Below are 72,089 nucleotides of genomic sequence, written 5' to 3'. Positions count from 1 at the left end.
TAATGGTATTTTTCTGTGGAACTGCCCAGCAATGTCACTTCATTAAAGTTGGTTGATCGCAAGAAATTGGAAAAACTCTGTAGAAAAAAGGTATATTTCTGCAGAACTGTTTGCATCATCTCTTTATTAAAGGTGGTTGATCTTAACAATTTAGTAAAAATCTGTAAAATTTCGATATTTTTCCGCAAAACGTTTAATGAAAATTTCTGTAAATATAATGTTTTTGATCATTATTTGGTTTACAGTGTTTTACTTAAATTTTATGGTTTTCGTTTGGCAGCCGTAGCTGACAGTAGATTACCGTTTTTTACAGAATTTTTTTAAAAAGTTGTAATATTGTGAAAGTACAGTCCATAGTGGATCTAACATAATAGTGGGAGTACAGTCCATAGTGGGGCCAGCAGGAGACCATCCCAGGCAAAGACAGGTCAGCAGGTGAGATGTCCCCAACCGATGCACAGGCGAGCGGTCCATTTCGGCTCCGGAGTCTGGACAGCCAGCACTTCATCCATGGCCACCGGACCTGTCCCCCACCCACCCTTCCCCCTCGTCTTCCTTAAATTATGGTAAATGAATGTGTTGTGGCAGTATGCGGATTTCAACAATGTGGCGGTTTGTGAAAACAACTGCTTGCTTTTCCAAACATTTTTAATACACTGCCAATGTTAAAATCCTAAACAAGTGCTTAAAGTTGAGGGGCTTTGTAAAAACACTAAGTTCATTGTAATCTCCATGGTGTTTTTGAATCTCCAACAATTTTCCTCAGTTTTCAACATACGTCAAGTCTTTTGCCAAGAGGTTTATTTGCAAAATGTACGTTTTCAAAATTTACTTGACCAAAGTAAGACAAAGAAACAAATCTGAAGTTGTCTTTATTTTTAAGTTATTATGCCATGATTTTACCAGTAGGGTCCAAGTAGGAATAGATTTTCCATCATCCGGCCCTTGAGCTAAAAGAAGTTTGACACCCCTAGTCTGCACTAGACGTCCTTTTTCAGACGATCATGATTAGGACCACAATGGGCATCATGGGGTGAAACGTTGAGCTGTCACGGTGAGCATATTACATCGCATCTGAATATGACATTAGTCATAGAAAAACCTTGGACGGTTAAAAAAAAAAAACTACCACGCACATCATGCTGTCATTTCTGTTGTGCTAATCGCATCTGGTGTCTAATCGAGTTCATCGGGATTTAGCAGGGAAAAAATAAACCTCATCACGCTGCGTTGCGATGTGATATTAACTGTTACGCACAATTACATATCCGACGACCTCGTATGATGACATCACAATTAGATATGCTTAGATGCGCGGCAAACTCGGGCTGCAAAATTAAATTGATATTGAGGTTTTAATCACTGCAATTATCAATAGCAAGAGGCTGAGTTGTTTTTTTTTTTCTCCCTCACCGCCAGTTGAACTGGGATTGTCGATCCTTGGCCTGCTGACCAATCCAAAGTGGTTAGAGGAAACCACGTGTGCTAAGAATAAAGATCAATTGTTTTGTATAACTGTACAGTGTCTGAAATTGTTTCAACGGTGAGTGTAAAATGGCTGAAGGAACTTTCTAGCTTAAAACCGGTGGAAAACCATAAGGCCTACGACAATCGGCCAAGAATGGTGTCAAACGTCAAACGTATGGCCCGTGAGCCTAATCAGGCCCATGAAGAGGTTTATCAGGCCCGAGAGATCAGTTTGCTTAGTACAAAAATAAGCTGACATTTTTGAATGGAAGAAACTGCTGTTCTAAATCTGTCAACTGGATATCGCAATGTTGTTGTATTTAGTTGTATTGTATCACCTGCCGCAGGAGCATGCGTGACTTCGAAGGGGATGGAGCTACACTAAATTACCAAAAGTGTTTTGCTTCCCATCCAAATGATCAGAATCGGGTGTCCTAATCACTTGGCCTGGCCACAGGTGTATAAAATCAAGCACTTAGGCATGGAGACTATTTCTACAAACATTTGTGAAAGAATGGGCCACTCTCAGGAGCTCAGTGATTTCCAGTGTGGAACTGTCATAGGATGCGACTTGTGCAACAAATCCAGTCGTGAAATGTCCTCGCTCCAAAAAATTCCCAAGTCAACTGTCGGCTTTATTATAAGCCACGAAGTGGTAAGCCAAGTAAACTGTGCTTCAGCAGATGCTGAAGAGCATACTGTAGTGCCAAGAGGTCGCCGACTTTCTGCACAGTCAGTTGCTACAGAGCTTCAAACTTCATGTGACCTTCCAATTAGCCCACGTACAGTACGCAGAGAGCTTCATGGAATGGGTTTCCATGGCCGGGCAGCTGCATTTAAGTCATACATCACCAAATCCAATGCAAAGCGTCGGATGTTAGTGGCGTAAAGCACATCACGACTGGACTCTAGAGCCGTGGAGACGTGTTCTCTGAAGTGACGAATCACGCTTTTCCATCTGGCAATCTGGTTGACAAGACTGGGTTTGGAGGTTGCCAGGAGAACAGTACATTTCGGACTGCATTGTGCCGAGTGTGAAATTTGGTGGAGGAGGAATTATGGTGTGGGGTTGTTTTTCGGGAGTTGGACTTGGCCCCTTATAGTTCCAGTGAAAAGAACTTTAAATGCTCCAGGATACCTAATCATTTTGGACATTTCCTGCCATTTGAGGCATTAAAGAAACCCCGCCCGGACAGCCCCACAAAAGAGGACATGTCCGCGGAAAAGAGGACGTATGGTCATTCTATATTTTACAAATGTGTAAGTCGTATTGAATGTTTTTGAAATGCTAAAATACATTTTGCTCATTGGTGAATGTTGTCAGGAGTTGCAGTGACGGTGGAAGTCAATCCTATCATATCCATGAGATCCATCGCTGGGAGGGAAAGGACCCTCTACAAACGTTACCGCAGGAATCTGTCAAAGGACGAGTTAAAGAAAAACAGGTGAGGATGGATAAAGATGTATTTATAAAGATGTTGCACACCGAGTATGTGGCAAGTTTGACGAGTAGCGATAGTAATGTTCTAATGAACAGCTGAGACACGGGTATGTGCATGGGAGTTATCTGTCAACTGTATATGCAGTATGCAGATTAAATTGTGTTACTACAATGAGTCTCTTGTGTATCAATTTATCTGTATGTGCTTCCACAGTGCAACAGTTGAAGAAGTTATTCACACGCACACAGTGTCGATATGTTCCATGTGTTTTTGTGATGCTACGTTGCCCGGATCATGTTTGGTTTCAGTTTAAGACTCTGGTCCCCATCGATTCCGTTCGGCCCGGACACTTCGTTGAACCGCCGTCTCGGACGCATCATCGAAGGTGCCAGGATGCATGGGCACCGCTATCTTTCTCGTCTCCGGTAGGCTGTCCGACGGCATCGCCGCAATCTTCCTCTTCTCCGCAACCTCCAGTTCATCAGCCGCACAAGCGGCCTTCAGGCGCCTGTATGGGGCTCCCTCAGTGGCCAAATAATTAACACTCTTTGCACCAACAGCAGTGACGCCCAGGACTGAGGTGCTAAGTCCTGCCGTCACTTGCGTCCGCCTTCTCGACAGCCACAGATGTATGTGGCCATTCCGTGGTTGCTCGCCTCGCCTGCTCGTCTCCGGTGGGTGTGGGAACACTTGGCCTGGCGACCCAACACCAATTCCTGCTTCCGCCCTCCCGCAACTTTTGAACTTGTTCTGTTTGTTTTCTCTGGTGACATCTGGAATCCCCCCTTAAGGGGGACGACGACTGTGTTGCGCTGTTGCCTGGATCATGTTTTTTTTTTAGTATAAGACTCCCTTAGTTCTGTTTCAGCACCCCTGAGTTGTTTTTTATCTGTTGCCATGGGTGGTGATTATTTTCACTTGCTTCTGATTAGTGTTAGGGATACTCACCTGCTCCCGGGCATGAATCATTCCTGCCTTTCGCCACTCTCGGTCTGGCTGTTTTATTTGCTTCATGCAGCAAGTTATGTTTGGTTATTCCTGTGATTCTTGATTCTTGTTCCTGTGCTAAGCTCCGCCATAGCTCCATATGCTGTCGTCACACTTTTCTGTTTAATCTTGTGTTCTTGACTGATTTATGGGAAAAAAATCATCTTCCTACCTGCACGCTGCCTCTGGAGTTCCGTCTGCATCTTGGGAAAATGATCCGCGTATCACCATCCCACCCAGGCATAACAGTTTTACTTGAGTCCTCTACTCCACCCTTCTGAAGTACTGCCCCAAAGGAATACATTTCAACTATGATCCTGTGCATGCACATCATGGATCATAATGAAAAGCACAGGAGAAAGCGTGAACTGTCTACAAGTGCAGGTAATTAACAAAAATAATTAAAAACTAGTGGATTACAAAAGTCTATACATTAATAATATCCCTTTACCCCCTGTTGAGAAGTTTGTCTATCAAGCCATATTTGTATTTTTGAATGAACTGTTGATGGATGGAGAATTCACCTACAGTTAATCCTTTTTATTGCATCAGACTATTTGTCAGTTATTTATAAATTGATGAAAATTACAATCGTTCATATATAAATGATATAGTCTTTATAGTAACCGAACGAATGGCTCCACTTTTTCACTATGGTAGCACAGGTGCTACATATTAAAAAACATTTTTTTGTAGCGCAGAAACCTTTTTTAGATTAAATGTCTTAAATTTCACAATTTCATTACTTACACTCAAACTTTTCCATTTCGGATCGTCGTACAGTGCTCAACAAATGTCAATTTGGAGCGGAATATGTCTTGATTGGATTATCGAGAGAATAGTGCTCGACACCGTGGTAGAGCGCAATATTTAGGTGTGGGAAAAAAATCACAAGACTACTTCATCTCTACAGAACTGTTTCATGAGGGGTTCCCTCAATCATCAGGAGATTTTAATGGAAGCATTCACATACAATGGTTTATATAGGGCACAGAATGGAAAATGGAAACGTTCAGCATCGACTACTCCACGAAGAACATTCCCATACCCGCGCAGAAGGACTACAAGCAAAGACTCATAGAAAAGACGGAACACTTCCTAAGAAGGATGCGGTGGAAAGCACACTTTTTCCTCCACCCTGAAACAAAAGGAACGCAAAAGGAAACTTACGGATTCAAATCTACCAAGAACCCACCCACAGTCAAGGAATTAAAGGACTTTGAGAACGACATGCTCAAAATGATACAATCAGTCAAATTTAAGCCAGCCCGCAACCCATTCCTCACCAAGCTGAAAAATGACACGGAGCGCATCAAGAAAGTAAGCAACCTCATCATAACCGCCGATAAAACCACAAACTTCTACAGAATGGACATACCAGAACATAACTCTTTACTGGACAAAAGCATCACCAAATCATACAAAAAAGCGCAACCCAACACTTTACAGAACATCCACCTGGAAAACAAGCGGATCGCAACCGAACTGGACATTGAGGAGAGGGTGGACGCCACAGCCAACAAAGAAGCCTTCATCACATTGAAGGACCACAAACCCAACTTCGCAAATAACCCAACATGCCGACTAATAAACCCAACTAAATCCGAAATAGGAAAAATCAGCAAAATAATCCTGGACAGAATCAACGCAAAAATCAAGGACAAAACACCACTCAACCAATGGAGAAATACAGCAGCAGTAATCAAATGGTTTAACAACATCCAAGACAAACAACAACACAACTTTATCCCCTTCGACATCGAAGAATTTTACCCTTCCGTCACGCAAGACCTACTGACCCAAGCACTAAACTTCGCTTCGGACTACGACTCAATCACAGGCAACGAAAGAAACATCATCATCCACGTAAAGAACTCCATACTCATACACAACAGTACACCATGGCAAAAAAAGAACAATTCAACATTTGACGTTACTATGGGGAGTTTTGACGGAGCAGAAACGTGCGAACTCGTTGGGAGTTTCCTCCTCTCCCAGCTTGCTAGCCTCAACCTGAACCTTGGTATTTACCGTGATGACGGACTGGCAGTGTGCCGCGCCTCGCCAAGGAGCAGCGAGAACACCAAGAAGCGCATATGCCAAATCTTCAAAGAAAACGGCCTACGGATCACGATTGAAGGCAACAAGCAAACCGTCAACTTCCTCGACGTCACTTTCAACCTGAGAAATAACAGCTACCAACCATTCACGAAACCCAACACAACGCTCCAATACGTGCACCATGACAGCAACCACCCACCCACCACCACGAAAAGAATACCTACCGGAATTAATAAAAGGCTATCGATGCTGTCATCTAGCAAAGCTGAATTCGACCAAGCAACCCCCCCGTACCAGAAAGCACTTGATGAAAGCGGATACAACTTTACCCTCACCTATGAACCCACTCTAGGAAACCAACCAAAAAAGAGCAGAAAACGAAACAACATCATCTGGTACAATCCGCCATTCAGCAAAGACGTCTCAACCAACATCTGCCGCAAGTTCCTCACTCTGATCGACAAACACTTCCCCAAAGGCAACACCCTAAGAAAAATATTCAACAAGAACAACATTAAATTGAGCTACAGCTGTATGAATAACATACAACAAATCATTTCAAACCACAACAAAGCAATTGCAAAAGGACTGCCTACCCCCAGACTAAACGACTCTGAAACCAATAAGAAATGTAACTGTCGCAAGAAACCTGATTGCCCTCTCAACGGAGGGTGCTTACAGACATCAGTCGTTTACCAAGCAAAGGTAACACGCAAGGACATTAACACATCCGACACGTACGTAGGATTAACCGAAGGAGCGTTCAAAACAAGATGGAATAATCACAACGCCTCCTTTAGAAACCAGACTTTGCGGAATTCTACTGAACTCAGCAAACACATTTGGAACCTCAAAGACAATAATGTTGAATATTCAATAACATGGCAAATTCTTGCATCCAGCACACCTTACAACAGTGGTAATAAAAGATGCAACCTATGCTTGAAAGAGAAACTGTTTATTATATATCATCCAGATCTATCATCCCTCAACAAGCGCAGTGAAATAATTTCAACATGCCGCCACAGACGGAAACACCTCCTAGGTAACACATGAGCCAATCACCACACCCTACGCCTGCCTGTACCCACCCACTCTGTGCCCTATATAAACCATTGTATGTGAATGCTTCCATTAAAATCTCCTGATGATTGAGGGAACCCCTCATGAAACAGTTCTGTAGAGATGAAGTAGTCTTGTGATTTTTTCCCACACCTATATATATATATATATATATATATATATATATATATATATATATATATATATATATATTAGGTCTGGGCAACGATTAAAAATTTTAATCGAAATTAATCGCACCATTTCTCTGATTAATCGCGATTAACTGCATTGTATACGCAAAGCCCAATAATGAATTCAAAAGTAGTGTGTTGTGCACCTTTATTGGCATATTCCCCCACATGAACAAAAGCGCCAAAACATTTGTTGTGCAAACACAATTTAAATCAGTCCATGTTAAACAGTAGCAGTTAAATAGCTTATTTTATGAAAAATCAACTCAAAAAATGTAAATACAAACATTTAAGCTTATTGCCACTGCCAGGGTATTTAAGTTATCCTGTTTGTTATGGAAAATACATATAATCTACATACAAATCTCTGAGCCACAATCATAACATCTGAACAGGCAATTTCTGAGGTAACAGCAGAAACATTTTTTTGATCAGGGATCTTATGTTTAAAAAAACTATATTATAGGTAGTGGGCTGTTTTAGGGAATTTTTGATCAAATTATCCGGAGTAGCAATATTAATAATGTTGTGTTTATTCTGCGTAGTGCACTGAAAATAATTATGACCATATCTAGGAATTGATATGACGGGAATTTTCCCATTGTTTGCTTGATGCTTTGATAAACTCAACGCATCATATACATGGTACTATATTGTGATGTTATGAGCCAGGGAATAAAAGAACTACCCTACCCAGCATGCAAGGTTGTGTGTCGCCATGACGGCATCTTGTATGTTGTGATATGCACGCTCGTAAAGTAAACGTTAAGAACTCAGCCAACACTCCTCGTCTGCATTATTCATAAATAGACAGACAACACATATAGTCCGCTGCTTCACAGGCCGCTGGATGTAGCCGGCAAATGCTAGCCAGTCTAGCAAGCACGCCTCATTCAGTCCAAAACGGCCCGATCCATCCACATTCAGAATTGTCTGGCGGTCGTAAGTGATCCCGGAGTGACCACGCTGTAAGCCAGCCATGAAATTTGCAGAATTGTCCGGTATTTTTGCCAAATGTTCCATCCGTACCAAGAGCCCCTCGAAGCCGAAGCCCGTCCGGGCGACGCCACCTTGTTAAGAAAAGGCGTTAACAAAATAAAAGCATGTAAACAACATACGCAAATGTGCGATAAAATAATTGTCGGCGTTAATAGATTGATGAGTTAACTCGTAATTAACGCATTAATTTGCCCACCCCTAATATATATATATATATATATATATATATATATATATATATATATATATATATCCGTGCCTTGTTTTTCAATTTTCGGGACAGATGGGGATACCAAATAAACAAAACATTACTAACAAGTAATAATAGTAGGTTTTGCATGATTGGATCCCAACTTAAAAGATGTTTGAGATAATAAAAAAAAAAAACACCTTGGAAATAATATAACAAAAGTCAAATATAATATCCAATCTTCTTAAAAAAAAACACAATTCATCAGCTAACAAAAACCCCAAATAACAAAATGTGAAATAAAGTGTGTTGGTTTAAGAGGTCATGTTTAAACGTCAGCAGCAACAGGACAATAATTGACCTTTAACAATGGTGTTTTTATCGGTAAACATTATAATAGGACATAAAACACAAAGATTCTAGCCAAGAACACCAACCTGCCAACTGCTTTCTGATGCTCTGTGTCATTCATTATAGTTACTCCTTACTTTATAATTGAAATACAAACATAATTACTCTTCAATAAATGTGATTAATTACGAGGAAAATTAATGTGTTAAAAAATGAACTTCAAATATATGGCATATCGCAGTTGAGAAGTTTCACATGGATTGATATATAACAGCAGAGTGTGCCTTTAATAAGGTGGTGCCTGTTGCCTAGTGACGTGTGACATCAGCGAGTCTCACAGTCACGGACTCACGGGCAGGTATTGAGATGTTTTTGTTCGCTTAGCTGGCTATCAGCAGCTGTTTGTCTGCGCTAAAGGCGGCTCCTTTGAATCTATCATTGGTTTGTGTAAATAGATTGAATGTGCTTCCATGGCTGTGTCATTGTCAACGAACGTGGTATTATTTGGATGGCAAATTTGTCGCTTTAATCATTGATATGCCGTTCACAATTCCGACCTTCATAGTTACAAACGCGCAGTTGAATTTGTGTCAAACGGTGGTGAAAACAAAATTATTTTACTGATCTTGTTTGGGTGGTGGGGCTCTAAGCGCAAGTGATCATCATTTCCGCGTCAATCACAGTCCAATTTTTCAATTGTTTTTGTTTTAATTAATTCTAAACATGCCAAACAGAACATTTTTGTGTAATTTTATCACATTTGGATGATTTATTTCAGGAGCAAAACGCATAAAAATGGTAAAATTTCCTTTTCGTACATGCTTTGTTATTTTAAATGGTAAATGGTTTATACTTGTATAGCACTTTTCTACTTTCAAGGTACTCAAAGCGCTTTGACACTACTTCCACATTCACACACAATCAATCAATCAATCAATCAATCAATGTTTATTTATATAGCCCTAAATAACAAATGTCTCAAAGGACTGTACAAACCACTACAACTACAACATCCTCAGAAGAACCCACATAAGGGGCAAGGAAAACTCACACCCAGTGGGACGCCAATATCACACACTGATGGCAGGAGCTGCCATGCAAGGCCCTAACCAGGACCCATCAAGAGCAATGGTGAAGTGTCTTGCTAAAGAACACAACGGATGTGACTGGGTTGGTACAAGGTGGGGATTGAACCGGGAACCCTCAGATTACTGGCACGGCCACTCTCCCAACCGTGCCACGAAGTCCACAACATTTTTTTTTTTTTTTTAATTCACACGGTTTATTTTTTGGCACAATTTCGATTAAATGTGTCGTGCCATACAGCACTGTTGCCATCTCTCTGTGACGCCTGTGTGTCTTTTCAGGGCTCCCAAGACGCGGACTGGTCAGTAAAATGCAGACGGATGAATGGACTGAAAGATTCCCAGCTGAACTGATGGAGCAGGTGAAAATCAAACGTTTGGATCCCACAGTCAAACACGAAGACCACTCATATTGTGTGCAGGTCCCTTCTCCTATGCCAAAACCCAAACAAGAGGACACATGTCAAGGTCCAAAGGCTCATCAGAGGCACAGTCAAAGGCCTACTGAAACCCACTACTAACGACCACGCAGTCTGATAGTTTATATATCAATGATGAAATATTAACATTGCAACACATGCCAATACGGCCTTTTGTTTAGTTTACTAAATCCCAACCATCCATCCATTTTCTACCGCTTATTCCCTTTTGGGGTCGCGGGGAGCGGGATTGCAATTTTAAATTTCCCGCGAAGTGTCATGTTTAAAACATTGCGGTATGATGACGCGTATGATGACGCGTGCGTTTGACGTCACCAGTTGTAGCGGACATTATTTTCCAGCCCGATCCAAGCTATAAGTAGTCTGCTTTAATCGCATAATTACACAGTATTCTGGACATCTGTGTTGCTGAATCTTTTGCAATTTGTTCAATTAATAATGGAGAAGTCAAAGTAGAAAGATGGAGGTGGGAAGCTTTTAGCCTTTAGCCAAAAAAACACAGCCGGTGTTTCCTTTTTTAAATTTCCCGAAGATGAAGCTTTACTATGGATCAGAGCGGTCAAGCAAACATGGATCCCGACTACATGTCAACCGGCAGTTTTCGGTGAGAAAATTGTGGTAATAAGTCGCCTCTTACTTGAGACATCAGCGGAGCTTCCGTCCTGCTGCAGCTGCCGTGACTTCCCACATAGACTCTGGCGTCAACACACCCGTGGCCACACCCCTCCGACTTTCAGGTACTATTTAATCCCTCTAAAACACTAGCAACACAATAGGCAGATAAGGGATTTTCCAGAATTATCCTAGTAAATGTGTCTGATAACATGTGAATCGCTCCCACTGCAATCGCCTTTTTTTTTTACTTTTTTTTTTCTGGTCCTTCACTCTAAATTTCCTCATCCACAAATCTTTCATCCTCGCTCAAATTAATGGGGAAATTGTCACTTTCTCGGTCCGAATAGCTCTAGCTGCTGCTGTCTAGGATTATAAACAATGTGAGGAGCCCTACAACCCGCGACGTCACACGCACATCGTCTGCTACTTCCGGTAAAGGCAAGGCTTTTTTATTAGCGACCAAAAGTTGCCAACTTTATCGTCGATGTTCTCTACTAAATCCTTTCAGCAAAAGTATGGCAATATCGCGAAATGATCAAGTATGACACATAGAATGGATCTGCAAACCCCGTTTAAATAAGAAAATCTCTTTTCAGTAGGCCTTTAAGTCTTCTAAGTGAATCAATTCTGCTCCAGAAAACAACTCCATGAATGTTTACATTTTACAGCAACTGTGTCACACCTACACACTCCCTCATATGTGGTGTGCAGTACATAAGTGTGTAAAGTTTAGTTCACTTTGAACAAGGCTGTTCTCAAATACACAATTCTCAAGTCAAAAACTGTTTAAGAGTTTATGAAACTAGCTTCAGTTTGTTGTTACCATTTGTAATATTTTAGGTTCACAAAAATGTTTCATAATTCCGTTGGATGCTACAGATATACTTACCATATTTTCCGCAGTTGATGAGTGGTCTGTTTTTGATCTTGGTTCAAATATTAGGAGCACCGACTTATAGGGCGCATTAAAGGATTCATATTATTTTTTTCTGAATGGAAAATAATTCCTTGTGGTCTACATAACATGTAATGGTGGTTCTTTGGTCAACATGTTGCATAGATTATGTTTTACATATCATCTTCAAGCCGCTTTCTGACAGTCGCTTCCACATGTGCAGTTTTGTAAGCTGTTTTATTTACATGGCTCTCCCCGTCATCTCTGTTGTAGCGGTGTAGCTTGCAAGGACGGTAGTGGAAGAAGTATCAAAAGATGGTGCTAACTGTTTTAGTGACATTCAGACTTTACTTAATTCAATACCGGAGCAGCATCTCCTCATCCGGAACACAGGAATTGTCATACTTGCCAACCCTCCCTTTTTTCTTTTCCCGGGAGACTGTGCTCCTCCCAGAAATCTCCCAGAGCAACCATTCTCCCGAATTTCTCCCCATTCCCACCCGGACAACAATAATGGGGGCGTGCCTGAAAGGCACTGCCTTTAGCTTCCTCTCTCACCTGAAAAGGAGACTATTATATATGTCTCTGTTATCCATAGGTTTAACTATAACTCTTAAAGTGGGCGGACACAGAATTATTTCTCAGCGTGTTTATTCCAGCTGGCCCGTTAATGCACTGACACACAATAACTGGATTCCCATCATTAATTGCTTCCAAACTACAGCAAGTAGTAATGTCCAAAAACACAACAGAGATGAAGCAGAAAAACAAAGAAGAGACATGACGACAAGTAAGAAGAAGTACGCTTGCAAGTACCAAAATGATTGGAAAAAATAATTTCAGTTCATCCAGGACAGCTCAAAAGGGAAGGGGTATGCTGCCTGGAAATTTTGTAGATCAGACTTCTCCATTCAACACGGTGGACAAACGGATATACTCATTCATAAACAGATTATTTATATATAAATATATATATATATATATATACAAATAAGAAATTCTTGAAAATATATATACCCCCGCTATGACCCGCCCCCACCTCAACACCACTCCCAACCCCATCTCCCAAATTCGTATGTCTCAAGGTTAGCAAATATGGGAATTGTGTCCCGTAAAAAAATAGTGAGACCGCAACTCTAATAACTAAAGTTCCTTGGGTGAATAACGAAAAGTCACTACACCAGTATGTTTTAGAGCTTTCATAAGAACTTTACATTACTTTTTATTAGAAATGGCAACAGCGGAGGATGAATGTCACATAACAAAAATATAGAGAGAGAGGTGAAGCTTATCGACCAGGTGTCGACACGGACTACAATTGTGGATGCGCGCAATTTTTCAGGACTTATATAGATCAGGAGGTACCAGAAGGTAAGAAAAGTTCCTTTTGCATAATAATGTGAAACCAACCGCCAGATAACGTCTTACCTTACACACACATCATAATAACTCGTACGATGAAGTACATCAAGCGGTGCAGCTTCATAGCTTACTAAAGTCATACTAAAATATTTTGATAGATTTTTGAGCGTCGTGTGTAATGTTTTATATTTTCAATGGAATGTTTAAAATGTTGGTGGTGTTTTCTTGAGACATATTGCCATCATAGTGCAGTCTACAAGTATCTCTTATGTTTGACTGCCATCTACTGGTCACACATTACACCATGTACCAAATAAAATAGCTTTGAGGTGGGTAAGCTCAACCAAACATATTCCGTACATTAGGCGGGTTATAAGGCGCACTGTCAAGTTTTGAGGGGGGAAAAAGTATTTTTAGTACGCCTTATAGTCCGGAAAATACGGTATTCGTCATAGTAATTGTTTCTGTTTAGCCATTTAAATGTGCTCTCATAACCAAGCATCATGCAATAACACAAATGAAAGACGTGTCTTGAACTATTACACAGGATACATTATGCAATTGCTCTTCGGCTGAAAGTTGTGTAGCTTGTCCTTGAACATAGAAACGCCAGTCAAGTCTGAGTGCAGCTACAAAAGATCCATTGTGTCCTCGTCGCTAAAAGATATTTTAGACAAATGCCACTGACAACACACCACAGGAATGGTTTGCAATTTATTTTTCCCAAACTTTCTCCCTTTCCAAAAGGTTGTGGATACACATTTGTCCCAAATAAATCAGTTTTGTTGTATGTTACGAAGTCTGCCATGATTATTGTTGGCAAACACTCACATTTTTTGACGGAAGTAGGAAGGACGGCATGGGGATGGCGTGGCGCCGTTGAGAGAGTGGCTGTGCCAGCAACCTGAGGGTTGCTGGTTCAATCCCCACCTTCTACCATCCAAGTCACGTTCGTTGTGTCCTTGAGCAAGACACTTCACCCTTGCTCCTGATGGGTCCTGGTTAGCGCCTTGCATGGCAGCTCCCGCCATCAGTGTGTGAATGTGTGTGTGAATGGGTGAATGTGGAAATAGTGTCAAAGCGCTCTGAGTTCGTTAAAAAGGTAGAAAAGCGCTTGTGGAGGTCTTGCTCCTCAGGGTCACTTGGACCACCAATGACAGACATGACATCCTCGGTCATATTTGTGAACAATGTTTTATTTTTTAATATATGTTCTTTTTATGCTTTTCAGCAAATGTCCGTCAATCTCGCCAGTGACCACACGAATAGTGTTTCTTCCGTCTCTGCTCTCACTCTCGCTGCCATCAACCACACCCTCTCCTTCCCGTCTGCTGCCTTTAACAGAGCAACAGGTGAATAAACAAACACTCTCAGCTGTGTCATCTATGCACCTGTCGCTAATCTCGAAGCAGGCTCTGCCACACCCCGCTTTGCTGCAGGTCTGCAGGCCACGCCCACCCCAGTGCTACACAAGTACACCCCCTTTACCATTTACGTTGTTCCGGTAATGATTAAAGTGCTTAAATATTACATGTTTTTATGAATGTGCATGTTACAACATTACATTACATACCTACACAATAAATATAAATCCTGAATGGAGTTTTTTTTATTTGTTTTCATGTACTTTATAGGCAATCTTGGTGAATCCTATTAGCTGCATCTTGTGAGCATTTTTTTTTTTATGTTTAGAATGCACCACAAAAATGACACCTGTGTTGTGGTCCCACATAAGCAATGTGAATGATGGGCAAAAATTCCCCCAAAATTGCAGTTCCTCTTGAAGAAAATATCCGAAATGGGATACTAAACATAACACATTAGATTTCCGGCCTCATCCGGATCATTTCTACTTTGTTACCTTACGTTTACGCTTCTGTGTTTGTGTGTATTCTACTAGCCCCACAGAGACAAAGATAGTGGAGAAGGACGAACATTTTCTGGCCACTCCTTTCATTCCTCTACATATACCGTATTTTAAAACGTTCTTTCAAACCCGCCTTTCTGAAATGAGATAAGGAACAAGTGATTACATTTTGGGACTAATACAAACCCTGGGACTAATACAAACCCTGTTTCCATATGAGTTGGGAAATTGTGTTGGATGTAAATATAAACGGAATACAATGATTTGCAAATCCTTTTCAACCCATATTCAATTGAATGCACTACAAAGATAATATATTTGATGTTCAAACTAATAAACTTTTTATTTATTTTTTTTGCAAATGACAATTAACTTAGAATTTCATGGCTGCAACATGTGCCAAAGTAGTCGGGAAAGGGCATGTTCACCACTGTGTTACATCACCTTTTCTTTCAACAACACTCCATAAACGTTTGGGAACTGAGGAAACTAATTGTTGAAGCATTGAAAGTGGAATTCTTCATAATTGAGTTTGAGGTTTATTTCGATCATGCAAGCATACAACATGATACATCACAATTTCCAGTTTCTCTATAATACTTCTGACTAGTAGTTTGCTTCCCGCCACAAGGATTTTGAGAACTTTTGTAACTGAAACTGTGGAACAACTCAAAAATAACGTTAATACATTTTTGCATTGGTCCTGGGGCCTCATGTATTAAGCGTGTGTATGCACAAAACCCTGGCAAACTGCCCTTTTTCACCACAAATTTGATATGTATCAAGAGTGAACCCAACGGGGAGCGCCAACTTCATGGCTGTCGTACACACATTTCTGTGGATATGTTGGCGACACTCTTAAACAATGCTGGCTAACTCTTTAAATAACAAAAGTCAATTAATCTTCGGAATGATTGATGTGCACGTCGGAGACATTAGACCAAGAAACACACCCCCTTGTGTGGAATTGTGCTGCAACAAAGGAACACTTTTTAGTAGTATGTTATCGAGATATGTTCAGTTTCTGTATACAAGGCAGCTGAACAGGTCAGAGTTCAAGCAAAATTTTAAGCCAGTTTTCCAAATGTAATCAGAGCTATTGAATGCAAACATATTTTGTTAGAAATAACAAATATGTACTGTATTTTCCGAACTATAAGACGCACTTAAAATATATATATATTTTCCCCTCAAAACTTGACAGTGTGCCTTATAACCCGGTGCACCTAATGTACGGGATAATTCTGGTTTTGCTTACCGACCTCAAAGCTACTTCATTTGGTATATGATGAAATGATAAGTGTGACCAGTAGATTGCAGTCACACATAAAAGATATGTGTAGACTGCATTATGATGGCAATATGACTCAAGTAAACAACACTATCATTTCCAATGATCCATTGAAAATATGGAACATTACAGACGGCGCTCAAAAATCTATCAAAATGTTTTAGTATGACTTTGGTAAGCTATGAAGCTGCACCGCTTGAATTGTCGGCGCATTAAACATATGAGTATTTTTTATGGTGTGTGTAAAAGGTAAGACATATTATTTGGCGTTTTGTTTTGCAATGTTATGCAAAAGCATTTTTTCTTACCTTTTGGTACTTGCTGATCTGTATTTGCGATCTGCATGATTCCAGAAAAATTGTGCGCATTCGCCTTTGAAGTCTGTGTGGACGACGTAGTTGATAAGCTTCTACTTTTTCTCTATCTTCTTGTTATGTGACATTCATCCTGTTGCTATATCTAATATAAAGTAGAGTAAAGTTAGTACTTATATCTTTCAGTAAACTCTCAATGAAAGCGCTAAAACATACCGGTGTAGTGAGTTTACATTGTTCTTCACCCAAGGAACTTTAGTTATTAGAGTGTTCTGGTCGGACGTTTTTTTATGGGACACATTTCCGGCCTTGTTGTTGTTTCCGGATGAGGAGACGCTGCTCCGTTATTTTTTCAAGTAAAGTCTGAATGTCATTAAAACAGTTAGCTCCATCTTTTGGCACTTCTTCCACTCCCGTCCTTGCACGCTACACCGCTACATCAAAAATGACAGGGAGAAGACGCTGTTGAAAGTGAGCCACGTAAATAAGATCGCCCACAAAACGTCGCATCTGGAAGCGACTGTCAAAAAGCGGCTTGAAGATCATCTGTAAACTATAATCTATGCAACATTTTGACCAACCAACCACCAATACATGCTATGTAAGTCTATTCCAGTCTATTCAATTGAATATTGGTTGAAAAGGATTTGCAAATCAATGTATTCTGTTTTCATTTACGGTTTACACAAGGTGCCAACTTCCCTGGTTTTGGGGTTTGTACATGAATCCCCAGGAGATGCGGCTTTACTAAAATAAAGCGTGTTTTTCAAGGTAGAACAGATGCAGGACTGGAGCGAAACAAAACTTTATGATTTTTCCATCCATGGAGTCAGAGGGCCATGTTTAGGACTAGTCAGCCATGACGAGAGAAACAGGACATGGCCAATCCTCCCGAAGGGTTCCATCACCTGTATATGCATACACGGGTGGGTCGGATCCACGGGGAGTTGTCAGCGACTCTCGGCGTCTCTAATGAAGTGCGGTGGTTTTGACTGGCAGATGAGTAACGGGCCGCGGGGGTGCAGGAGTGGAAGTGTGACTGATTGGATGCACGTTTAATGATGCGACACAAACACACTGTCGGAGGGCCAGTCTAGCGTTTGTTTGTTTTTTTTTCCTCCCATACATGTCCGTTTGCATCTCTGAAACAGTCGACAGGGTCTGGACTTGTTGACATTGAAAGGTCGCCCGTGACACTTTACTACAAGATGGCGAAAAAACGTGCGTATTTTTTCTGTTTAATGATGACCACAGGACACTCGGATGTTGCAGCTGTCAGTGTCACGACTTTGAACGCATATTTCACCATTCCCCATTCCTCCACTTTTTGTATTCATTTATCTCGCATCCATGACAGCGTCAAAAGAAGGTGAGTGAAATGGCGATGATAAAAGAACAAAATCCTACATGTGCCAACGTTCCTGGTATAAAGAATGCTTTTTCTTTTTTTTTTTTTGTACCCCTTTCAATTATTTTAAACTGGAGACATTTCTCCAAAGAGGTGACAACACTGACAAAGCTCGCCGAGCGTCTATCAGCTGGGAAATAATTTGATGTCACTCACTTTTTATTTGTTGCATATCGAGGCGAGTGGCGGCGGGAATCGATTCAAGCTGACATGATGAGAGGAAATGAGAAAAGGTTGTGATTTACGATGTAGGCGGCGGCGGCGGCCAACCCTTCACGCCGTCCCCCAAATTTTAATTGGTCCAATTTTCCTTGTGTTGTATACAAGCTAAGGGATAGTACTTAACCTCAAAATTTTGAAGGAGTCATTTTAATTGACCTGAATAGTGTTTGGGAAAACACTAGATGTAGAGATGTCCTATAATGGCTTTTTTGCCCGATATCCCATATTCCGATATTGTCCAACTCTTAATTACAGATACCGATATCAACCAATACCGATATGTACAGTCGTGGAATTAACACATTGTTATGCCTAATTTTGTTTTGAAGCCCCGCTGAATGCAGTAAACAATGTAACAAGGTTTTCCAAAATAAATCAACTCAAGTTATGGACAAAAATGCCAACATGGCACTTCCATATTTATAATTGAAGTCACAAAGTGCATTATTCTTATTTTAACATGCCTCAAAACAGCAGATTAGAATTTGAGACATGGTCTCCCTGAGAGAGCATGAGAATGTTGAGTTTGGCGGGGTTGAGGTGGGGGGAATAGGGGATAGCGGGGGGTGTATATTGTAGTGTCCCGGAAGAGTTAGTGTTGCAAGGGGTTCTGGGCATTTGTTCTGTTGTGTTTATGTTGTGTTACGGTGCAGATGTTTTGCTGAAATGTTTGTCATTCTTGTTTGGTTTGGGTTCACAGTGTGGCACATATTTGTAACAGTGTTAAAGTTGTTTATACGTCCACCCTCAGTGTGACATGCAAGCTGTTCACCAAGTATGCATTGCATTCACTTGTGTGTGTGTGAAAAACCACAGATATTATGTGACTGGGCCGGCACACAAATGAAGTGCCTTTAAGGTTTATTGGCGCTCTGTACGTCTCCCTACGTCCGTGTACAAAGCGGCGTTTAAAAAAGTCATACATTTTACTTTTTGAAACCGATACCGATAATTTTGTAACCGATACCGATAATTTCCAATATTACATTTTAAAGCATTTATCGGCCGGTAATATCGGCAGTCCTATGTTATTGGACATCCATAACAAAGTCATTCTAAAGATGCGGAGATAATAATGTATGCAATGTTTAAAAGGTAAACAAAAAGGAAATGGACAGCTACAGTAAAATCAAGCAAAACAACCACAGTAAAGTTTTGAATATTACAGTATGACTGCTTGTAAGCTGATCTACCTCAATAAGTGGACCTCATTGAAATCAATTTGAGAGATTTGAGTTTCCCTGGCATAACAGTATGAGAAAAATCTGAAACATGCTACTAATTTAATGATAACCCACAGAATAAACTCTCAAAATTGTATTTCGACAACGTGGGATGAGCCACGAACAAAATAACAAAACAAGAAAAATGATGACAATCAAATAGTCCAGTGCCAATTGGTGTATGGCAGTTTGGACCTGGGGAGATGGACAAGCTTACTTGGGGGCGTGGTTGCAGGGGCGGGGTTGGGGGAGCAGGGTTGAGGTGCAGGCAGCATACCCCTTACCCTTCGAGCTTTCCTGGATGAAATGAAATTCTTCTTTCCAATCATTTTGGAACGTGCAAGCGTATTTCTTCTTCTTACTCATCGTCGCCATGTCTCTTCTTCATTCTTCTGCTTCATCTCCTTCTTGTTGAGTGTGCGGTTGTGCACTGGGCTCCAAAAGCCGTAGATGTTATTGTAGCGTCCCGGAAGAGTTAGTGCTGCAAGAATTTCTGGGTATTTGTTCTGTTGTGTTTATGTTGTGTTACGGTGTGGCTGTTCTCCCAAAATGGGTTTGCCATTCTTGTTTGGTGTGGGTTGACAGTGTGGCACATATTTGAAACAGTGTTAAAGTTGTTTGTATGGCCACCCTCAGTGTGACCTGTATGGCTGTTGACCAAATATGCCTTGCATTCACTTGTAAGTGTGTGTGTGTGTGTGTGTGTGTGTGTGTGTGTGTGTGTGTGTGTGTGTGTGTGTGTGTGTGTGTGTGTGCGTGTGTGTGTGTGTGTGCTTGAAATTTAATAATAACGTTATTATTAAATCAGTTAAAAGATCATACAACCTATCAGCATGGTTTGACATCTTTGAGTAAAGACCATCCAACGATACCGGCAGTCACGTTGTTTATGTGGAGAAAAAGCGGACACCTGGACTGCATGCTGCTGTTAAGGGGTGGAGGTTTCAAGCAAGAGGAGCGTTGAAGGCAGTGCCTTTAAGGCACGCCACCAATATTTTTGTCCGGGTGGAAATCAGGAGAAATTCGGGGGAATGGTTGCCCCGGCAGATTTTCGGGAGGGGACCTGAAATTGGGGAGTGTCCTGGAAAAATCGGAAGGGTTGGCAAGTATGTGGTAAAGACATGAAATCTGGCTTAAAAGTTATCAAGTTAGCAAAAAAACAGAAGGTTCCCAGATTTAAGATTGCGATTAGATTCCAGATTTAGACTTAACATTTAGGTTTAGATGTACATTTTAGTGCTCACATTGAGAATTAACAAATAGCACTCACATTTAGATTTAACATGTACGGCTCACATTTACATTTTAGATTTACATTAAGAATTGGATTTAACATTTTGATTTAAGGTTTAAGTTAAGATATACAATTTCTATTTAAGAGTATTTTCTTTGATGCGATTAACTTCTTGATATTTTACGAACAATATCATTTCAAAAAAAGACGAGGAACATTTTGCGTTTTGAGTTTTTGCTAAAAAAAAAAAAAAAAAAAAAAAAAAAATTCAAAAAAGTTGTCCAATAAAAGATACTTGTGGGCGGTTTGTTGTTGTGTCATTGATGTGACAAGAATCCTATACTTGCAGCTTGATATGTCGATTTCACTGCATTTGATTCTGTTGTTGTCACGTCTGGATGCCGACGAAACGTCTCGTAATGTTGTTTTTATTCGGACATCTTCATGACCGCAATAATTTCTGGCATATAAAGCACAGAGGTGTTTGGGGGGAGAAAAACAGGATTTCTGCAAGTCTAATTTATTTTTTAATTCCACTTTAAATAAATTCAATACCCAGGTAGTTAATATAGTCCATCCATCCATCAATTTTCTACCGCGTGTCCGGTTTGGGGTAGCAGGGGGTTGCTGGTGCCTATCTCAGCTGCATTCGGGCGGAAGGCGCTGTACACCCTGGACAAGTCGCCACCTCATCGCAGGGCCAACACAGGTCAACAGACAACTAGTCAAAAGCTTAAAATTGTCTGTATGGACAAAATCTAGAGCACTTGACAATGATGCACAGAGTGAGACCTCTTGTATCCAGTTTGAAAGACAAAGTAAAGACACACACGCAGTGAAGGCAAAGTTATTAAGTTCATTTTCATTTATCAATCCATCAATTGTCTTGACTAAAGGTCACGGCCTTCATTGGTATTACTTTTTTTAATACTTATGAGCACCAAATGTAATGCTTTTAATTCCACTTAAGGGCTTAATTGTTTGCGAAATCCATCCAAAGACATTTAACGCTTTTTAATGACCCCTTGGAAACTCTGAATATTTAGTCAAATTTTCTTGGAATTGGAATTGACAGTTTTCACGGTCCTACTTTTCTTTCACTGGCGAACTTGGAACACTCCACTTTCATGCAAAGAACGCTCCCGACAGCTGGCGAAGTGTCGATACGAAAGTGAAACTTAAAGTAAATACATTAGTATTGATTGATTGAGACCTGTATCAGTAGATTGCACATACAGAACATCATTGTGAAGACAGGAACTGTGCGATCAGTTTTTAGGCTTTTGACGGGAAGTACGGTTAAAATAAAAAGTGTCTTTTTTCCTTTACACTTTTGATTGATTGATTTAAACTTTTATTAGTAGATTTCACAGTAAAGTACATATTCCGTACAATTGACCACTAAATGGTAACACCCGAAAAAGTTGTTCAACTTGTTTAAGTCGGGATCCACATTAATCAATTCGTAGTAGTAAATTCTTGAGTGATGCAGACACAGGAGATCAGTGTAGCGCCACACAAAACGGTAGCTAAGAGGCAAGAAAAGTGGGTTTTGCGTTACCTGACCCCCTTAAAACACTCTCTTTCTCCCCCCGCCCAACTCCCGTATTTCCGGAATATAAGGCGCACTTGAATTTTTTTTTTTTGGGTCTCAAACCTCAAACCAGTGCGCCTTATAACCCAGTGAGTCTAATGCATGGAATAATTATAGTTTTGCGTACTGACCTTGAAGCAATTTTATTTGGTACATGGTGTAATTATAAGTTTGACACATTACACTTACTGTATACATCACACATGAACACCTTAAAGGGGAACATTATCACAATTTCAAAAGGGTTAAAAACAATAAAAATCAGTTCCCAGTGGCTTGTTTTATTTTTCGAAGTTTTTTTCCAAATTTTACACCTCCCGGAATATCCCAAAAAAATGCTTAAAAGTACTTGATTTTCGCTATTTGCGATGCAACTGTCCATTTCCCAGTGACGTCATACAGTGTTACCAATACAAACAACATGGCGGTTACCACGGCAAGATATAGCGACATTAGCTCGGATTCAGACTCGGATTTCAGTGGTTTAAGCGATTCAACAGATTACGCATGTATTGAAACAGATGGTCGGAGTATGGAGGCAGATAGCGAAAACGAAATTGAAGAAGAAACTGAAGCTATTGAGCGAATAGCTATTGACGCTATTCAGCCACAGCATGGGTGTACCTAATGAAGTGGCCCATATCATGGCTGCCTTATTAGCATCGCCGGTAAAATGTGCGGACCAAACGATCAGGACTTTCGCATCTTGTGACACTGGAGCAACTTAAATATGTTGATTGGTAAGTGTTTGTTTCGCATTAAATGTGGGTGTCTAGTTTCAAATGTACATACAGCTAGCGTAAATAGCATGTTAGCATCGATTAGTCATGCTGCGACCAAATATGTCTGATTAGCACATAAGTCAACAACATCAACAAAACTCACTTTTGTGATTTAGTTGACTTAATCATTGCAAATGCATCTGCAGGTTATCCATACATCTCTGTGCCATGTCTGTCTTAGCATCGCCGGTAAAATGTGGAGACACTCTGGCACATTGAATGGGGGTCTGATGGCAGACACTTTTGCATCTTCGGGCCAGCGGTGCAACTTGAATCCCTCCCTGTTAGTTTTGTTACACCCTCCGACAACACACCGACGAGGCATGATGTCTCCAAAGTTCCAAAAAATAGTCGAAAAAACGGAAAATAACAGAGCTGATTCCCGGTGTTTGTAATGTGTTGAAAATGAAAATGGCGGGTGTATTGCCTCGGTGACGTCACGTTCTGACGTCATAGCTACGAGACCAATAAACAGAAAGGCGTTTAATTCGCCAACATTCACCCATTTAGAGTTTGGAAATCAGTTAAGAAAATATATGGTCTTTTTTCTGCACCATCAAGGTATATATTGACGCTTACATAGGTCTGGTGATAATGTTCCCCTTTAAGGTATTGTGTTAATAATTTCACATATAAGTCGCTCCGGAGTATATGTCCCATATGCCAAACTATGAAAAAAACTGCGACCTATAGTCCGAAAAATACAGTAATTGTTTTTTCACACGCCAGGCAGCAACGTGAGCACTCCAGATTTCCTTTCTTTCTCCGCTTTGTTTTTTTGTACTTCTTCTTACCTCCCACGCACTTTGCTTGTTGTTGCTGGAGCTGTCATCTTCCATCGCACTGGAGGGGAAAGCATCACCCCGGGTGTCACAAATCCAGGAAAAAAAAAAAAAACGACACTGAGGGGCTCTAAACATTTTTGCCCTAGTGTAAACGCGCGGCTTTGGTGTGAGGCAAACGGTGCAGAGCCACGGGGCAGACGTGAAAACCTTGATCGACTCGAGTTGCACGCTTTGTTGGTCGTGTCCTGCGTGGGAAAACGCGGAAGGCGTCACTATGCATGTTGTGCTACTGAATATAAATAGAAGCGCTTTTTCTTGCCTTTTCTGATGCCAACGTGATGTGAACAGAAGGTTAACTCATCAAAAGGGCTTTGCAAATATCTGTTCCTTTGGCAATACGGTGTCATAATGAGGAAGCTGTCCCGGCCTCCTCGCGCCCGTGGGACGGCCTAATACCTGCCTTCATTAATTAGGACTTAATGAGATAGCAAATTGCCTCAGGTGCCGTTTGATTGACAGCTTATCCTCGGACAGAGGGAGAAGCACTCTTAAATGAACGCGAGCATTGAAGTATGACTTTAATTGGCAATTTAGCAGCCCCTCCATCGGCAGAATTGCTTTTCCTGCAACTTTTTGGAGCCATTAGTGGTCATCAGTTTTAATTCATATTTTCATTTCTTAAAGGAGATGCACTTCCCAGGGGAGGATGCTCGTATTAAAGTGTGCTGCCGGAGTCCCCCACACTTAAGAAGTCTATTTCTCCGCAGCTTTGCAAGATACTAATCAGGGCAGCAGCAGCAGCACTCTGCTGCTGCTGCTGCTGCTGCTGCTGCTGCTGCTGCTGCTGCTGCCCTGAGGAGGCTAACACTCTGCTGCTGCTGCCCTGAGGAGGCTAACACTCTGCTGCTGCCCTGAGGAATTAGCAAGCATTCATTAACATCAATATCTCCAACTCCAGTACAGCAGCACCTACCACCAACAGATCAAGCAGACTGCCATAAAACCTACTGATCAAGGTACTCCAAGGTTAAACTACCAACAGTAACAATGCCTCCTAGGAAGGCACAGGTTGACGAGCTGGAAGAAATAAAACTCTCACTTAACTTTATGTCTGAAGAGTTGTCCAGAGTGGCAAACCAACAAACTGCACTTAGTCAACTAGTGGAGGAAGTTAGAGAGCTAAAAAAAATAATTGTAGAAAAAGACAAATCAATTAAAATATTGGAAAGACGTGTTGATGAACTTAAACAATACACAAGAATGGATGATGTGATTGTCAGTGGCTTGAACACCAAACACCTCTCATATGCTCGAGCAACTGCAGGTGAACAGAATGGTGGGGATGAGTCCACGGCAGAGCTAGAAAACCTGGAGCAACAGGTCCTGCAGTTTTTTCAGTCTAAGAACATTGAAATAGACAGTAATACTATCTCTTCCTGTCATATCCTCCCTCGAAGGGATAACTTGGCAAAACAAGCAATTATTATCAGGTTTACGAACAGGAAAGTAAAAACTGATCTTTTGAGACAGTCTAAAAAGTTAAGAGGTACGGCATTGTACATTAATGAGCACTTAACAAAAAAAAACTCGGACATAGCAAGACAGGCTAGGGCCCTAAAGAAACAAGGGAAAATTCAGTCCACGTGGACATGGAATTGCAAAGTCTGGATAAAACTACAGGGCACGCCTGAAGAAGCAAAGGTTCTAGTAATCAGAGAAATGGGGGAGCTTGAAAAGTACAAATGATGAAACCAGAAATCATGTTGCCAACTTGGTAATTGAATGTTAATATAACAGCAAATGAATGAGTGAAATATGAACTTTGCACTATGTTTGAAAACGATATAGACCCTGAAAAAAATTTCTTCAATGGCATTGCAATGAATTGCAAATATTATACAGATGAACAATATAATGACAGTATAAAATTAAGTAACCAATTAACAATTATACATATTAATTGTAGAAGTCTGTCTGCAAACGTTCACCATCCATCCATCCACCCATCCATTTTCTACCGCTTATTCCCTTTTGGGGTCGCGGGGCGATGAGGTAGTGACTTGTCCAGGGTGTACCCCGCCTTCCGCCCGATTGTAGCTGAGATAGGCGGCAGCGCCCCCCGCAACTTTCACCATATAAAGGAATATTTAAGTCAATTTGTAAAACCTTTTAGCATTATAGCAATATCAGAAACTTGGATAACTCAAGAAAAAAGTGTAGATTTTGGTCTGAATGGATATGAGAGAAGTTAAGTCCCTACCTTTAGTCAAAAGTGATTTATGACCCCCCATAAATCAATGATTTATGACCCTCAAGGTCAAAGGTCAATGATTTATGAGGGGTCAAGTTCAAAGGTTAATGATTTATGAGGGGTCAAGGTTAAAGGTCAAGGTTAAAGGTCAGGTTCAAATGTCAGGTTCAAATGTCAAGGTCAAGTGGGTGTGGCTTACCCGGAAGAGGGTGGAGTTAAGACCTGCGGTGGGAGTGGTTAAACCAGGAAGAGGGTGGAGTTTTAAACAGAAAGAGGGCAGAGTTAAGACCTGCGGTGGGAGTGGTTAAACCAGGAAGAGGGTGGAGTTAAGACCTGACAGGGAACAGAGGAGGGTTCAGTTTTTTTAAGAAAGCAATGTCATCTGAGCAGCATGTGACCATATATTTGATAGTTTAAATGTTTACGATCGTTTGAAACAACTTCCAGATTTCGATGTATTGATGGCTGGGAATGTTACGTGTGGAGATGTGGACACGCACGCACTTCACACACACACACACACACACACACACACACACACACACACACACACACACACACACACATACGTGTTTGGGTGACATATGAGGACTTATGACAAAAACGTGACATATGGGGACATGCCTTTCCAATGGTCCTGCAGGCCTGGGAATCAGACGGTTAGTGAACCAGAATTTTAGACACACAGTGGTCTATTGAGATTTTTGCAACTCTTTTGTTTTTTTCTGAACCTGATTTTTATGGTACATATGAGGACTTGTCAGGTTTAGGTGACAAATGAAGACCAGAGTGTTTAAGATTTCAAGTTTATGTGACATATGACGACCATGACGTCACCGAGTGTTTAAGATTTCAGGTTCATGTGACATATGATGACCATGACGTCACAGAGTGTTTAAGATTTCAAGTTTATGTGACATATGATGACCATGACGTCACAGAGTGTTTAAGATTTCAGGTTCATGTGACATATGATGACCATGACGTCACAGAGTGTTTAAGATTTCAAGTTTATGTGACATATGATGACCATGACGTCACAGAGTGTTTAAGATTTCAAATTTGTGAAATATGACAACCATGACATCACAGAGTGTTAAAGATTTCAGGTTCATGTGACATATGAGGCTAATGACATCAGAGACTTAACAAAACCACCTGAGTTGGTTTAGTTGATGTGTTGTCATTTAAAAAAAAATCCCAATCCCATGCTACTGTAATCTAAAACCAAGAAGAGTTTAAAAGAAACATGGGTAAAAATGTAATTGTCGACTAAGTGTAACTGAATTGTTTTTGTGGATTTTGTCGCTAAGAATTATCTGGAATAAATACAAAACGCTTGCTGTTTATTTTGCTTTTTTAATTGCTGGTAACATACTCAAACTACCACAGAAGATGTGGGAAAACATTTTTTTTCCCTTTTTTTAATATAATTCTGTTATGGATGTAGTACTTGATGGCAAGCCAATCTCTGTCCTGTAGAGCTACTAGTTCTTTATGGAGGCAGGCTTCACAATCTTTTTTACCTGGTACTTTGTTGCCAGTTACAAAATGCAACATGTGTCATTCAACTGCTTCCACTTCTTCCCCTTTGCAGCTGTCATAAAGGAGACAAAATACAATTTCTTACCGAAGGAATAATGACTATAACACAGTGAAAAGGTGCAAAACGTAATATAATATTCTAGTAAATGATGTGGATTATTTATTTACCCCGCTTTGGAGTGGACCAAGTGGAAGAAGCTTGAGACATACCCACTTCCAGCGATTTGTCCTGCTGTCAATCTGAAAGGAAGAATTAGAAAACTGTAAAAGTAAACATTTAACATATTGTGCTTTGTGAAGCAGCGGAGTATGTGTTGTCCGTCTATTTATCAATAATGCAGACCAGGAGTGTTGGCTGAGTTCTTAACGTTTGCTTTCAGAGCGTGCATATCACAACATACAAGATGTCGTCATGGCGACACAACCTATACCGGGCTACCGCGCATGCTCGTCACTCCTGTTGCATGCTGGGTAGGGTAGTTCTTTTTTTTCCCAGGCTCATAACATCACAATATAGTACCATGTATATGCGTTCAGTTTATCAGAGCACCAAGCAAACAGATATGGTCATAATTATTTTAAGTCCACTACGCAGAATAAACACAACATTATTAATATTGCTACTACGGATAATTTGATCAAAAATTCCCTAAAACAGCCCACTACCTATAATATAAGTTTTTTAAACATAAGATCCCTGATAAAAAAAATGTTTCTGCTGTTACCTCAGAAATTGCCTGTTCAGATGTTATGATTGTGGCTCAGAGATTTGTATGTAGATTATATTTATTTTCCATAACAAACAGGATAACTTAAATACCCTGGCAGTGGCAATAAGCTTAAATGTTTGTATTTACATTTTTTGAGTTGATTTTCATTAAATATGCTATTTAACTGCTACTGTTTAACAAGGACTGATTTAAATTGTGTTTGCACAACAAATGTTTTGGCGCTTTTGTTCATGTGGGAGAATATTCCAATAAAGGTGCACTACACACTACTTTTGAATTCATTATTGGGCTTTGCGTATACAATGCATTTAATCGCGATTAATAAGAGAAATAGTGCGATTAACTTCGATTAAAAATTTTAATCATTGCCCAGCCCTAATATATATACAAACCCCGTTTCCATATGAGTTGGGAAATTGTGTTAGATGTAAATATAAACAGAATACAATGATTTGCAAATCCTTTAAAACCCATATTCAGTTGAATGCACTACAAAGACAACATATTTGATGTTCAAACTCAAACTTTTTTTTTTTTGCAAATAATAATTAACTTTGAATTTCATGGCTGCAACACGTGCCAAAGTAGTTGGGAAAGGGCATGTTCACCACTGTGTTACATCACCTTTTCTTTTAACAACACTCAATAAACGTTTGGGAACTGTGGAAACTAATTGTTGAAGCTTTGAAAGTAGAATTCTTTACCATTCTTGCTTGATGTACAGCTTAAGTTGTCGTGTTTTACGCTTCATAATGCGCTACACATTTTCGATGGGAGACATGTCTGGACTGCAGGCGGGCCAGGAAAGTACCCGCACTCTTTTACTACGAAGACACGCTGTTGTAACACGTGGCTTGGCATTGTTTTGCTGAAATAAGCAGGGGCGTCCATGATAATGTTGCTTGGATGACAACATATGTTGCTCCAAAACCTGTATGGACCATTCAGCATTAATGGTGCCTTCTCAGATGTGTAAGTTACCCATGCTTTGGGCACTAATACACCCCCATACCATCACACATGCTGGCTTTTGAACTTTGCGCCGGATGGTTATTTTCCTCTTTGTTCCGGAGAACACCACGTCCACAATTTCCATATATAATTTGAAATGTGGACTCGTCAGACCACAGAACACTTTTCCACTTTGCATCAGTCCATCTTAGATGAGCTCGGGCCCAGCGAAGCCCGCGGCATTCCTCTGTCTTGTTGATAATTGGCATTTGCTTTGCATAGTAGAGTTTTAACTTGCATTTACAGATGTAGCGACCAACTGTAGTAACTGACAGTGGTTTTCTGAAGTATTTCTGAGCCCATGTGGTGATATCTTTTACACACTGATGTCGGTTTTTAATGCAGTACATCGCTTACGTGCAGTGATTTCTCCAGATTCTCTGAACCTTTTGATAATTTTACGGACCGTAGATGGTAAAATCCCTAAATTCTTTGCAAAAAAAATGTTTAGCAGTTTTAACATCAAATATGTTGTCTTTGTAGCATATTCAACAGAATTGGGGTTGAAAATTATTTGCAAATCATTGTATCCTGTTTATATGTACATCTAACACAATTTCCCAACTCATATGGAAACGGGGTTTGAATGTATTTATATATATATAGCCTATTATTTGCGCACTATTTACAAGTTATGTACCAAAAACACGACCACCGAAAAAATACTTTGATAAATGAAAACAGCGCTGCAGAAACCGGCTGTAAACAAGAGGCACTGCATTTTCTGAATTGAAACACTCATTTTAAAGCTTTGACATTAACATTTTAACACACACTAATCTGGATCAGAAAATATGAGGACCTTATATGAAACACACCTAGGTCTTTCTTGGTTCAAACAATATGAGGACATGACGAGTGCTCACATGTAGAATTTATGTTGTTGACTTGTAACATCTCCTGTTTTGCTAAACATGAGTTCCAAACTCCCTACTGACAAACATGAATGTACCCTTACGAAAATGTCATATAAACTGATCTGTGAGAGATTAAAATTAATAAATGTCTTTCAAAATATAGGTTGGGTCAAATTTAGAGCAGATATAGTAAAAATAGACATGTAATAACCTGTTGGAGGGATGAAGTCGGTTTATGGCTGTCATCTGAATCTAGAGAATGTTGAGATAGAACCTCAACAGTTGGTTTCTGCAACAAAACACAAAAAAAAAAATGTCATAACTAATTAATTATAACATTCTTACCACTTTTTGTTGATCAAAATCTGAGCATACAATGCCAGATAAATAGTAAAGATTATTACAGAGTTTCAGCTCTTAGACAATTCATTAAGAATGTAACACACACAAAAATCTGGTTCAGAAAATATGAGGACCTGAATTGAGACACTCATTTTAAAGCTTTGACATTAACATTGTAACACACATTTTCTGGTTCAGAAAATATGAGGACCTTATATGAAACACACCTAAGTCTTTCTTGCTTCAAACAATATAAGGACATGACGAGTGCTCACATGTAGAATTTATGTTGTGGACTTGTAACATCTCCTGTTTTGCTAAACATGAGTTCTAAACTTTCTACTGACTAACATGGATGTACCCTTGCGAAAAAGTTGTCATATAAACTGATCTGTGAGAGATTAAAATAAATAAATGTCTTTCAAAATATAGGTTGGGTCAAATTTAGAGCAGATATAGTAAAAATAGACATGTAATAACCTGTTGGAGGGATGAAGTCAGTTAATGGCTCACATCTGAATCTGGAGAATGTTGAGATGGAACCTCAACAGTTGGTTTCTGCAACAAAACACAAAAATATAATGTCAGAACTAATTAATTATAACATTATCAGCACTTTTTGTTGATAAAACTCTGAGCATACAATGCCAGATAAATAGTAAAGATTATTACAGAGTTTCAGCTCTTAGACAATTAATTAAGAATATAAAACACACTAAAATCTGGTTCAGAAAATATGAGGACCTGAATTGAGACACACATTTTAAAGCTTGGACATTAACATTGTAACACACACTAATCTGGTTTAGAAAATATGAGGACCTTATATGAAACACACCTAAGTCTTTCTTGGTTCAAACAATATAAGGACATGACGAGGGGTCACATGTAGAATGTATGTTGTTGACTTGTAACATCTCCTGTTTTGCTAAACATGAGTTCCAAACTCCTTACTGACTAACATGGATGTACCCTTACGAAAATGTTGTCATATAAACTGATCTGTGAGAGATTAAAATTAATAAATGTCTTTCAAAATATAGGTTGGGTCACATTTAGAGCAGATATAGTAAAAATAGACTTGTAATAACCTGTTGGAGGGATGAAGTCGGTTTATCGCTCACATCTGAATCTGGAGAATGTTGAGATAGAACCCCAACAGTTGGTGTCTGCAACAAAACACAAAAAATATAATGTCAGAACTAATTAATTATAACATTAACAACCACTTTTGGTTGATAATATTCTGAGCATATAATTCTACATAAACAGTAAAGATTATTATAGCGTTTTAGCTCTTAGACTATTATTTAAGAATGTAACATTCACTAAAATGTGGTTCAGAAAATATGAGGACCTGGATTGAAACACTCATTTTAAAGCTTTGAATTAAACATTGTAACACACACTAATGTGGTTCAGAAAAATATGAGGACCTTATATGAAACACACTGAAGTCTTTTTTAGTTCAAATAATATGAGTACATGACAAGTGATCACATATAGAATTCATGTTGCTGACCTGTAACATCTCCTGTTTTGCTAAACATGAGTTGTAAATTCCACAGACTAACATGGATGTACGTTTAAAAAATGTTGTCATATAAACTGATCTGTGAGAGGTTAAAAGGATTAAATGTCTTTTGAAGTATAGGTTGTGTCAAGTTTTTAGCAGATATAGGGCAGCACGGTGGAACAGGGGTTAGTGCATGTGCGTCACAAATCGAAGGTCCTGAGTAGTCCTGAGTTAAATCTTGGGCTCGTGATCTTTCTGTGTGGAGTTTGCATGTTCTCCCCGTGACTGCGTGGGTTCCCTCCGGGTACTCTGGCTTCATCTTACCTCCAAAGACATGCACCTGGGGATAGGTTGATTGGCAACACTAAATTGGCCCTAGTGTGTGAATGTGAGTGTAAATGTTGTCTATTTGTGTTGGCCGTGTAATGAGGTGGCGACTTGTCCAGGGTGTACTCCGCCTTCCGCCCGAATGCAGCTCAGATAGGCTCAAGCACACCCCGCCAACCCAAAAAAGGGACAGGTAGTAGAAAATGGATGGATGGATGGATAGTAAAATAGTCAAGTAATAACCTGTTGGAGGGATGAAGTCGGTTTATCGCTCACATGAATCTGGAGAATGTTGAGATAGAACATCAACAGTTGGTGTCTGCAACAAAACACATAAAAATAATGTTAGAACTTATTAATTATAACATTATCAGCACTTTTTGTTGTTAACATTATGAGCATATAATGCCAGATAAATAGTAAAGATATTTATAGAGGGTTTCTGTCTCTTGTCCCGCTCATGTCTTGAGATGAACTTCCCTCAGTACTCGACCACAAAAGAACCTTTTTAAATTGATGCAAGAGCAAACACACCATATCCTGATAAAACAGTTTATCAATTAACAATGTTTGGAATATCTGTTTTAAAAAGCAATAAAAATAGTCGTTACTTGACTAAAAATTCAATTACAAACAGAATTACTCTTTCATAAATGTAAATAATTATTAAATTAAGTACAAACCCCGTTTCCATATGAGTTGGGAAATGGTGTTCGATGTAAATATAAACAGAATACAATGATTTGCAAATCATTTTCAACCCATATTCAGTTGAATATGCTACAAAGACAACATATTTGATGTTCAAACTCATAAACTTTTTTTTGGTGCAAATAATCATTAACTTTAGAATTTGATGCCAGCAACACGCAACAAACAAGTTGGGAAAGGTGGCAATAAATACTGATAAAGTTAAGAAATGCTCATCAAACACTTATTTGGGACATCCCACAGGTGTGAAGGCTAATTTGGAACAGGTGGGTGCCATGATTGGGTATAAAAACAGCTTCCCAAAAAATGCTCAGTCTTTCACAGGAAAGGATGGGGCGAGGTACACCCCTTTGTCCACAACTGCGTGAGCAAATAGTCTAACAGTTTAAGAACAACGTTTCTCAAAGTGCAATTGCAAGAAATTTAGGGATTTCAACATCTACGCTCCATGATATCATCAAAAGGTTCAGAGAATCCGGAGAAATCACTCCACGTAAGCGGCATGTCTGGAAACTAACATTGAATAACCGTGACCTTCGATCCCTCAGACGGCACTGTATCAAAAACCAACATCAATCTCTAAAGGATATCACCACATGAGTTCAGGAACACTTCAGAAAACCACCGTCACTAAATACAGTTTGTTGCTATATCTGTAAGTGCAAGTTAAAGCTCTACTATGCAAAGCGAAAGCCAATTATCAACATCCAGAAACGCCGCCGGATTCTCTGGGCCCGAGATCATCTAAGATGGGCTGATGCAAAGTGGAAAGGTGTTCTGTGGTCTAACGAGCCCACATTTCAAATTATTTTTGGAAATATTGGACACCGTTTCATCCGGACCAAAGGGGAAGCGAACCATCCAGACTGTTATCGACGCAAAGTTGAAAAGCCAGCATCTGTGATGGTATGGGGGTGCATTAGTGCCCAAGGCATGGGTAACTTACACATGTGTAAGTTACCCATCTGTTTGGAACAACATTTGCTGCCATTTAAGCGCCGACTTTTTCATGTACGCCCCTGCTTATTTCAGCAAGACAATGCCAAGCCACATTCAGCACGTGTTCAGCTTCATAAAAAAAGAGTGCAGGTACTTTCCTGGCCGGCCTGCAGTCCTATCAAAAATGTGTGGTGCATTATGAAGCGTAAAATACGACAGAGGAGACCCCGGACTGTTGAACGACTGAAGCTCTACATAAAACAAGAATGGGAAATAATTCCACCTTCCAAGCTTCAACAATTAGTTTCCTCAGTTCCCAAACGGTTATTGAGTGTTGTTGAAAGAAAAGGTGATGTAACACAGTGGTGAACATGCCCTCTCCCAACTACTTTGGCACGTATTGCAGCCATGAAATTCTAAGTTAATTATTATTTGTAAAAAAAATGATTCCGTTTGGATTTACATCTAACACAATTTCCCAACTCATATGGAAACGGGGTTTGTAATTAATGTGTTACTTGAAAAAGAAAAGTTTTAAATATCTAGCATATGCAGTTGAGAGACATTTCATGAGAGCAGAGTGTGTGTGTGCCTTTAAAAAGCTGTGCCTTTTGCCAAGTGACGTGGGACGTCAGCGCCCAGACATAGTAGAATAGTTCAGCTGTATTTTTTTAGCTTAGCAGTGGCAGTTAAGATAGTTCTGTTGAATGTTTTTGTTTGCGTGTGGATAAGGCCTCTTTCTATTTGATATCGTGTTCGTAATTACTTCCGGGGGTTGCTTTCAATAGTAAAAAGATATTACCTGCACTAACCCTTTTGTGCTTCTAACGCTGTCTTGTTGACATACAATCACATCAAAAGTAGCATGCCACATTACATAAAACGCATCGTAACAGCGTTGTAGCGTACATAAAAGTTATTAGATTACTCGTTACCGGTAAAAGTAACAGCATTAGTAACATCGTTTTCATATACCGCTGTTATACCATCCATCCATCATCTTCCGCTTTTCCGAGGTGGGGTCGCGGTGGCAGCAGCCTAAGCAGGGAAGCCCAGACTTCCCTCTCCCCAGCCACTTTGTCTAGTTCTTCCCGGGGGATCCCGAGGCGTTCCCAGGCCAGCCGGGAGACATAGTCTTCCCAACGTGTCCTGGGTCTTCCCCGTGGCCTCCTACCGGTTGGACGTGCCCTAAACACCTCCCTAGGGAGGCGTTCGGGTGGCATCCTGACCAGATGCCCGAACCACCTCATCTGGCTCCTCTCCATGTGGAGGAGCAGCGGCTTTACTTTGAGTTCCTCCCGGATGGCAGAGCTTCTCACCCTATCTCTAAGGGAGAGCACCCCTACCCGGTGGAGGAAACTCATTTCGGCCGCTTGTACCCGTGATCTTATCCTTTCGGTCATGACCCAAAGCTCATGACCATAGGTGAGGATGGGAACGTAGATCGACCGGTAAATTGAGAGCTTTGCCTTCCGGCTCAGCTCCTTCTTCACCACAACGGATCGATACAACGTCCGCATTACCGAAGACGCCGCACCGATCCGCCTGTCGATCTCACGATCCACTCTTCCCCCACTCGTGAACAAGACTCCGAGGGGCCATAGAGGTCAGGTGCGTTGTGAGCTGGGCGGCAGCCGAAGGCAGGGCACTTGGCGGTCCGATCCTCGGCTACAGAAGCTAGCTCTTGGAACGTGGAACGCTGTTATTCCAAACACTTCTAATTAAAGCCATATAATACAACCTCTATTAGACAGTAAGGAAATGATCCAAATGAGATGTTGATACAGTTACCATTGATATGTTACATAACAAGACATACCTTTCCAATCATTGATCCACTGGGCCTTAAAACAAGACTTGTCACATCCAGATCAAATAAACTCGGTGGCTTCAGCCTCAGGATTACGTCTCGCTCTTCTTTTGGACACGATGTCTATTTCATGTGTTGATGCGCCTAACAAATCCACACATAAAAATGAAAAAAGTCAGTGACACAGAAATAAAACAAAGAACTAAACCCTTCAAAAACTGTTAAATTTAGGCTCAATGCAGACATGAAGCTTCTCAAACAAAGTACTAATGTAACAATATCAGTAACATGCCAAGTCCACAGTGCTTATCAGCTTGAAATATTTGTATTTGAGAAAAAGTATAAACAATTTTGAAGAACTCTAGTCTGTCTTGTTTAAAATTAAGAAAAGGTTTACTAGCATAGTGATCAAGGGTGATGGGTCAAATGGAGAGAATAATTTCACCACACCTTGTGTGTGTGTGTGACAATCACTGCTACATATAATCTTCCATGCAACTTTAAAAAAAAAATGTTAAATGCCTTGGCCTTGGCCCAGAACTGAAATGCTTAATTTAACCTCATAAAATCAAATCTGATTGCAATTAATAACAACAACATTTAACTGTTGATTATAATGAACTATTTTCCTATGTTAAAAAACATTGGTCTATTTAATTACGTTAAACTCCATTTTATGCTCACCTGATTCAACCATGCTGTCGAAGACTGTCAAAGATGGTTTGTGGCCAAGATAGATGTCCCCTCTGGTGCTGCAGGTCCCGGAAGTGATGTTCACTGAGCGCTCTGTTGTGCTCAAAATCGTGTGTGAAGTTGTGTATTTCGATTATAAATGGTCCTTTTGGAAAACCCTTTTTATATATATATTCAATATTAAGTGTGATACATGAGCTGTATAACTTCCATGATGAAAATAGTTAACTAGTGATTTAGCCCTCTGTTAGGAGCAGACATCGTCCAGCGGCCAATCAGGCGGCGCCTAACTGAAAATTGGACCAATCAGACGCCGAGACTCTTCAGAGTGGGCGGAAGTAACCATCTTGAACACCATGTAAAGTGAATACCTCCAAAAACAATCCCCATATTAATCCTAAATTTGCCCCAAAGATAAAAATACCCAAATAATGTGCTATTGTAACCATTTGAAAATATTAAATACTGTGTGTAGTTTGAATTGCATTTGAATTATTGCCTTTGTCTCAATCAAGGTTGAAGGTTGTTTTTTTTTATGCAAAAACCTACATTTCAGGCACATTTAAAGCAATTATTGTGCGGCATTGTATTTTAGTCAACAGAATAGCAAAAAGTCCAATACAGTAAAATACTGAATCAAACAAATTAAATCATCACCATAATCCCTTTATTACTAATTGTCTAGCCCAAATCCTCTCCAGATAAACCAAATTAATAGATAAAATTAACACTAAAAAGGATGAGATCATCAGATCAGTTGAAAATGTGTTGTTATTTGATTCAGAATTCAAGAGTATGTTTATTGCTGTAATGGTTAGATGTTTTTCAAAATGTTGGAGTGTGTGAGTTTCTGACCCACATGACATATGAGGACATATGACATATGAGGACAAGTGTGTGTGTGTGTGTGTCATAATAGCAAAGATGGCCACTAGGGGCAAAATCGAAGGTGAGCAAAAAAATTAAACACACTTTCACACACTTTTTCTGAAAATTTGACAAATGAAGACTTCAGAGATTTTTGGTCTGGGAACATGCTGGGAGGGTCTAGAACACGATAGCATTGCGGGAAATATGGGGACATGGAAAATGTCCCCATATTTCAACAGGTCCTCATATGTAAGGTGAAATTTCATAAAAATGTCCCCATATGTCACTTTGACAAACGCACACACACACACACACACACACACACACACACACACACACACACGCAGAGGAGGGGTACAAAAGGGCGGTGTAAGGCTTAGTCATTATTTGGAGCTTTATACGTTAGCGTAAAGACTTTGTTCGATTCGGTCATGATTAGTGAAACGCCTGTTTCGATTTATAAAAATAATAAAACTTACATTGACGCTCCGCAAAAAAGTCGAGTGTTTCTAAATCGTATTCAGATGCCGCCGACCGAATCTTTGCGTGAGAAATGGGATTTGGAAGCGTACGGGATGGAGGGATCTTTTGGATTTGTATTCAGATACGAAATGGGTGATATCTGCTTATTTCAGCTAAAAGAAAGAAGAGACGGAAGCCCTTTCTCGATATTTTCATCGTTATCTACCGTGGATTGGGAAGTTTTTGGTGGACACGCACACACACGCACACACACACACACACACACACGCACACACGCACGCACGCACGCACGCACGCACGCACACACGCACACACGCACACACGCACACACGCACACACGCACACACACACACACACACACACACAGGAGGGGTACAAAGGAGGATTCAGTTTTTATGGGAGCTTGAGAATGTCGTATGAATAGCAACTGGCCACCCATTTGACCGTTTAAATGTTTACGATCGTCTGAAACAACTTCCATACCTCACGAAAACATATTTAAACAGATGGAAAAAACTATCGCAGAACACAGTGTCACGTAGCAACTGGTCTTTACGGTCGTTTGAATCAACAGGTCAGTTTGGGGTACAAAGCAGGGTTCAGTTTTTACTGACTTCCCATCTGGCAGTTTAAATGTTTATGATCGTCTGAAACAACAGGTCAGTTTGGGGTACAAAGGAGGGTTCAGTTTTTATGAGAGCTTGAGAATGTCGTATGAATAGCAACTGGCCACCCATTTGACCGTTTAAATGTTTACGATTGTCTGAAACAACTTCCATACCTCACGAAAACATATTTAAACAGATGGAGAACTAGAGCAGAACACAGTGTAACCGCGATTTGCAAAATGAAAGGTAATTTCTTTTTTTTTTTCATTCCTTGTAACACGTCTGTTTAATGTTACTATAATAAGTATTTATTCGAACTAAAAACAGTCGAACATCGAGTTGAAATTCACCCACCACCAAGGGATCTCCTAACAGAGTCTCCAATCCTTTTGTGTAAGTACCGATTTTTTTTTTTTTTACTGTATTCATTTCATTACCTCCGTTTTTACCACATTATTAGACAATGGTTTAACTCCGTTTAAGCATTTAAACGTTAAAAGCATTGCACGTGTACGACGATGTAATACCTTTTTTTTTTTTAACAGCCGATGACGACGAAGTGAAAGACGAAGAACTTTGTTTGATCGATCTTACAAAGTTGGAAGATGATTATCGAGGTGTGTTTAAACCTTCGAATTATTTAATATTGTGTGTATTCATTATTTTGTTTTATAGAGGATTCGCCGGAAGAGACCAACGCGATCCCTTTAACCCAATCCCAGTCTGGTGAGTCAAATAATTCTCATTTTTACAAGAAAAAAAAACATGCGGTATACGACACATATATACATATATTTACTTACAGATTTTCCGTTTACATCTCTTGCTCACTGGTCTCCCTTAACGCTGGAGGGTCCGTCAACGGCCATTCCAGGCAGAGGAGAAGGCTTGATTGCGCCAAAGACTCCAGACATCGAATCCTTGCTCCGTGGGGAAATCATCGAAAACGACGGTGAATGTCCAACAGGCACCCGCTGTAAGTTTTTCTCGTTTTCTGTAAGCTTTTTAAGATTCTCAGGAGCTTTAAAGAGCTCCTCTCATTCCAATGTCTTTCGCTCAAATGAATTTCGCGCCTAAGGGGAATGGGCGGGGACTGATTCCGGAGGTGGGCGGTTGTTTCCGGCTATGCTTGCATGAGAGGAGATGACAGCGCCACATGTGGTTAAAGCCGGTATATATTAATTTTTTTTTTTTTTTTTTTTTTTTTTTTTTTCCACAGGCAACAAACGCAGGAGGAAGCGTAGATGCGCCCGCCAGCTCGACAAACATGATAGAAACAGAAGAAGGCTGAAACAGTACTATCGTATACTGGCTCGCACTCTCATGAAGATGGCAGACATGATTTGATACATACTGGTTTGTTATATCTGTTCCATTCGAATTATTTTTTCTTTTTTTTCTTTAGAGAAATATAATGGGTGTAGTTCCATCTGAATTAGATGTAGTTATTGAAGAAGATGAAGACGTTTGTAATCATCATTTAGATCCAAACAACCAGATAGAATGGGAACCAAACAATGATCCGTCTTTGCAAGATGATATTAATGTGTTAAATTCAAACACAAACACACAAGCCTCTACACAGCATCACGAGGTGTTGGGAGGGGCGACACCCTCGGGGGAATGTTTGGATTTTTCGGAGGTGGTGGGGGTCATGCAGAACCAACCGTCAACGGCTGACCAATCAATTTCAAATGAGACCCAGAGGGGTGATGGGGTAAATGTCTTGAGGAGGGAAACATTCAACAATATACAACTATCCAGCGTTTTAACTTTTCCTCAAAACAACGATGTAACAGATTACGCCACATTTTACCGCGGAGTCTTGGGGAGCCTTAAAAAGCTGACACAGATGGTAACTAAGGAAGCTAGACCCGACGATATCATTCAATTGGAGTTATCCGGTGAAAGTGCAAATCAACACACTTCATTTACATTTCGAAACGATGCCGGGGCTGTGATGAATGCTTTTCAAGATGTGTTAGATCTGTTGGTACAATCAAACGTTGAAATATTGAACGATGAAGAAATACAGGTGATGGTCCAGGTGATACATAACCCTCGGGGTGGTGTAAGAAGAAAAATCGAAACCCTTTTGGAACATGAAATCCACAGAAAAAAAGCTCGTTATCTTTACAATCCATTAAACTCGAATAATCAACTATGTTTTGCCATTAGCCTAGCAAGTCTGTTACATCCTGAATTTACAGATAGCCAGGCTGTGGCGGAGGCTGAAAAAATACAGAGAAAAGCGGGCTTAGACGAACAGACTTCCGTCACTTTCAGTCATATTCGTGAATTTGAAAAAGTGGTACGTCGTAAAATTGTCATACTGTACAGAGAAGAGGGCCAACGACCCCTCTCACGGTTCGAGACGGATTACCCAAAATCAGAAAATCCGTTGTATCTGTATTTATCTCAGAATCATTACAGCGGTATCATTAACATTAAAGGTTTTTTGTCAAAACCGCACGTTTGTCACTACTGTTACCAAGGGTACGACAAACCCGACAGACACAAATGCGACGGCTATTGCTTGGTCTGTACACAAAACGGGTGTGTAAAAATAGAGGGGAAAACTGTGCTTTGCAGGGATTGCAACATGTGGTGTCGTTCTCCTGCATGTCTCCTCAGACACAGGGTAAAACACCGGGTTATGGAAAAACTCGTCAGCAACTGCGATCGGCGAAAGAAATGCCTTAAATGCAACCTATTTTACGATGTACCTGTGGCTACAGGTATCGCTAAACACACGTGCCCTAAGTTAAAATGTCAAATATGTAAAGAAGAGCTACCTCGCAGTGACTCAGAGACACCTGAAACACGACATCTTTGCTATATACAACCCCAACCACGTGAAGTAAACCACAATGATAATATCATATTCTATGATTTTGAGACGTTTGTCGATGACAATCACACTCACATTCCCTTTCTAGTCTGTACCAAGACGCTGCAAGGAGAAGAGTGGTGTGCTTTTGGACTGGATTGTGTTACAGTTTTCCTCAATCATTTCAGGAAACCTCGTTATCTTAAATCTACATTTATAGCCCACAATTCGAGAGGATTTGACGGTTACTTGATTCTGAGAGGCATGGTACGGCTGGGTATAGCACCCTTAATTATCATGCAGGGGAGTAAAGTTCTCTGTTTTAAAGACCCTGATTTTTTGCAAAAATACATTGACTCGCTTTCCTTCCTTACCATGCCGCTTAGCGCTATGCCAAAAGCGTTAGGACTCGGTGATTGCTGGTCCAAGGGGTATTTTCCTCACAAATTTAGTTCGGAGGAACATTTAAATTATGTCGGAAAATACCCCGCAATCAGCAATTACGGTGTAGAACGCATGACACCTGTTGAACGCACCAAGTTTGAGACGTGGTATCAAAATGAGAAAAGCGAGGTCTTTGATTTTCAAAAACAAGCGGTACACTACTGTAAAAACGACGTCAATGTTCTTCGTGAGGGTTGCATCAAATTTAGAGCCGAGTTTACGAGCGAGACGGGTGTTGACCCCTTCTCCCGTATCACCATAGCCTCGGCCTGCATGAAGGTGTTTGTGACTAATTTCCTCGAGCCGCGTTCTCTAGCCATACCTTCCCCGGATAACTACCGAGGGTTGTGTAAAAAATACTCACACACCAGCATCCAATGGTTAGAATGGGAGTCGCATCGTCGTGGTATTTTCATTCAGCATGCTTTAAACAAAGGCGAAAAACAGATGGGGGCATACTTTGTGGATGGGTTTGCTATAATCGGTGGCAAACCATTCGTCTGGGAATTTCAGGGGTGTTTTTATCACGGATGCCCGACGTGTTTCGAACCCGGTGCTGTATGCCCTTTGACAAACACACCGTTCGAGGAGTTGCACAAGGCTACCGAGAAAAAAATGAAAGCGTTAAAGCGTGACCACAAGGTCAACATCATCGTCATCAGAGAGCACGAGTGGAATGAAATGAAAAAATCAAACCCTAGGGTAATAGACTTTCTCAAAACACGCAATTACCCCGCACCTCTCATGCCTCGAGACGCTCTTTATGGAGGTAGGACAAGCGCCTTTTGCTTGAGGCACACGGCGGGTGAGAACCAGCGTGTATTGTATGAGGATGTCACCTCTCTCTACCCGTACGTCAACAGCGCATTTCCTTACCCCCTGGGTCATCCTGTCATCATCCACACGGATTTTGACGATGTTGGAAACTATTTCGGTCTGGTCAGAGCCGTTGTTCACCCTCCTCGAGGTCTCTATTTCCCTGTGCTACCCTACAGAACGGTCAAGGGTAAACTAGTGTTTACACTTTGCCGCACATGCGCAGAAAACAATAACCAGCAGGAACCCTGCGAACATGATGAGGAAGGAAGGGCATTGACGGGAGTCTGGGTCACGCTCGAATTCAACAAAGCTTTACAGTTGGGATACAGAGTCGGTAAGATTACGGAGGTGTGGCACTTTGAAGAACGGAGCGAAACCGTTTTTACGGGTTATGTTCAAACTTTCCTAAAGGGTAAGCAAGAAGCTTCAGGGTATCCCAAAGAAGCCGTCGATGCAGAAAGCAGGGAAAAGTACATTCGTGAATATCGTGAAAATCAGGGAATACAGCTGGATGCTGAAAAAATCGAACCCAACCCTGCCAAGAGACAAATGTCAAAACTCTGTTTAAACAGCCTTTGGGGAAAGTTTGCGGAGAGGTGCAATAGAACTCAGACCACCTTGGTGAGAAAAAGTGAAGTATTTTTCGACTTTGTATTTTCAGGAAAATATCAGGTTGAATATTTTTCCTTTCTCAACGAGCAAATTGCTATGGTGCAATGGCAATACAGTAAAAACAGCGTGGTGCTTCCCGGTAACACAAATAATGTATTTGTCGCTGCTTTTACCACCGCTTACGCACGTTTGAAAATGTACGGTTACCTAGAGGGGTTGCAAGAGAGAGTTCTTTACACAGACACCGATAGTCTAATCTACACGGTAAACGAGGGGGAAGTTTCTCTGGAGACGGGGTCCTATCTAGGCGATTTGACGGATGAGTTGGGAGGAGACAGCATTCACGAATTCGTCTCCGCCGGTCCAAAGAGTTATGCCTACCAAACCCTGCAGGGTAAAAAAACTGTGGTGCGTGCCAAAGGAATCACTCAAACCTGCGAGTGTTGTGAGAGCGTCAACTTTGACAGCGTTAAAGATTTGGTGAAGGGCTATCTGGAGGAAGACAAAACAGGTGCGATCTACACCCCTCATCACCAAATTGTTCGTGATAAAAGGGGGTTCCTTTTAAATAACTCGTCTTTCGAAAAAAAGTTTCGAGTGGTGTATGACAAAAGACGTCTCTTTCCCGACGGGAAAACTTTACCTTTCGGGTATTAGAGAGGAAATGGAAAAAATGGAACGAGTAGACTTTGATCCCAGATTTCATACACCTTTTTCATGCCTGGTTGTAGGACCTAGTGGTTGCGGAAAGACTTTTTTTGTAAAATGTGTATTGGAAAATTGTGAACACGTCATGAATTCTGTACCCGACAACATTGTGTGGATTTATACATCTTTCCAATTCATGTATGCTGAATTAAAAAAGATGAATAAAAAAATAAAATTTGTTGAAGGACTGCCTGATTCCTTTGAAGATGAAAACTTGTTTCCGGACGATCAGACCCATTTGGTGATTTTGGACGATGTTATTTTTCAAGCCTCAAATCACCCCGAAGTGGTTAAAATTTTCACGCAGTATAGACATCATAGAAATATGAGCGTTATGATGCTGACCCAGAATGTTTTTCATCAGGGAAAATTTTCACGCACCATTAGCTTAAACTGTAATTATATGATACTGTTTAAGAATCCGCGGGACAGATTGCAGATTAACGTGTTGGCACAGCAAATGTTCCCCGCACAAAAAAGTTTTTTCTTGGAAAGTTTTGCGGATGCTACTTTGGATGCTCATGGCTATTTATTGGTCGACCTGACACCTTTCTGTCCAGAACAATACAGAGTGAGGTCGGGCGTGCTTCCGCACCAGTGGCCCGTTGTCTACGTGCCAAAAACATAATGTCAAAGCGTGTAAAGAGGAACGGTCCCATGTTAAAAGCTCTGTACCATGCCACACCACAAAAACGTCGAGATATTCTGAGTCACGGCTCACCAGACTTTATCCAGACGCTGTGTGAAATTGCTTTAAACATTCTGAAGGGTAATGTGCCCTTATCACCGTCTCAATTTGCTCAGCTTAAAAAACAAAAGAAAATCATCCGACTGCTGGCTGATAAAAGGACTGGACTGAAACGCAAACGCCAGACTCTGATGAAACAGTCGGGCGGTTTTCTTCTACCCTTACTGGCCACCGTCGTACCGTTTATAGGGAATCTTATCGGTGGATTGAGCGGAAAAGGTTGAAGATGAAAAAGGCTCAAAAATTGTTTCTCCTATCCCCCCAACAATTAAATCGTCTGACTCGCCCGGAGCCGACCATCAGAGACTCGGCGGAGGATGATCTAGATGTTAAAATGAGAGCCGTCTTAAACGAACCCGGAATGAATCCTCATGAAAGAATAAAAATATACGATACCCTGCTGCAGAGATATCTCGGCCTGTTGAAGCAGGGGCAACGGGAGGAGAAAAGGATGACTCTGACTTTACACAAGGATTTGCGGGGTGAACCATGGAATGACTCTGAGGATAAACCGGAGGATAAACCAGAGGATAAACCGATGGATAAACCGGAGGATAAACCTCGGAATACTGGCGGGGGGTCAAAGGATGTCACGATGATCGAAGTTCTGAAAATCCTCCCCCGACGCGACCGTAACAACGCCGAGTACATTATGAAAAAATTATCCGAGAATGATAAGGGGTGGACCTCTAAAGGAGAGTTTGTTCAAAACGGTACACCGGTGCAGGGATCTCATATGATCGATTTACTGAAACACCTGATGCAACGGTCCAAAAATCCACAGACCCGCACGCCTGAGGGTTGGAGAAAATTTTTAACAGCGTTGACGGAGCTAAATGTCCCCACATCGACCATTCATAACCCCAGAGCACGAGATCAATACAGACGTCTGAAAGCGGATGGAGAGTTTGAATCAGAATGGGTGGAAAAAGAAACATTTCTATCCCCCGAGAGGAAAAGAAGAGGTAGAAAAGTGACATTGTCCCCACATTGGTTAAACCTTGAATGAATGATGACAAAACTCTTGTTTCAATAAAATGTTTTTTTATTCATCAAACGCAGTGTGTACAGCATTTTCATTTCAACGGTTCAAAAAAGTTTCTAAACAACAGACGTCTTGTACGCCACAACGACTACTATTATTCTTATTCGTGCTAGTACAACATTGAATTTTTTTAACCAGGGTATATGCTTCAAGATCATTTTTTACTACATCATCTGTGTATAAAGACAAAACTTGTTCAAAAGACAGTCCGCAAAATCGATGGTGCAGATAATAAACGCAGTGTTGACCGCACACTGTGGACAAAGGGTGTTGAAGCTGTAGGTTGTGGTACAATATACGGTCAGAACGATTTTCCAAAAAGTTCAAGATGCTCCGAGGGTAGTAATCAAAATCGGGAGAAAATCCATAAGAATCAAAAAAAGTGGCGGTCCCATCTTCCTCCAGAGTCATCGATAACCAGTGCTCCCCCGGTCGATGTCCTTCGTGGGTGTTGACGATAAAGTAGGAGGGTGGGGTAAAGGAGCGAGTCAGTGAGGGGAGTTGGTCGGAGGCCCATACACCACAGAAAACATTCCCCAACACTCGTCGCAGAAGCTTCTCCAGTTGATGGTTATTCATCTCCGTCGTCAATAATAATCCACCAGCACTTGTCGTTTGGAATCAATTTCCAAAATAGAATCGTAACATGCGTAAACCACAAGAGTGACCGTGTTGGGTAAGGGTACTCTGAATCTCATTTCCAACCTCAAAGTGCCATTAGAAACCCGAGACAATGCGTCGCTGTCCTCTCCCGGATTGAGATTGAACACAAACAGCGAATAACCCCGTTCAAAATCTTGTCTGTTGATGCACAGAGGTAAATCTTTCATATGCCTCCCTGTAGCGGTAAACATGTTGTAAAACTCTCTGACCGAAGCCCCCTGGTTAAATTGTGGTTGGAAAGCTTTGGAGGGAATTTGTTTTCCCGCGTGACAGAGGGTGATGTATTCTGCGTTAAAATGCTGGAAATTAAAGGGTGAGAGATCTCTTCTTCCTGTGAAAGCTTCATGATTTACCATACCCAAAACAATGTATTTAGGCATCGTGCCCAAAAACAAATTTTCTTGGGTGCATACTCTGGAATTTTCAGGGATAGAGTAGGTTTTCACGCTGACCCGTGACAAAGGGTAGAGTGCGTTTCCTTTGAGTAAGGCCGAGGCGTGCCCCAATCGTACGGCCGGCGAAACGGTGACCTTTTTTGTGAAGAGAGAGGCACCCAGCACTTTCAGACGGAAAGTACCGTCCGCAGCCCCTGTGAGACAAAAGGCGTCGCTGGCACGCGTGAGTTTGATCCTCAGATCCACCGAGTTGAGAAGGAGTCTCTCGCTGAAAAGAATGTCTGCGTGGAGGGGTCCTAGTAGCTGAACCTCTTTAGATTCAGCCGTGTAACCGGCTCTGATGTTGAGTCCTTTGTTTGGTCCGTTCGCTGTTTCTATAGAGTCTATTGAGCCGCCGGTGTCTTTGTGGAATAACCCGGCTGAGAATTGACTTCTGAGTGTGGCTTCAGAATAGTTTAGTAGCGTTTCAATTATCGCCCTGTATGGGTGTGTGGCGCTGGATTGAGAAATCAGTCTTTCCCCGAGCATAATGTCGCATTGGCTGAAGATGGTGTTTAGAGGATAATTGATGAGACCCACATTGGCGTCGTTTGGGATATTTGATCCATCGGCGCGGGTAATTTTAACCCGCAGGTAAAGTAATGTGTCATTCAGATCCAAGTACTTTTCACCTTCTCCCGGGATGAAAAATTCAATAGGACCCCCGTCAGTGATGGCGGATAGCGGTAGGACTTCTGTGTAGGATTTATCATCGATAGACATCTGAGTCATAGGAGCTGAAAATAAATCCAGCTCGGCCATCGTGCATTCGGCCGAATTTTGATGTAAAAGAGCCATCTTTTTTCTTTTTTTTTTAAAATATATCGTGTGAGGGAACGACGGTCCTTCTCTTTGAAAACCTTTTACCGACTGATTTTCTTCTCCCCAGATGACGGCGTTTTTTACCACTCGTTGAGAGACGTCGTCCCGGGGGTCTCTTTCGGGGTTGTCTAGCCAGGACCATTATTCCTCCTGATCCGTCTTGTACCCCACTACCCATTTTTCCAACGGCATGACTGAATACGTCGGAAGCGATATTTTTTGCCGCTGTTTTAAGATGAGGTTTGACCAGGGCAAAACCTCTTTTCACCAGAGGTGATACAAAACGAAACAACCTGGAAAACACGGAGCCTATCCCACGCCCGTACATCACAGGTGAACCTGTGAAACCGGGGAGGGAACCCCCCACTTGGCTTTCGTAATAACCCACTAAACGTAGAGGGTCGTGCATGGGTTGACTCATTCTCATTGTTGTTGGTTTTACTTTCTAACGGGTCTAAAGTGGAGCTTCGCGATGGTCTTTCCAAAGGTGAAGTCGACGTGTTTGTTCTGATCAGATTTAATCTCCACCCTGATGTTTTCAATGTGATTTTTCGAGACGGGTAAATAGTAGGCGGGGTTAAAACACTTGGTGACAATCTCACCGTAAGCTCCCTCTACACTCACGATTCTCAAAAGAGGAGCATAAGCGTCGCCTACTATCTGAGGTCGCACCACGTCACTGTAACAGTAGAGATGGTAGAAACCGGCGTTTATATCCGCGGGATAGGGGGCCGACCCACGGTCAAAGTTGATCCACTTTCCAGGTTTCACTCCCATGATGTAAGCCAGGGAAGGGGAAAAACGAAAATGAGTTTGACCCCCTGATTGATAGGAGATTCGCTTTTTAACATCGTCAAAGGCTATCCTCACATCGTTGTCAATTTTTTGTAAAGATTCATTCAGTTCATTTATGAATCGTGTAATGTTCTCATAACATCCCCCTCTCAATTCTTGACGGTAAACTATCCCCATTCCAGGATTGCTTTCAGGTCCCACCGGTGGAGGTCTCTTTAGCCATTCATAAAATGCTCCGTTAGAAACATTATACCATGAGCGAGGGTATGAAATCTCTGTTAAGGCCACCTCCCATGAGCCTGCTAAATCTATATGTTGACTTAAATCTATCTGGTAATGGGAACTTTTGTTTTCTTTAAATACGTTGAGGCTGGCGTTGGAGGGTAAGGTGAGGTAAAAACCCTCGTTGCAGGAATGATCCATAATGCTCGATGATCTTTAGACTGTGAGGCTCATCAAAGGCATCAGATTGTTTTATACATTTGTAAGGAGGTCAGCGTCCACCCAACTGTTGAATTTTTCGGGCCAGTTTTTCCAGTGCACTAGAACTTGTTTTTTGCCACCGACCGTACGTCGTTTTAGAATTTCCTCCACATGATAGCGCTTGTCCTCGCTCTCTTTTACTTTCTGCAACTCGGCTTCGTAAAAAGAACCCTCTATTATTTCACCGTCAAAATCTTTCAGTCTGTATGCCGGGGGAGATCGAGGGAGACGTCGTGTTATTGTAAACACCTCGTCTGTAAAACTCTGTTCATATTTTTTATCAAACACTCCTCTCACTTTGGATATTCTCACCATATCTCCCGTGGCAAATTTGTATTTGCGTTTGAATGCTGTGAATGAGCCGTAGAGATTCTCAAACACTTGAGGGGTATTTTCCAAAGTCACATCCACCGGTTTCATTTTAATACTGCTGTGATATCCGTGATTGTAGCTTTTTACCAAGTCTTGTAAGACGTCTAGGTAGCGCCTGGTGTTGTTGGCTGTAAAATATCTCCACATTCTCCCTTTCAGAGTACGATTAAATCTTTCAACCACCGAAGCTTTGAGATCGCTGGCCGTAGAAAAATGTACAATATTGTGTTTCTTCATCAGAGCTTGAAAACTCTTGTTAAAAAATTCTTTTCCCGCGTCGGTTTGGAGTTTGCGAGGAATCTGACTTTCCCCCAACACCGATTGAAACGATTCAACCACCTCCACGGACGTCTTTCTCCTCAAAACCCTCACATAGGCCTTCTTGGAAAATACATCTATGACCGTTAATAAATAATTATAACCGTCGTTATATTCAGCCAAGGCTTGCATGTCACAGAGGTCGGCTTGAAACTGGGTTAAAGGTCGCGGGACAAAGACTCTGTTTCTTGGAAAATGAATGCGAACCGGTTTATGGAGTGTATAGGCGTCCTGTCCCGTTAAATATTCTTGAACTTTTTCTTTTGTGACACGTTGCCCCGTTTCATCCTGCACAGCTCGACGGAGTCGATCTACCCCTCCAAAACTACCCGGGTGTGCGGGTGTATAGTATGCTTTTTCCATAGCTTTCTCCATTGTGGAAAGACAAAGAGAAATGAACTCGTGTTGCTTGGTACACATCTCTTTTATTCATTCATGGAAACAACACAATGAATCTAAAACAGTTTGTTTTTATTCATTCATGGACACCACACAGCGAATCTAAAACAATTTTTCTATAAACTATAAACTATAATCAAGGTTTGATGTAAAACAGGTATACCGTAGGTGAATTTAATCGCTTCGTGCAGTTTTTGTAGTTCAAACAAAACGTTGACGGGGATGTCGCATCGTAGACGATACATCGACATATCAACAAACAGAGCATATAAAATGAACACGTGATAAGTAGAAGGTTGAAAAGACTTTTCTTTAGACCATTCCTTCAAAATTGTTTCAAAAATGTCAAAGTCAAAAGCATGAGAGACAACGGATTTCCAGGTAGCTTCCCAGGTAGGCTTAGAGCGGGCATAATCAAGAATAATTTGTAGTTTTTGAGGTTTGTCTCGTTTTAGAACATACGCTTCCATCGCGTCAATCAACGGGTAAATAACAGCGTGGTTCTCGATAGAGTTTACAAGTTTTCTCCAATAATTACCCATCTTTTTTGTAATTATTCCAACACTCTGTCACCATATCCAGATGTCTCAAAATCGTTTCATCACCCCGTACCAACTCGTTGTACACGTCATCTATGGCCCACCAGACATTTCTCTCAGATTTCAGTTGAGACAGCAGAGAGTCGGCGTAGGATTCGACCCTTGAATCCTCAGCCTCGATGCGACGAAGCATCAGCAAGCGTTGAATGGCTTGAATGAATTTAGACGTACGCAGAGTCTTGATGAGTCCGTCGTAGTTGTACAGGAGAAAGTCCTCTTCATAGGGTTCCAGGCACGGGTGGTTTCTCTGGCTCGGATGGTTCACCCGACAACCGTAACATTCGCTCTGCCTGAACTGGCGGATGGCCTCGTTGAGGAGATGAAACACGGCCGTTTTCACCGTGCTGGTGAAAAGCAACCACTTCCCCCCATCGGTTTCATCATCGATGTGCAACGGGGGGTCCAAGAGTGACAGGGATGGTGACGGGGGTGGTGGCGGGGACGGCGGAGGTGTTATGATGATCAGGTCATTCTCCTTTTCCTCCTCCTTCCTATCGTCATCTGGCAAAGACTGCGTAGCGTTGTCGGTTTTCACCCCCCATCTGCAGAAACATCTGCCGAAGCGACACGTCTCATCGTCGCTCACCACGTCCGATCCAGCCGTCGTTTCAGGAGGGTTAAAGATCTCGGCCATGTTTGCTTCATCAGTCGTGTTTACGGATGGTTTGAAATCGTCCTGTGGTATAAGACGGGTCTTTACGCGTCTGATGGTCTTGTTTGCCATTTTCTTGTTTGAGATCCGTGCGTTCAAAAAAGGGAGCCAATATGGTCTGGTCGAAAAAAAAAATTGCAGGGTGGGGGTTGTTTTTATAGGGAGGGTCGAAAAAAAAAGTCTCGACCAATCAAACTAACGCTATGATTTTCAAAGGGTATTGGACGAGTCGGAGGAGGGGGTGTTTCCTTGAAGGTTATTGGTTGAAACTGAAGCGGGGGAGGTCCTTTCGTCCTCCGTCGGGGGTGTGGTCTCAAAGGACAACTTTCTTCTCGTCGTCAGCATGCTTTTCCATTGTCGACTGCTTCGGAACAAGTCGTTTATTTTCTCCTTCATCGACGCCATTCGCTCTCGCCATGCCACGATGGGTACGACCACCAACGGTGTAAACACCCCGCATTCATCGTTGAAAGACTCCAGGGAAAAGACATCGGGCTCGGTCCACTGAGCCGGATAGGTACCGGTGATTTTTGGAGCACGGAGACTGGCACGTAAAAACCAACGACCCGAGGCTGAAGATTTCGTCTCCCAGGTAGCGCTGAACAGAATTCTTCTCTCATTCAACTCATCCATCGTCGGGTAAGTAAACAAGCTTCCTTTTACGCGTTTATCCACCGGTGAAGGATCACGCCACAGGAAATCGGGCATTGCCAGTCTTAAAACTTCCCAATCCACGGTAGATAACGATGAAAATATCGAGAAAGGGCTTCCGTCTCTTCTTTCTTTTAGCTGAAATAAGCAGATATCACCCATTTCGTATCTGAATACAAATCCAAAAGATCCCTCCATCCCGTACGCTGCCAAGTCCCATTTCTCACGCAAAGACTCGGTCGGCGGCATCCGAATACGATTTAGAAACACTCGACTTTTTTGCGGAGCGTCAATGTAAGTTTTATTATTTTTATAAATCGAAACAGGCGTTTCACTAATCATGACCGAATCGAACAAAGTCTTTACGCTAACGTATAAAGCTCCAAATAATGACTAAGCCTTACACCGCCCTTTTGTACCCCTCCTCTGCGTGTGTGTGTGTGTGTGTGTGTGTGTGTGTGTGTGTGTGTGTGTGCGTGTGTGTGTGTATGTGTGTGTGTGTGTGAAGTGCGTGCGTGTCCACATCTCCACACGTAACATTCCCAGCCATCAATACATCGAAATCTGGAAGTTGTTTCAAACGATCGTAAACATTTAAACTATCAAATATATGGTCACATGCTGCTCAGATGACATTGCTTTCTTAAAAAAACTGAACCCTCCTCTGTTCCCTGTCAGGTCTTAACTCCACCCTCTTCCTGGTTTAACCACTCCCACCGCAGGTCTTAACTCTGCCCTCTTTCTGTTTAAAACTCCACCCTCTTCCTGGTTCAACCACTCCCACCGCAGGTCTTAACTCCACCCTCTTCCGGGTAAGCCACACCCACTTGACCTTGACATTTGAACCTGACATTTGAACCTGACCTTTAACCTTGACCTTTAACCTTGACCCCTCATAAATCATTAACCTTTGAACTTGACCCCTCATAAATCATTGACCTTTGACCTTGAGGGGTCATAAATCATTGATTTATGGGGGGTCATAAATCACTTTTGACTAAAGGTAGGGACTTAACTTCTCTGATATGAATTTGTCCATTTGGATAGAATAGATAAAAAGGGAGGAGGAGTAGCACTCTATATTGATAAAAATCTAAACTTTATTAAAGTTGAAAATATGACATCTATCATTGAACAAGTAATGGAATGTATAACGGTAGAGATTATAAGAGAAGGAAGAAAAAATATCCTAGTTAGTTGTATATATAGAACTCCGGGATCCAAAATGGAAACCTTCACCAAAGCTATGGAAGGATTATTTTATAAATTGAATAAAAAAGGAATATTTATTAGTGGAGACTTTAACATTGACTTAATACATACAAGTAGCAATAGAGAAACAGCTGAATTTGTAGACACAATGCACAGTATGAGTTTGATATCTTTGATAAATAAACCAACAAGAATCACATCACATAGTGCCACCCTAATTGACAATATATTTACCAATATAATGGATGACAACCTAATATGTGGAATCTTGATGAATGATTTAAGTGATCATCTCCCAGTCTTTGTGGTCTACAACTGTGCCTGTAAAATAAAAATCAAGAATGAATGTGAAACTGTCTATAAAAGAATCATAACAGAGAAAACGCTCAACAAATTCAAGAATGAACTACAAAAGCAAATTGGAATACTATTTATGATAAAAAAGAAGTTAATACAGTTTATGAATAATTCTTAAACACATTTAAAATACTATATGATGGAAATTGTCGAGTAGTAAATTATAAAAGGAAGTCAAAGTACGGCGAGTTTAAACCGTGGATGACTAAAGGACTCCAAAACGCCTGTAAAAAAAAGAATATTTTATATAAGGAATTTATAAAAAATAGAACTTTAGTAAATGAAAATGAATATAAAAAATATAAAAATAAACTAATCAATATAATCAGAATGTGTAAAAAAGATTATTATAAACTGGAATATAACAAGAATAATATAAGAGGTGTATGGAAAATATTAAATGGTATTATCAGAAATAAAAATGATGATAATCAATACCCACCATACTTTATGGAAAATAACAACATGATGAAGGATAAGGAGGTGATAGTAAATACATTTAATGATTATTTTATAAATATTGGACCGAAACTAGCAGAAGAGATAAAGGTAGAAGGGACAAAAATAGATGCAGCAGATTATATCAACCCAAACCCTAAAACAATGTTTTTAAAACCAGTAGTAGAAAGAGAAATCAGGGACATAGTCAAAAGTTTTAAGAACAAAACAAGCAAAAATGTGGATGATATAGACATGCAAACTTTAAAGTATGTGATAGATGGAATTAGTGCTCCATTAGCGTATCTATTTAACCTTTCATTTGAAATGGGAGTATTTCCTCAACTAATGAAAATTGCAAAAGTTGTTCCTATTCACAAAGCGGGAGACGGACACTTATTCACAAACTACAGACCAATCTCAATACTACCACAGTTCTCCAAAATATTAAAACATATATTTATAAATAGATTCGATGGCTTTGTAGAAAAAAATGAATTATTAACAGATAGGCAGTATGGTTTCAGGAATAATCGATCAACAGCACAAGCATTAACAGATTTAATTGAATAAATAACTGATAGTATTGATAAAAATAAATATACAATAGGAGTATTCTTAGATCTTAAGAAGGCTTTTGATACAGTAGACCATAGTATTCTTATTAGAAAAATGGAAAAATATGGTTTTAGGGGTATTGTTCTGGAATGGATAAAAGTTATTTATCTGATAGAAAGCAATTTGTACAGATATCACAAAAAAAATCATGTTGGTTAGATATTAAATGTGGGGTACCACAGGGGTCAGTCTTAGAGCCCAAGATGTTCATCATGTATATAAATGATGTTTGTAAAGTAACTGAAAACCTTAAATATGTGTTATTTGCGGATGACACCAATGTACTCTGTTCTGATGTGGACTTGCAGCAACTCCTGAGGACCGTCACCATGGAGATGTGTAAACTAAAAAAATGATTTGACTCTAATAAATTATCATTAAACCTAAATAAAACTAACGTTATGTTATTTGGAAATAAGAGAAATGATATGGATGTAAAATTATATATAGACAATGTTAGTATAGAAAGAGTAAACAAAATCAAATTTTTGGGTGTGATCTTGGACCACGGGATCTGCTGGAAGTCACACATTACATACATCAAAGGGAAGTTGGCGAGAAGTATTGCTGTCCTGGGTAAAACAAGGCACATTCTTAATCAAAAAATATTACACACTCTTTATTGTACACTTGTTTTACCATATTTGAGTTACTGTCTAGAAGTTTGGGGAAATACATACAGAACGAACATCCAACCACTATTCATAACGCAAAAAAGGGCCATCAGACTGATACATAACACAGGACCCCGAGAACACACTAATGGATTATTTATAAAAACATTTGATTTAAAACTACCAGATCTCATCCAACTCAAGACTGCCAAAATGATTTATAAAGCAAGTAAGGATTCACTTCCAACAGGGTTACAGAGAAGATTTTTACAGAGAGAAGGGAATTATAATTTACGAGGAGAACTACTTTTTAAGATCCAATATTGTAGAAAAACGCAGAAACGAATGAGTATAACAATAGCAGGGGTTAAAATATGGAACTGTTTAAAGGATTAAATAAAACACAGCACCAACATAAACCAGTTTAAAAAGCTTTTTAAATCATTTCTCATTAGTAAATATAAGAAAGAAGAGCAAACATTGTTTTAGAAAGACAATAATATATAATATGTATATAAATACAATTTATGATTTTATAATTATACATATAGGTTATATTAAAATGTATATATTACCACTTTATATGGAATTTAAAAAAGTGTGTATATATTATATATATATATATATATATACATATACATATATATATATATATATATATATATATATATATATATATATATATATATATATATATAAATAAGTGTACAAATGTATATGTTTGATTTAAATGTTAAACTGTGTATATGAGATGTGTGCTACATATATGTTGCTTATATATTGTTTAAAAAAAGTAATATAAGTGAAGCATGTTTTAGATTTTATATATTTTGAACCTTGTTCTTGTGATGGGGTAGGTTTATATAAGCGTTGCTTCAACCTACACCCTTTCGGCTCAATCATTGCTCAAATGAGTGTTTTGTTTTTTTTTTCTTTTTTTGTTGTTGTTCTTTGTTTTATGTGAAGATTGCCGAAATAAATAAATAAATAAATAAAATAAAATAAATACATTTAAAGGGGACATGTGATGTTTTTCCTCGTTTCTGACCTGCAGCACTTATATGTGTGTTAAACTTATATTTATTTAATATATTTTGATACATTTCGATACTTTTATAAACAAAGGGAACCACAAAAATTGCATTATTGGCTTTATTCTAACATACAAATCTTAGGGTACATGAAACATTTATTTCTTATTGCAAGTTTGTCCTTAAATAAAATAGTGAACATACAAGACAACGTGTCTTTTAGTAGTAAGTAAACAAACAAAGGCTCCTAATTTAGTCTGCTGACATAAGCAGTAACATATTATCATTTTCCATTCTATTATTTTGTCAAAATTATGAAGGACAAGTGGTAGAAAATGTATTATTAATCTACTTGTTCATTAAATGTTAATATCTTTTTACTTTCTTTTTTAACATGTTCTATCTACACTTCTGTTAAAATGTAATAATCATTTATTCTTCTGTTGTTTGATACTTTACATCAGTTTTGGATGATGCCACACATTTAGGTATCAATCCGATACCAAGTCATTACAGGATCATATATTTGTCATATTGAAAGTCCTCAGGTGTCCAGGGACATATTTCCTGAGTTTAAAAACATAATATAAGTTTAAAAAAAAAGAAAAGATGTTGTGATGCCAAACAATATTGACGTAATCATAGTCGTATCAACTAAATACGCTCTTGTACTTTGTATCATCACTGTCATGTTTGGTCATTTTCTGTTATTTTTGGACTCCCTTAGTTCCTGTTTTGTGCGCTTCTGGGTTTGTTTTGGTTTCTATGGGGATTAATTGGGTTCACCTGCCTCTGGTTAGTGGTCGGCATGCTCACCTGCAGTCTATCACTATTCAATTTGCTCGCCATGCTCAGTCTGGCTTCTTTGCTTGCAAATGCAACAGTTACGTTGGGTAGTCCTTGTGTTCTTGACTTACGATTCCTGTGCTAGGTTTTTTTGCCTTAGCGTCCGCGTGCAATCGGCACACATCCCTTTTTGTTTGTTTCCCGCATGTTGTACTGGGTATGATTTATGGATTACATCATGTTCCAACCTCACGCTGTCGTCCGGAGTTGTCCATTCTGCAATCTGGGAGAAACAACCCGCAGTAAGCTGCAAAAACCCTGACGCGACAATCGCGGTGGATGTAAGGTGTAAATCCGCCAATGGTGTTTGTTTACATTGTGACGCCGGTGAGCTACGGTGTGTAGTGAAGCATGTTCAGCTATTCCTCGTCCTGCAGGGATGATACTTGTAAGAAACGTTGTTTGTCGTCATGTAGGCGAGGATCAGTGATTTAGAAGTAGCTAAAAAACAATGCCGACTTGGGCTGGACTTTAGCCGCTAGCTAGCTAGCCATGTCTTAAAGCACCTCTTCCTGAGGGAGTGTCAGTGTTATAACTTCATCTTTATCGTTAGTTTTTAAGCCAAAATAAGTATGTTCTCCCTTTTATGTCTACACACTGTCTGTTTGTAAGTACTCAGTGACAGTGCGCTGCCGAACATGCTTCTCTGCTCGTAAACCAGCAATGTCATGACAAGACGACGACAGGAGGGGGCGCAAGGGTACTTTTCAGAGGCGGTATCGTACCGAATATAATTGATTAGTATCGCGGTACCATACTAATACCGGTATACCGTGCAACCCTATGTTAAACAATGCCAAAGCTTCCAATCTTACAGTAGGGTTTATGCATTTGTGTGTAGACTTGTATGCAGTTTTGGATGCCTCTAAACACTGTTTTGCTGTTAAGAGTGCGTGGCATGGTGATGCCGGAGTTCGTGTTTGGAGGAACGTCAGTGTAGTGAGTCTTAATCTGCGTTGTGTAGCTTTTTTAAATAAAAGACACTTCACCATGCCGTCGTTTCACTATTTATTGGTAACCTGTGTTGGAAACACAAAAAACGCACACACACAGGTCTCAGCTTTCTGGCGGACTGATTGTTGCTCCTTCCAACTCAAAAGTCCGAAGCAAGAGAAAGTAACACATTCAATCATACAAAAATATTAATAAATTAAATTACATAAACGAAAACGTTTTCATCAGAAAAAATAATAATGCACAAATCCAGATTCCTGTGTTGGAAACAAAAAACACACACACAAAGGTCTCAGCTTTCTGGTAAACTGATTTCTGCTCCTGTGTGGTGTACAGAGGTGGGTAGAGAAGCCAGAATATGTACTCAAGTAAGAGTACTGTTACTTTAGAGATGTATTATTCAAGTAAAACTAAGGAGTAGTCACCCAAATATTTACTTGAGTAAAAGTAAAAAGTATGTTGTGAAAAAACTACTCAAGTACTGAGTAACTGTTGAGTAACCTGTTTGTTTAATGATTACGGCAACACATCATGCACAAAAACATAAAAATAGCAATGAGCAAATCCAGAGCCAGGAATATCTCTTAAGCAACTAAAAAAATAATATATATTAAATAATAATATATTAAAATAAAAAAAAATAAGGCACATTGAGCCACAACAACTTAACAGCACCATAGGCTCAGTAGGCATTGATTGATTGATTGATAGATTGATTGATTGATTGATTGAAACTTGTATTAGTAGATTGCACAGTACAGTACATATTCCGTACAATTGACCACTAAATGGTAACACCCAATAAGTTTTCCAACGTTACTCAATTATTTAATAAATGACCAAGTCGAGGTGATCTATCTAACTCATATATACATATACATACACACACATGCTATATATATATATATATATATATATATATATATATATATATATATATATATATATATGGAGATAGATATCTACATATATCCATATTTTTGAGTTATTTCTTTCTCTAGTCATATTCGAAATAGCTAGTCTTTTGACAGTTGTACTTTTTCTATTTTATAATCTCATGTCTATGGTACACTGCAAGGTAAACTTGGCCCTAGGAATGTGAGGAGGATATATACTCCCTTTCTTATCTCATCCTGTGCTCAGCTAAGCAGGACAATAGACATCTGTATTTGTTCCGGCGGGTGGGGGCTGTTTGCGGATTCAAGAAGTAGTCTCTTCCCGTTTGAATGTTAGATCAATTTGGGCAATGCGATTGAAAGGGGTTGTACGTACATTGGTCTCCCAAAGCTTTGGAATAAAGTACCTTATATCCTACTAATTGTCTGGGATTCATTGAGAATCAGCTTATGTGTCATCGAAAGAACTTGGGAGAGACCAGCAAGTTAAATAGGAACGTCTGGTCCAACGCAAAAATACATACAGTACATACATTTATATATACAGTGTATAATTTATATTTATTTATTTTGCCGTTTTTGTTCACATGTTGAAGGTGCTTTAATGGATATACATGCATGTTTAACATATAAATTCCTATCTTTCATGAAGACAAGAATATAAGTTGGTGTATTACCTGATTCTGATGACTTGGATTGATTGGAATCAGACAGTAGTGCTGATAACGTCCACATTTTTAAATGGAGGAGAAAAAAAGTTCCTCCTTTCTGTCTAATACCCCATGAAAGTCGTTGGTTTTTGGCATCTTATTTTTCCAGCTTCCATGTTCGTTTTTATACACTTTACAATAAATACATTGGCGGCAAACTTCGTAGCTTGCTAGCTTGTTTGTGCTGGCTTTCGGAGACTCTTAATTTGTTAGCGCAGGCGCGATGGAGCGGCACTTTTATTGTGAAGACAGGAACTGTGCGATCAGTCTTTAGGCTTTGACGGGAAGTAAGGTTAAAATAAAAAGTCTCTTTTTTCCTTTACACTTTTGATTGATTGATTGAAACTTTTATTAGTAGATTTCACAGTAAAGTACATATTCCGTACAATTGACCACTAAATGGTAACACCTCAATACATTTTTCAACTTGTTTAAGTCGGGTTCTATGTGTGACGGTCATGTGACCGCCTGGCTCTGTTTGATTGGTCCAACGTCACCAGTGACTGCATGTTATTGGTGAAACGCAGGCATGCGTGGATCCTACTTTGAAGGTCTGTCTGAAAAAACTAAACAAACATTACTGGATCGATAAAAAAAGTAGCGAGTAGCGAGCTGAATGTAGATAAATGGAGCGTAGTAAAAGTAGCGTTTCTTCTCTAGAAATATACTCAAGTAAAAGTAAAAGTATGTTGCATATAAACTACTCTTAGAAGTACAATTTATCCCAAAAGTTACTCAAGTAGATGTAACAGAGTAAATGTACCGCGTTACTACCCACCTCTGGTGGTGTAAATACCATGCGTAAATACGACCACTCAAACAATTCACACAGTCGACTCTCTACTTCTTAAACAACAAAATTGTGCAGAAAAATAACTTAAAACAACACATCACTTCCACCCACAACATTATTGTGTTAACTTTTAAAGTATTTAGGAACGTCTGGGGCGGTATAGCTCGGTTGGCTGTGCCAGCAACTTCAGGGTTGCAAGTTCCATCCCCGCTTCCGCCATCCTAGTCACTGCCGTTGTGTCTTTGAGCAAGACACTTTACCCACCTGCTCCCAGTGCCACCCACACTGGTTTAAAAAAAAAAACAGGAAACTTAGATATTGGGTTTCACAATGTAAAGCACTTTGAGTCACTTGAGAAAAGCGCTATGTAAATAGAATTCACTTCACTTTAGGAAGAATATTTACAACAGAAGGTAAAAAAAAACACAGAGCAATGAAAAACTATTATTACCTTCCAACTCAAAAGTCTGAAGCAAGAGGAATTAAACACCTGAAAAAAACAGCAAAGACACTTCTCGCAACAGACATCCGGTTCTTCAAAAATAAAAGTGATACTTCAAAATAAAATATAACACCCTGTCTAGTTCATAACATAGCGGGAAGCAGCTTGCAGGTAAGAAGAATGATTTATTCTCCACGAAATATGCATAAATACAAAATAATCAAAAACAAGCGTGCCTATGGAAAAGGGCGAAGTTTTGCTCAGGAATAGAATTGGTAGACGTCGTAAGTCGTTGCACAGAAGCAAATAAAAGCACCAGACCGGAATAAATAGCTCTCTGATTAGCGCCCGAGAGCAGGTGAATGTCCCGGACAGCAATAAGTGGCAGCTGAGACAATGAATAACCATGGCAACCAAGGAGACACAAAACAGGGTCGCTGAAACGGAACTTAAACAACAAGTGAATCAAAACATAAACAAACTATGATCCGGGCAAAGGATCGTCACATTTGCAGTTCCAATAGTAGACTGTTTGTGTCACAAGTTGACGGACTTACAGTACGTACGTGGGCTTTCTGAAATTGTTGGACGTTGGAGGCAGCCTCCCGTGTCCAACAACACAAGAACAATATATATCCAGACTGAAAATTGCCCCGAAGCCACACTTTGGACACCCTTCGGTTAGTATTTTGAACCACCGACTACAGTAGGTTTAGGGTTTTCTATTAAGTTTTAGTCCACAATGCGGTGCGTTTTCTTATAATGGCCGTGTTTTTTCAGAGCCACGGTCTCTGAACATGAGACAAACTAGTTTTGTGCTTCCAGGGGAAAGAATGAACAGTTTTTAAACATTCTGGGTTAATTTCACTATTTCCGTTGTCCACTTTACCGATCGCCATGTGTATTCATTATGCCAGTGATTCTCAACCTTTTTTCAGTGATGTACCCCCTGTGAAAATTTTTTTATTCAAGTACCCCCTAATCAGAGCAAAGCATTTTTGGTTGGAAAAAAAGAGATAAAGAAGTAAAATACAGCACTATGTCATCAGTTTCTGATTTATTAAATTGTATAACAGTGCAAAATATTGCTCATTTGTAGTGGTCTTTCTTGAACAATTTGGAAATAAAGATATAAATATAACTAAAAACTTGTTGAGAAATAAACAAGTGATTCAATTATAAATAAAGATTTTTACACATAGAAGTAATCATCAACTTAAAGTGCCCTCTTTGGGGATTGTAATAGAGATCCATCTGGATTCATGAACTTCATTCTAAACATTTCTTCACAAAAAAAAAAAATCTTTAACCTCAATATTTATGGAACATGTCCACAAAAAAATTAAGCTCTCAACACTGAATATTGCATTTTTGTATTTATTTTCACAGTTTACATTTATATTTTCTTGAAGTATTATTCAACAAATATATTTACAAAGGATTTTTGAATTGTTGCTATTTTTAGAATATTAAAAAAAAAATGTCACGTACCCCTTGGCATACCTTCAAGTACCCCCAAGGGTACGCGTACCCCCATTTAAGAACCACTGCATTGTGCTATTGTCTCCCGCCAAATGCCGTCCTCCTCCTCTAAGTGGTCATGGCGAGGGATGACAGAAGTAGAAAGCGGAGACATATTTTTCTTCTTTTTCTTCTAACGCTCACTCGTCGCTGTCCTTCCTCGGTGTACACTATATTGCCAAAAGTATTTAGCCACCTGCCTTTACGCACATAGGAACTTGAAGTGCCATCCCATAGAATTGTCCAAAATGTTTTGGTATCCCGGAGCATTCAAAGTTCCTTTCACCGGAACTAAGGGGCCAAGCCCAACTCCTGAAAATCAACCACATACCATAATTCCTCATCCACCAAATTTCACACTCGACACAATGCAGTCTGAAAAGTAGCATTCTCCTGGCAACCTCTAAACCCAGACTGGTCCATCAGATTGCCAGATGGAAAAGCGTAATTCATCAGTCCAGAGAAGACATCTCCACTGCTCTAGAGTCCAGTGGGAATGTGCTTTGCATTGGACTTGGTGATGAATGGCTTAGATTAGCCGCTCGGCTATGGAAACCCATTCCACAAAGCTCTCTGCATACTGTACGTGGGCTAATTGAAAGATCACATGAAGTTTGGAGCTCTGTAGCAACTGCAGAAAGTCTTTGCACTTTGCGCTTCAGCATCCGTTGACCCCTCTCTGAAAGTTTGCTGGGCCTACCACTTGTTGGCTGAGTTGCTGTTGTTCCCAAACTCTTCACTTTTCTTATAATAAAGTTGACTTTGGAATATTTAGAAGCGAGGAAATTTCATGACTGGATTTGTTGCACAGATAGCATCCTATGACAGTGCCATCACTGAGAGCGGCCCATTCTTTCACAAATGTTTGTGGAAACGGTCTCTATGCCTAAGTGCTTGATTTCATACACTGGGTTAAGTGATTAAGGGACCTGATTCTCATCAATTGGATGGGTGGCCAAATACTTTTGGCAATGTAGTGTAAGTCTCACTCGCTTCCCTCTGTTTTCCCCTCTGAACTGTCTCCGCATTTAGCCAACATGTTTATCGCCTGGAACGCACACAATTGACTGGCTGAGTAGTGCCATGTGTGATGGTTCTACTCGGATGCAAATTGGTCAATGTATTTCCTAATCTGATCAACCAAGACCTTTAAATAACTGCACTTGTCAAAATGAAAGCACTCCATCCATCCATCCATTTTCTGCCGCTTATTCCCTTTCGGGGTCGCGGGGGGCGCTCTCCATCAAAACTTAAAAATACTTGAATGATTATTGACTATAGGTCTGCATTCGGACTTGGAACTCGGTCTGCCAGTTAGCGAATCCTCGGTCTGTACATTTAATAATAGCAAAAGTTAGCTGGCTAAAACGCTGGAGTTAGCCAACAACACACGACGCTAATGTGCGTTTGCGTGCTACTTACGGGTGTTGTTCATGTCATTACGTGATACAAGCTGTGAAATGGCGTGTTATATTTCTTAAAAGACATTGGTAACATAGGCAAAAAGGTCCCTTAAAAGCGGAGTTTGACTGAAAAAAGCTTCATACTAAATCAGTTAGATCAGGCAGAAAGAAAGATGGAGACATTGTTCATTTAGCTCAAACCAACACTTTAATTGTTGGAATGCTGCTAAATTAAACCACGTTAATTAATTACAGCGATTGGAAAGCCATCGGAGAGCAAACAAAAGCCTTGTGCTGATGGCTATTGATGAGAAAAGTTAGATTTTTTTTCTTTTTTCTATTTGAGGTAAAACTTCTCCCATTCCATCACGGTTGAGGAGCATCGACCCCCAAGGTCAATTTCGAGACGAGGCTGAATTACATCTCGACAGTTGTTATTGTTCCCGTTGTTTGCTTAATGGCTCAATGCTTGTGATTTGTACACATAATCAAGGGATGTTTACCTTGCTGCATTCTATATATCTGGTCTCCTGTCTGAGCCAAACATTACTGCAGGGATGGTAAAAAAAAAACTCTTTGTTTATTAATGTTTAGATTTAATGGGTTTGTTTTTTTTCAGGAAATTGCACACATAATCGTGTGTTCACCTATTTCTTTGGAGGTCCTTTAAAATATCTACAGTATTTATTTTTCTTCAAATGACAACAAATGTCAGCTTCTCAAAACTTATTGAACTTTTTGAGAATGAATATCAGCATTTTATGTATATATATATATATATATATATATATATATATATATATATATATATATATATATTAGGGCTGTGAATCTTTGGGTGTCCCACGATTCGATTCAATATCGATTCTTGGGGTCACGATTCGATAATATATCGCTTTTTTCGATTCCATTCTCGATTCAAAAACGATATTTTTCCTATTCAAAACGATTCTGTGTTCATTCAATACGTAGGATTTCAGCAGGATCTACCCCAGTCTGCTGACATGCTAGCAGAGTAGTAGATTTTTTTTTTTTACTTTTATAATTGTAAAGGACAATGTTTTATCAACTGATTGCAATAATGTAAATTTGTTTTAACTATTAAACGAACCAAAATCATGACTTATTTTATCTTTGTGAAAATATTGGACACAGTGTGTTGTCAAGCTTATGAGATGCGATGCAAGTGTAATCCGCTGTGACACTATTGTTCTTTTTTTTATTTTTAAAAACCTCTAATGATAATGTCAATGAGGGATTTTTAATCACTGCTATGCTGAAATTATAACTAATATTGATACTGTTGTTGATAATATTCATTTTTGTTTCACTACTTTTGGCTTGTTCTGTGTCGTGTTTGTGTCTTTATTGCAGTTCTGTGTTGCTGGGTCAGGTTTGGGTTTGGAATTGAATTACATTGTTATGGTATTGCTGTGTATTGTTTTGTTGGATTGATCCCAAATTTTTTTTATTTATTTATTTATTTTATTAAATCGATTTTAAAAAAATGAGAATTGATTCTGAATAGCACAACGTATTCGTTTCGATTCGTATTCGAATCGATTTTTTCCAACACCCCTAATATATATATATAAAATATAACATATATAATATATAATGTACATGTATAAAAAAAAAATACGGTGCGTTCATGGACCGCAGAAATTAGTGGGACAAAACAATTTCCGTCAAATCCTCTCATCGGTGAAGCATGTTTAATATAAACAGAGTGATGTCTAACAATTAAGAAGGTTTGTGTCATGTTTGCTGTCTTACAGAAACAATGTTAAAACAAAAATTATATTTTTTTCCACCATCGTTTCTATTTTCATACATTTTTTAAAAAGCTCCAGGCGCCGCGAAAGAACCGCATGCGGCTCGAGAGCCGCGGGTTGCCGACCCCCGTACTAGACGTACAATGACATGTACATTATATTTAAAATCACCAATCGGAAACCTGAAAAAAGCAGCAATATCGGATTTGGTGGCATTACACCTCCTATTAAGTTTATTTTGATCGACCTTAGATGTACAATGACATGTACATTATCTTTAAAACCAGCCTGCACGTACACACAGAATCCTGGGAACATTATTAAACACTCACAGAATTATAATATGTTCAGCAACATGGTGATGTGTTACATGTCCAGTGAAGTCTACATTATTTGTAAAATCAGCATGCACTAACAAACTAAGGAAACCATTTTGCCTGTTTAAGTGCCTCTATAAAATGTGTTTAAAGCCAGCAAGGCAGTGTTGTTGAGCTTTGGAAATGACAACCCGCAGCCGTGACGTCATCACAAGTCTAGAGTTTTGGACCTCTACACTTTGGCCAGCGTTTATAAAAGTCTGCGTTTTTAAAGACAAAAGTAGTGTCTGCGTGTGGATAAGAGGCCTAAACGCAGAGATAAGAATGCGTATTATTAAGTATCAGCATTCGTGTGGACATGGCCTTAGTCTTCTACGCGCAATAGTTTGGTTAGAAAAATCAGTCAGTTTGCATTCACGTTAGATATCGCATTTGACAAGAAAATACAAACTTGCTATCTGACCCTGCATTGTGAACGGAGGCTTAGTGGTATCGGTGATACCATTCTGATACCAATACTTACCTAATGTGTCTGCTAAAATGTAAAAAGTTGTGCGTTGCAAATGTTGCAACTCGAGGGGAATCATCTTCAAACGGTAAAAAATCACAGACGGATGGTGTTATTCTCCTCTGAATGTCATGATCCGCTACCCGGATCATAGATTTTGTTTATTATTGAGTTTGTTTGTGCACTTGCTTGTTTGTTCTGTCACCATGGTTGCTTATATGTTTCACCTGCTCCTTGTTTCCGGACTCACACCTGTTTGTTGATTACCATCTTTATTTAAGCCTGCCCTTTCAGTTGACTCGTTCTCGCATCCTAGCTTTTGTTAACCGTAACAAGTGACGACGCTGATCCCCATTTCTTTTAGACCTGTTTTTGTATTTTGCTAGCTCCCATGCTATGCTTATGTTTTCTTCTAGCTCCCATGCTAGTTCTGTTTGTTTGACCTTTTCTGCCTAGTGCAAGTTTTCCGTTTCCTAGTCTGTTTAAGTTTTAATAAATCTAGATTCTCTTACCTTTACGCTGTGTTCCAGCCCGAACTGCATCTTGAAAGAACGCACCCGCTTCACCATGCCCAGCAAACGTCACATTGAATGTGTTATCTTATTTATATTCAAATCTGTAAATAGTGTCTCCAAGTAGCCTCCAAAAAAAAAAGACAGACTTACTGTTTTTATAATACTGAGTGACTAATCTTAACTGACAGTCATTTTCTAAAAATACAATGATTATGTTGACGGTTTCAAGTTAAGTATTTATACAGTATGGTATATAAGAAATATACAATACAGTATATAAGAACATAGTGCATTTCCTTCATGCATTGTATTTGTAATAGAACAATAGTAATAATTTAGAAAACAAAGTGTTCAAGAACGCAAAAATGAACCAATATCAGTATAAACAAAGTGAGTATCAATCAATCAATCAATCAATCAATCAATGTTTATTTATATAGCCCTAAATCACCAGTGTCTCAAAGGGCTGCACAAACCACAACACAAAACACAACGACATCCTGGGTAGAGCCCACATAAGGGCAAGAAAAACTCACCCCAGTTCAATCCATAGTGGATCCAACACAAGCGTGAGAGTCCAGTCCAAAGTGGATCCAACACAGTACCGAGAGTTCCGTTCATAGTGGAGCCAACATGAAACCATACCAAGCGGAGGCGGATCAGCAGCGCAGAGATTTCCCCAGCCGATACATAGGCAAGCGGTCCATCCTGGGGCCCGACTCTGGACGAGAGGTCCATCCTGGGTCCCGACTCTGGACCGCCAGTACTTCATCCATGGCCACCGGACCGGACCCCCTCCACAAGGAAGAGTGGGAAAGAGGAGAAAAAGAAAAGAAACGGCAGATCAACTGGTCTAAAAAGAGGGTCTATTTAAAGGCTAGAGTATACAAATGAGTTTTAAGGTGAGACTTAAATGCTTCTACTGAGGTAGCATCTCGAACTGTTACCGGGAGGGCATTCCAGAGTACTGGAGCCCGAATGGAAAACGCTCTAGAGCCCGCAAACTTTTTTTGGGCTCTGGGAATCACTAATAAACTGGAGTCCTTTGAACGCAGATTTCTTGCCGGGACATATGGTGCAATACAATCGGCAAGATAGGCTGGAGCTAGACCGTGTAGTATTTTATACGTAAGTAGTAAAACCTTAAAGTCACATCTTAAGTGCACAATATGTAAAATATAGGTTTGTTAAAGCAACAGTATCTGTTATGTGGTTATTATTACGCACAGAAAATATAGTATTGGTGAATATAATGATTATCACTTCATGTTGATCTAAATTTTTGAGAAGGTATTAATAGAGGTAATTATTCATTATTGTGTATGGAATATTTGGATTTGAAACTGACATTTCATTATTGACACAAGTCAGATGTTATTGTGGACTTGAATATGTGTCCAGATCCTTGATGTCTTTGACAGCAAGTACTGTACTTGTGCTCCGAGTGCTTCATTCAGCCTCATGTAGATGTTGTACATTTCCCCATGATTCTTCAACGTACGTGCTTTCTTGGTAATGTCAGCGTTGCGTTTTTGGAGGTTCTCCAACATGTACTTCAGCTTCTTTGGCCGTTTCAAAAGCCCGACCTCTGAATCCCAGATCAGAACCATACACAAATCGCTTGTCGCTACAATGTCAAATGTAAACAGAGTCACAAGTAAAAGTTTGTTAGTTTTGGTTTTCACCGTTTGTTAGTGTTAGTCAAGTGGCATGGAGATACACTATATTGCCAAAAGTATTTGTCCACATATGAACTTGAAGTGCCATCCCATGCCCAACCCATAGGGTTCAATATGATGTCGGTCCACCTTTTGCAGCTATTGCAGCTTCAACTCTTCTGGGAAGGCTGTCCACTAGGTTGCGGAGTGTGGTGATAGGAATCTTTTACCATTCTTCCAAAAGCGCATTGGTGAGGTCACACACCGATGTTGATCGAGAAGGCCTGGCTGTCAGTCTCCATTCTAATTCCTCCCAAGGTGTTGTATCGGGTTCAGGTCAGGACTCCGTGCAGGCCAGTCAAGTTCATCCACACCAGACTCTGTCATCCATGTCTTTATGGACCTTGATTTGTGCACTGGTGCAGTCATGTTGGAAGAGGAAGGGGCCCGCTCCAAACTGTTCCCTGAACTAATGGGCCGAACCCAACTCCTGGAAAAACAAACCCACACCACAACCTCCAAACCCAGACTAGTCCATCAGATTGCCAGATGGAAAAGCGTGATTCATCCCTTCAGAGAACGCGTCTCCACTTCTCTAGAGTCCAGGGGCGACGTGCTTTAAACCACTGCGTCCGAGGCTTTGCATTGGATTTGGTGATGAAGCTCTCTGCGTACTGTACGTGGGTTGATTGGAAGGTCACATGAAATTTGGAGCTCTGTGGCAACTGAATGTGCAGAAAGTCTTTGCACTATGCTGGGGGTAGGGAACCTATGGCTCTAGAGCCAGATGTGGCTCTTGATGACTGCACCTGGCTCTCAGATAAATCTTAGCTGACATTGCTTAACACGATAAGTAATGAATAATTAAGCTGGTAATCACAGTGTCAAAAATAACACTAAAAATACAAACCATTTTCATGCATTTTCATCCATCCATCCATCCGGTTTCTACCGCACCTGTTCAAGAAGTCGGATTAATGGTAAGAAGTATTTTATTTATTTTTGGTTAGCCTCAGAATAACAATGTTATTAAAAAGAATAAGAGCCGTATTATACTCTAAAAATGTTGAGCTTTCTTAAAATGCACGCATGTAGTTGTATTCAGTGTTAAAAAAAAAATATATATATATATATATATATATATATGGCTCTCACGGAAATAATTTTATACATATTTGGCTTGTATGGTTCTCACAGCCAAAAAGGTTCCCGACCCCTGCACTATGCGTTTAATTTCCCCTCGGGGATTAATAAAGTCTGTCTGATTCTGATTCTGATTCAGCATCCACTGACCCCTCTCTGTCAGTTTACGTGGCCTACCACTTGGTGGCTGAGTTGCTGTTGTTCCCAAACTCTTCCATTTTCTTATTATAAAGCTGACAGTTGACTTTGGTCAATTCAGGAGTGAGGTCATTTCATGGCTGGATTTGTTGCACAGGTGGCATCCCATGACAGTTCCATGCTGGAAATTACTGAGCTCCTGAGTCGGCCCATTCTTTCACAAATGTTTGTAGAAACAGTCTCCATGCCTGAGTGCTTGATTTAATACACTTGTGGCTGAGCCAAGTGATTAGGACACCTGATTCTGATCATTTGGATGGGTGGCCAAATACTTTTGGCAATATAATGTATAAGCTGGGTAGCTGTGGCAAAAAACATGTAAAGTTGCTATAAAATGATCAATGGTCTTGACTCTTAATACAAAGGATGAAATATTGAAACACATGTCAACCCAGTAAGTCATTAAGGAAGTGTAAAAGGGAGATGGGGGGGTAGGGGATGGTTGTGAGATTGAGTGGCGAGCCAGGAAAAATGGAGTCAGGGAAGTGGTAAAAATGGATGGGTGACAAAACGCCACAGCTTGGAGCTAAGATTAGGATTCCATCTGTCTTGAATGAAATATTCAAACTAGCGAAAAGGAGAAGGTGACAATGAGAGGCTGTGCAGCACAAGTGAAGAATTGTCATGAACGGATGAAAAACTAAACATGTTGTGCAATGTATGTTGAGTGAAGTGAATTATATTTATACAGCGCTTTTCTCCAGTGACTCAAAGCGCTTTTACAATATATAAGTTGCATTTAAACCAGTGTGGGTGGCACTGGGAGCAGGTGGGTAAAAGGTCTTCCCAAGTACACAGCGGCAGTGACAGGGATGGCAGAAGCGGGGATCGAATCTGGAACCCTCAATCTGCTGGCACAGCCACTCTACCAACAGACTATACCGACTCATTGATTTGCATGCTTAAAAGTCATTTAGAGCTGACCTTCAGAATGCGAAAACATGACATGCGGCAACCTAAATGTCAACTACGGAATGTCATTACCGTTTCCGCTTCTACCAAACGGTGTGTAATTATGGAACAATTGGATGAGGTGGATTCATGTTGTTTGGAAAAATTGGTGATCCGTGATACAAAAGTCACATTTGTGTGGCACGAATACAAAGACTTTTGGGTTGATTGAGAAAACTTTGAGTGGACTAAATGCGGGCTTAGATCAATCAATAAATGTTTATTTATATAGCCCTAAATCACAAGTGTCTCAAAGGGCTGCACAAGCCACAACGACATCCGCGGTACAGAGCCCACGTAAGGGCAAGGAAAAACTCACCCCAGTGGGATGTCGGTGACAATGAGAAACCTTGGAGAGGAACGCACATGTGGGCAAATCTGTCTGGAGCCGCAAAAAATGAAAAGCCGTATAGTCTTTTATTGAAGGCAATACATGACGTAAGTGTATATATTAGCTATACTAGCTTACTATCAAAATGACTATGTGTCGCAGGCTTAAGCAAATTTCTGTTGACAGAAGTGTTTCTAATGTTTCCTGTGATCTGGAACAACATGGCACACAAACAACTATGTGAAATGCAGCCAATATTACATAGAGATAATGTGTCATGAGACATAGATAGATAGATGGATGGATGGATGGATGGATGGATGGATGGATGGATGGATGGATGGATGGATGGATGGATGGATGGATGGATGGATGGATGGATAGATAGATAGATAGATAGATAGATAGATAGATAGATAGATAGATAAATAGATAGATAGATAGATAGATAGATAGATAGATAGATAGATAGATAGATAGTACTTTATTGATTCCTTCAGGAAAATTTAAAATTCCAGCAGCAGTGTACAGAGTTGAGATCAATTAAACAGTAAAAAGTAAATAATGGGGTTAAAATGGAAACAAAATAGACAAATATTACAATAAGAATACAAATAAAAAGCAACAATGAGAATAAAAATATAACTGTTACATCTGTGTGGCATAGTGATGCCAAGTTTGTCCCTTCGTGGTTGCGTCGAACGAGAACACAGCAAGAGGTAAGAGATTATGATTTATTATGTAACAAAAAGAGCTATGAACAAAAATACTGGAGCTAATAGAAAAACAAACAAAGGACGCTAGCATTAAAGCTAGGACTACAAATAGAAAAAACTAAACTGGCACGTAGGCACACAAAAGGGAAAAACTAAATATTTAGCATGAGAGCTAAGAGTGAAACAA

At 40.0% G+C, this 72,089-nt stretch overlaps 1 protein-coding gene and 1 long non-coding RNA gene across 2 annotated transcripts; both read left to right on the top strand.

Annotated features, from left to right (window-relative positions):
- Positions 1-38,670: 38,670 nt before the first annotated feature.
- Positions 38,671-39,278, top strand: LOC133559895 (uncharacterized). The gene is made up of 4 exons (XR_009808313.1): positions 38,671-38,807; positions 38,889-38,954; positions 39,107-39,178; positions 39,237-39,278. It is a non-coding gene; the product is annotated as an uncharacterized LOC133559895 (long non-coding RNA).
- Positions 39,279-39,359: 81 nt separating this feature from the next.
- On the top strand, positions 39,360-44,100 carry LOC133560729 (uncharacterized). The gene is made up of 2 exons (XM_061913581.1): positions 39,360-39,537; positions 39,781-44,100. Exon 2 carries the CDS (start codon positions 39,976-39,978, stop codon positions 43,921-43,923), a length of 3,948 nt encoding a protein of 1,315 aa, XP_061769565.1. The 5' UTR covers positions 39,360-39,537; positions 39,781-39,975; the 3' UTR covers positions 43,924-44,100.
- Positions 44,101-72,089: the final 27,989 nt, after the last annotated feature.

Source organism: Nerophis ophidion, linkage group LG10 (assembly GCF_033978795.1).
Source record: "Nerophis ophidion isolate RoL-2023_Sa linkage group LG10, RoL_Noph_v1.0, whole genome shotgun sequence".
Lineage (NCBI taxonomy): Eukaryota > Metazoa > Chordata > Actinopteri > Syngnathiformes > Syngnathidae > Nerophis > Nerophis ophidion.
This window is presented reverse-complemented; position numbering and strand designations above follow the sequence as displayed.

Bases quoted from the DNA above. Each gene is read 5' to 3' on its own strand.
- LOC133560729 (XM_061913581.1), top strand. From the start codon at position 39,976: ATGGGTGTAGTTCCATCTGAATTAGATGTAGTTATTGAAGAAGATGAA.